At 51.6% G+C, this 67,184-nt stretch overlaps 1 long non-coding RNA gene across 1 annotated transcript; it reads left to right on the top strand.

Moving 5' to 3' along the window:
• Positions 1-7,645: 7,645 nt before the first annotated feature.
• Positions 7,646-46,739, top strand: LOC106148389. The gene is made up of 3 exons (XR_001233802.1): positions 7,646-8,012; positions 19,449-19,574; positions 46,507-46,739. It is a non-coding gene; the product is annotated as an uncharacterized LOC106148389 (long non-coding RNA).
• Positions 46,740-67,184: the final 20,445 nt, after the last annotated feature.

The following is a 67,184-nucleotide window of genomic DNA, read 5'->3' as shown; positions in this document are numbered from 1 at the left end:
ATTGATTTTTCTCTTCCCTCCCTCCCTGTATCTCTCCCTCCCTCTCTCTCTCTCTCTTTTCTCTCCTCTCCCCTCCTTTCTTCCCCTCCCCTCCCCTCCTTCCATCTCTTGCTCCTCTTCCCTTTTGCAAAGGCTCAGCTCCCTGGGTCCCGCTATCTGTCTTCCGTCTTGCTCCTTCCTTTGTTTATACTTGGGTCTCCTACCAAGCATACGCAGCTCCCCATTTTTATGGAATTGGACAGAGTACAAACTTTTCAACTTTGCAGCCACCAGCGCCTCACGCTCCCCTGCCAACTGCCTTAGTCTTCTTTATGGGGTTACAATGTGACACCCAGGGCAGGATGCTTTCTGAAGAAAAGAGGTTTACTTGGTCCATATTTCTAGTGCGGTGGAGGGTCTCCTTGTGAGGGCCCCAACCCACCCGGCTGCACCAAAGAAGAAAGGTAAAGAGCACATGGTGAGCCATGTGTGTGGCTGGTGCTGCTTTGTAACAACTGTACTTGCGGTGCTGATCCAGGCCCACGAGAGCTGGGACCCACGAGGCAGTGATGTTGTGTTGGGGAGGGCGTGGCCATCCTCCCCCCTGACCTGCACAGGGACCAAGCGCACAGCACACTCACGTCCGGGCAGCCACCTCCCACAGCAGCACCTTCCCGACTTGTTAATGCCGCTTTAAGTGGCTTTTCCGTAAATTTTCAGTATACAAAATGAGGAACCAACCAGCTCAACTTCAAAAACCATGTAGGTATAATAGTCCAGTGGGGGTGGGTACAAAATCATTCAGACAGGTGAGACAACCCAAAACTTAGCCTCTGAGGCCTTTGTGGACTCCAGTGCAAAATATATCTATTGCTCTTTCCATTTCAAAGCTGTCTAGGAAACGTCCAGACACAGCCAGCTGGCACCAAAATTCAAATTGGTGTCTATCCATGTTCCAAAGGAGAGGGAGAGACGCCAGCCGGCATCCACCTGCCGACCCCAGTCCAAGTCTGCAGCCTCAGCCATGTTGGGGCGTGGGCGTGGGAGTCTGGGCAACCAGAAAAAGAAGTGAGAGTGCCCGGGGCTGTGCTGCCCAGACGCAGACCCGGAAAGAGGATTTTAGGCAAGTCGTTCATCCAGGAAGCCCCAGCACAGGGAAGGGAGGCAGCGGGAAAGTGCTAACGACAGGTTCGGGCTTTCTTCTCCTGCAGCGCCATCCCTCAGGGTCCTCCGGAAGACGGTGAGGCCCAGGTAAAGCTTGTGCCCAGGTGGTGGTCTGGAAGGTCCGCCAGGCATGCGGAGCTGCAAGGGCGGGGCCTGGGAGACCTCTCCAGAGGGACCATGGGGCACCATCTTCCTCAGCTCTAGGCGGACACGTGACCTTTGTTCCTGGTGCCCCTGCCACCATGTGCCACCATGTGCCACCCTCCACAGAGGCCGAGCCGCGGGCACCCGGCCTCCCTTTGACTCCAGCCCTCCGGGGAGCTACACAACCTCTCTTTATGATGGAAAGCGAGACCAGTGAAGGGGCTGGGGTTTGTACCCTCCAACTCCTAATCATCGCGTGCAGACGGACGCTGCTGGGAACTGTAATGCCACACTCCTAGTCTGTCCCTTAAATGAGTCCCACATAGTCCTGGTGCTAAGAGAAAGCCATCTGAACACCTGCAAGAAGCAGGCCTGGGGGTGCACACCAATAACCCCAGCACTCTGGGAGGCCGAGGCAGGGTGACCACATGTGTCAGGCTCAGCCTGGGCCCCTCAGCCAGGCCCTGTCTATAAAATGGGTAGGGGGCTGGGGGTGTCCTTCAGTGTGAAGCTCCCCAGTTCTGTCCCCAGTACAAAGAAAGAAAAAGGTATTAGAAGTGCAGGACTGAGCACCAACCACACGGCAGCACCCGTTTCCCTGTTAGATGCAGGTTTCACCTGTTTCCTGAGCCACCAGGAGCTTTGCCTTCAAAATGTCACTTGGCCTCTCCATGCCCCCCTGCAGTGTGGAAGGGGAGCAGGAGTGACACGCAGCCCAGCAAGAAGGTCCGCTGTGTTCCCCGGGGACTCAGACTCGGAGCTCTCAGGAAAGTAGCCTGGACAGATCTGACGCAGGAGTGGAGAGCCGGAGTGTTCACCCTCCAGGCCTGGCGGTGGTACCTGCCTGGTATTCCGCTGGAGAGAATCAAGGGCTGACTGTGCCCTCTGTCCACTCCGGGTGAGCACAGAGGGGCTCAGCTGTGTGGACTGCAAGAAGCCCTTCTCCAGCAAGCTGGAGACCAAGGCCTGGGACCAAGGCCTGCAGGGTCACCTTGCGTGCTGCCAGCGGGAGAAGCGGGAGCCAGCCGTGCCTGACAAGGCACCCACCGTCCCTGGGGACAAGTGGTCTCCAGGGAAGGGAGGGACCCAGTGCTCATGGGACACCCAGAAATGGCGGTGGGGGTCAGCATCGGGGACACCGCAGTGGCTGGACTTTGGGGAAGCTCATCACCTTGCTGGGCCCTAAGGTGTCTCATCCCTCCGCAGAGCAGAGAGGACACCCGCAGGCATGGGCTGAGCCCCTCAAAGGCTCAGGAGCCACTGGTACTGAGGGAGATGGCTCGAAGGTGGGTGACAGAGGCTTGGAGACAGCACACATGCACACACACACACGCACACGCTCACAGATGCATGCACCACTTGAGCACACACATTTCAAAATTTTATTTCTCATAATCAAGCTCTCCAGCAGGAAGGAAGCAATTCCCAGCACTGATGAAGCTCCAAACCCTGGGGTCCCAGCCTCACCCCTCCCCGCCCAAGCTCCCTCCCTGGGCTGCGAGGGATGGGTCACCCCCAGGAGGCCGCCTGCTGCTCCCCTGTGCTGCCCCAGACGTGTCCCTGTGGGAGACACCAAGGGTGACTGCCGACTTCACAAATGCACCTCTAGGTGGAAGATGGTTTCCACCCCCAGGACCCGTCATCCGGGTTTCCTGGACTGCAGTCCATACGCACCATGCAAAGTCCACGGCTGCTCCCCATTTCAGGGAATAACCAGGCACAGTTGCTCAAAGCAGCACACGAGCAGGCCTGCTGGACTCAGCCCACACACGTCCATCCATCACTCACTCAACACACACTCAACACACACGAGCAGCACCGACGATGAGCCCGTCTTCCCACGCAGCCCGCGCCCCGCCGGCGACCACTGCCCACGCCCGGAGCATCGCTGCCTTTCGTTGGTCCCTGACCGCAGCCGCCGAGCAGATCCCTCCTTGAGCAGCCTCGCCCACCCTGCACGCCCGCATGCTGTGCACTCGGCTCCTTGCCGGGGCCTGCCTTCCTGTGCATGGTGTCCGGGGCAGCGAAACTTGTAACTCCCGGAGGGAGTCGCTCTTTCCCGCAGGCCAGGGCACCCCTCTCGACTTACGGAGCAAACAAGCCCTGACAGCGTTGGTCCCCTCCACCTCCGAGGTCTGGACCCTGCACCCGAACTGAGGAAGGGCAGCAGAGCAAGGCCCTGGCAAAACCGCTGGTCACTGGTGCTGCGGGCTGAGTCAGCCTGAAACCGTTCCTGATCCTTCCTGGCTTCAGGAGCACCTGCCGTGACCCCGCACCACTTCCTCCAGGGGTGCAGGGTGGGGCGGCTGAGCGGCCCTGGCCATGGGCATTTGAGAGGCTGCAGTTGGTACCAGCACAGCTGGGATCTCCCGAAGGCCTGAGGCTGGCAGGTCCGTTCCACTGCGGCTCCCACACGTCAGGGAGCGGCTGGCTGTTCCTGGAGCTCTCGGTTCACGTCCTTGAGGTATGGTTGCCAGAAAAACACCGGACACTCAGCTAAACTTGAATTTCAGACAACAAAGAAAAATGTGTAGTATAAGTATGTCAGAGATTTTATTTTCATTTTCTAAATGTGGCAGCCCTCGTATGAAGTGCCCTACAAGACTTGCTCAGGAATCCTGGAGACATGGTGGGCTGGCTTTCCCGAGTGAGGACTCACTCCAAAGGCATTGGCTGTGACAGTCAGAATTCCAAGAATCCGCTGTCACCCAAGCCAGCCCTGATTGGTGTGGAATAGGAATCACAAGTGTGAGAATGCCGGGAGGTGACTCAGGCGGGTGCCATCTTGGAGTTGACTCCCATGTGGAATAAATTCCCCGTGTTGGCATTCCATTTCTAATATTCCCAGTTGTTTTTAGGATACCAATGGAAACCAGTTTCCTTATTTAGAATGGAAAGCATTGGTGTTCCCACTGGGTGCTTCTCTCAGACCAGATCCCTGAAAATGGAAACCAGCCATTCTCAAATGTCTGCACTAGTGGGAGGGAACTGAAGATTCTGCGGAGCCTCCCTCGTGTCCAAGATGGCTTATTCCCTCCTGTGCTCAGAGACTCCACTAGGATGAGCAGAGTGGTAGAGTGTGCTGGTCATCTCTCCGTGTGACCAGCCCAGGCTTCGTCATGGTACAGTGGTCTTGGAAGAGTGGGAATTCTTACATGATAGCTGGCTTCTTAGTTTGGGCATTCCACATGCCATGTACGACTTTCTACCGCTAAGAAATAATCCACTTCTTAATCCACATGTTCCCTGAACTTCTCAGACCATGGTTCCCTTAGTCTGGAAGAGATTGGCCGTGAGTAGAGTGACAGGGCTGCATTCACTGCCTAAACAGAAGAGCCAGTCTATGCCCTGAAGAGCAACAGTTATAGGCACCCTTGAAGTGCGCAAGGGAGCTGAACAACCTCAGAACGGACTGTGTCTTCTTTGTTGGTGGATATGGAGCTGGAAGCCAGTATTTTCAATTTGCAGGATTCCTGGGACATATCTAACTCTGCTCTCGTCTGACATTAGAACACTTGATGCTTTGTTTCTTCATCTGACATCAGGACAGATCCACTTTCCTCTCATCTCACCCCAAATTGCTTCATATTTCTGTCTCTGCTAGAGCTGTTCTGAAAGCAGTCTGAGAAAAGGAGTGAAGAGTGTCTCCTTTGTTTGGGGTGTGACCTCAGGAAGCAGAAGAGACAGCGTGGGAAGGAAAGGGTGGAGGGGGAGCCAGTAGGGGTACAAGTAGCACAGCCCCGCTGGGACCTCTGAGTGCATCTGCCCAAATGCATCTCCCCAAACTGTCCATGCAGAGACGGAGTGGGGCATTTGTCCTCCAGCTTCTCATGGGTTGGAGGTTGACCATGTGGCTGAGCTCAGGAGACCCTGCCCTTGGAGAAGTCCTGGTCAGGTCACTGAAGCATCCAGCTGTGTGAGACACTGCCCACTCAGGACATCAGAGCGTGCCCAGAGCCGCCCTCTGTCACAGTGGTGAGGAGGTGGCCAGGCATGTTCCATGGGGCCCTAGGGGCACCTGGTACAGTGGCTACCAGCTGCTTCTGTCTGGAGTGAAAAGTCTCATCTCAGTCTTTGTTTCTGTAGCTTAGATGAGGCTATTTGCCCATCCTATTGCCCAATGCCAAGGACAGGGCCAGGACTGCTCTTCCAGTCCCCCACGGTCCACTCCTCTTCTCTTAGTGCCAGTGAGGCATCTGATAAGGAAATCTGGAAACGAATACAGAATTAGCGTATGCTATTTATTGTCTAAACTGAATTTAGGTGCTTATTTCTTTAGAATCTTTTATTGCTATGGATTTTTAGAAAAGTTAGTATCAGGTTGTATAGTTAAATTTAGTTTTAATAAAACTAAAAGATTTTGTTTTTAGGAGTAGGAGTAGAGGGTTAAGTGGGAAAATACAGAAAAACACACAGATCTCTATTAACTAAATCAGCAATTCTCGCTTCGTCTTTCTGACTCTGGGATCAAGACAGTTATCCTCCCCTCTTGGGATCAAGACAGCACCCTGACTGCCGGCTGAGGAGTGTGAGATGCGAATGATAACTGTGTGGCCGTCGGCATGTTTTCTACCTGATGAGCACCCTCCTGGCTCTCTGCATGGTGCATTTGTTTTCTTGGACTGCTGGAACAAATTACCACAGATGTGGTGGTTTAAGCAGCAGTATTTTATTTATGGTTCTGGAGAGTCCAAAATCAAGGCCTTGGCAAGACCACGGTTCCTCTGTAGAGCACAGGGAGGGCTTAGCCCTGCTCCCAGCTTCCGGTGGTCACTGCTGTTCCTTGGCTTACAGCGGGCAAGTGAGTTCAGACCCCATGTGTGCGTGTCTCCACACCTCTGCATCTTCTCTCCTCTGAAGCTGTTGAGTTCAGCACCTGCCTGCACCTGGCAGCCCTCCTCTGCACCCGGCAGCCCTCCTCTTGCTAGTTAACCAAATTCTGATTTTCTGGTTAACCTGCAAAGCCCCTCTTTCCAACAAGGTCCCTCCGACCTCAGGTTTTGGGCAGGCATGAACCCCAGAAGGGAATACGCTACCTGCTGCCCGTGGCCATGAGATGTCATTTTCCACATCGTTGATCGGAAAGCTGAGGCCGAGAGGGGACGAGCTGCCCTTTCATTTGGCCGCTCCTAGAAGAGGTAGGCCAGGGACGCAGCTCAGCCCGATGGTCACTCCATTCTCTCCCTGCTACACCACGAGGCTGCTAGAAAACCCATCCTCACCCCCCGAAAGTGGCAGCATCAGTGGTCACTCATCTGGCCTCAGACCGTACCACTTGGAGGCCAAAGGTCAGAGTGCAGCTGTAAGAGTTTGTGTCTTGTTTCAAATATGGTTTCGAATCTAAGTGCACAAGGAGCACAGGACTGTTTTGCAAATGAAACAGTCTCACCATCTACTGCAGCTCCGTCCAAGCAAGACAAACCCGTCCGACCACTGCAAAGTGTGGGCGCGCTGGGGACAGCTCTCCTCTGGAGTCCCGGTTCTAATCAGCCGGGTGACTTAGCTCACTTTCCCAGGCCTCAGTACCAGAAGACCTGGCAGTGCAAAAAGCCTTCACTACTGACGTGTGGAAGTCTGCGCACGGCTGGCGTGGGGACGGGGCGCATCCTCGGGTGCCTGTGCTAATGCGTGCTGGTGTGCGGGCAGCAGGGAGCTCACCTGTGGACTTTTGCCCCAAGTCAATGCTTAACTCTGTCTCCCCGTTTGACTGTGCCGCTTGTCAGCTTTCGTCAGAAAGAGAATTTCTGAAACATCAAATGGAGTGGTGTGAATGGTGTCCATCTTCAACCCTACTCGATGCGGTTTCTTTCTGTTAAGCTAGGTCGGGAGAGCTTTTCCAAGACAATATTTCAAAAATACAGTTCACCCTCATGGTATTTACCACCTAAACCTCTGCACAGATGCCTGGCGCACCTTACTGGAGTATTTTCTTTGTATGCTCGTGGTGTTTTGAAAGCCTGGAGACATCTTGTGCGGTACTTTGGAAAAGCATCCTTGGCCGGTCGCTCAGCGAACTCAGGTCTGTGGCAGCAGCGTGCGGTGCGGTGCAGACAGTGAACTCTGAGGTCCCCCAGATCTTGGTTCAAGCTCTGTGGCCCTTAGCCATGTAAGTGTGTGCGCGTCACCTCACCGCTGTCTTGTTCTCACCCCTGAGTGCACCTCGAGTGCCCCTTCCTGTCATAAAACACGCACTCAGCCGGGGCTGGCAAACCACTACCCTCCTCCGGCCTTTGTGGTCGCTTTGTGGAGTCAAGCGCCACCATTTTGCAAACGTGGTCAGGGCTGTAGGATTAAGTTTCTGGCTCTTCCAAGTCTGCCAGAGGGAATGGAAGGGGTGGATCTTTTTCCACTGCCTCGGGCGATGTTCTGGAGGGAACCCAAGCAGCAGAATGTTTCTTCTCCGTTCAGAAAGGAGTCTGCTCCAAATCTGTACATTGAATCTGCCTGGCCAGTGGGTTCCGCCCCTGAGCCCTGAGGACAGGAAGGGAGACCGGCAGGCACAGCCGGTAAATCACTGCTGGGCTGAGCTGCCGGGGAGGGGACGGTGGCCGCAGCGGGCTTGGTGCTCGGGGCAGATGAAGGCCAGGCCTGGCTCCACACGCTCACTGCTCGGCCCTGGGCTCGCGTCCTGCTGGCCCCGTGTGGTGACAGACGCCCCCTTCCTGTGCGGCTGGCCTGCCAGAGGCGCTGGTTTGGACGGATTTAGAGTCCAGAGGACAAGCATGGTGAGTGCAGGAGGGGTGGGCACAAGGCTGGGCACAGAACATGGGCACCGAAGGCAGGAGCACTGGCCAAGTCGCCTTGGCAGCCTCTCCGGGCCCAGCAGCAAGCATGTCACAAGGCGTGGTGTGCCGCTGCCAGTGCCAGCGGAGGCCTGCGGCCTGATGGAGGCCTCGTCACGGGAGCAGGCTCGAATCCTGCGGGGCTGTCTCCCGGCTATTCCACCTGAGGCGTGACACCCGCCTCGCTCAACTCCAAGGCCCCAGCTGTAAAAGGAAGACAGTAACAGCACCAACCTCGGGGGCTGTTGGAGGGTGAGAACGGTATTGTAAATCTCTCGGCACCTTGGAAGCACTTTTGCTGTTAGGTTGAATGAAACCCTCAGGAAATCTGTTTTCACTGTGAGTTAAGACAGACCACCCCTTTCCACCAGAAAACCAGAGCCCTGGACACGTCGCGGAGCTCTCCTGATTTATGAGCAGCTGCTGGTGAAAAGTTGAAGCGGGTGAAAATGCTAGAGCGCATTTGGGTTGAGTAGAGGAACCCAAGGGCAGATGTCAGCGCGGTGTCTGCTTTGGCGTGGCTCTTTTTGGACAAGGCTCAAAGCTGTGAGTAGCCCAGGTCTCCCTGGCTTCCTCCGCCAAGCAGGAGCAGGGCCTCTTCCGACGCTCCTGCCCAGGACAGCGTCACTTGCAGCGGGGTCCAGAGCCCCACAGGGCCTGCAGCCCGGCATGGTCTGTCCCAGGCGGTGTCGCACACACACGCCAGCCCGTGCCCGCCGCTCTCGGGCTTCTCGGCCAGTCCCCGTTCCCAGCGCAGCACGCCTGCCTGAGTACGAGGCAGGATTTAGTTCAGGGCTCATGAGATGCAGCCCGCAGTCGGCCTCTGGCTTGAACCAGGTCCTCAGCCACCAGGGTCCGCTCCACACAGACGGCCGCGAGCTTGAGCGCCTGACCAGGTGTGCCGTCCTCCACCTCCGACGGATCTTCCGTCTTCCCTGAGCCACTGAGGCGCAGCATGCTGGGAGGCGTCCGGCGGCTGGGGGTGTCGGGCAGAAGCCGGCATCAGCCCACTGCTCCTCGTGACGCTGGGGACGCGCCGACGCTCTGGGCCTCGGCTTCCCCTCCCACGACTTCAGTGCCCCAGGAGGCTGTAGCGCTGAAAACAGTTCTAAATTCCTTGGGGAACCAATCCGCCTTTCTCCTCCGGGCCCACGGCGTCCTCCCTCTCACAAGAAGGACAGTGGGGTCGTCGAGTGTCAACTCCTAATGAGTTTTATGAGCAATTAGAGGCAAGGGGTGCGAAGAGGCTGTGCTTTTCGAGCGGGGCTCCCTGCTGACCTTCCAGGCCCGGCCCGGCTGAACGAGCGCATGTAGGGTGAGAACAGCACAGTAACCTCGCTGCTTGCCACGGAAAGCTGCCCCGCGCCAAACCAACCGAGCCTGTCAGTAGCGTGGACGCTGTGGAGACGCGCTCGTGGCACCGACTGACAAAGACACGGCTGGCGGCCGGCAGAGGTGTCGCCTTTCTGCTCTGCCCACTCTGCGTCCTTGCTGCCCCTGCCTGGGCTCAGGACACTGCAGAGTTCTCCGTCCTGCTTGTGAGAGCAGAGGTCCCCAGCAGGCGCGTAGCTCACCCTGTGTCTCAGGGAGGCAGGAGGACACAAGTCTGAGTCCCTGGCCACTTGGGGACTTGGCAACCTGGTCCTGTCTCAAAAAATGCAGGAGTGCTGGGCGTGTAGCTCCAAGTGAAGGCCCCAGGTTCAATCACCAATAAAACAAAAACAAGAACAAGAAACACTTGGACATCTCTCTCTCTCCTTAACCCAGCGTAGTCAGCCCTGGTGAGCCCCACCTCAGACCTTCCCCATCATGACAGGAGCCGTGCTGTTTCAGCCTCGTCCTCTTTGCTTGGGTTTCTGTGTGACTCTGGCCCCTGACAGTGGGCTTGGAAACCCTGGGGGACACCCCATCCACAGCTGCAGGGCAGAACTCAACACAAATTTCAAGAAGAAATCCAAGTGAGTTAGAGTCATCAAGCTGGAACAACACTCACTGCGGTGAGGAGTGCATCATGGCCAGAGGAAGCCTGAGCACACGGGAGACGACTCCTCAGCAGGGGAACAGCGCAGGCATGACCTGCTCCCCTTTGCTCCCTGGCTTGCGCGCTGCGGTCTCCAAGGGCCGGAGGAAAATGCCCGAGTGAGGCTCGTGGGAAACAGCCCCAGTGAGGTAACCCTGCATCCAGGTCCCGGGCAGGAGCCGCGCGTGTCCTCTCATTTGCTGGCAGGAGGGGCTCGGGGCCGCATCTAATGCCCAGGCTGCGTGTGTCCCGGAGGCCGGGGCGGGGCTGGTGCAGCCAGCCTGTGGCAGGTGGCGCACAGGGCCCCGTGAGCTGCCCCCTCCTGCTCTCCTCTGTCCGGGCCTGCCCACCGCCCACCCCTTTGTCTCTGGAGCACGTGCTCTCCCTGGTGGGACCTGTGACTTCAAGGTCACTTCCTCCACCTCTCCAGGGCGGGGCCTCCAGCAGCTCTTCCTTTTAATTTAAGCCTGACCCGGGCATCCTTTCGTGCCTGCCTCACCCCCTCTGGCCCCCCTCCCCTTCCGCCTGGCCTGCCCTCACATTCCTGTGTGATCTCGTTAATGTCCCCCCATTAAACCCAAGGCCTCCTCACTGAACTATACCCCCAGCCTTTTTATTTTGAGACAGGGTCTCCCTAAGTTGCCCAGCCTGGGCTTGAACTTGCCATCCTCCTGCCTCAGCCTCCCAGAATGCTGGGATTATCTTCTCTTTATTTAAATGCACTGTGGAAACATTTAGTGCTGTGTATTCCCAGTTAGTGCACTCAGAGATTTCTCCAGGCCGTGGGGCTCCTACTGGGCCCCCACTGTGACCCAGGTCTGCTCAGAGGAACAAATGAGAAAGAGGTACCGGTTCCACCGATGGCACCCAGGGCATTGAGGCGGAGAAAACACAGTTTCCCATCTGAGGCACACAGGGAGAGCTGAGCACCCCCCGGGGAGAAGCATCACCACGCTAGAGAGACGTGGGGGCCAGGATAAGCTTCCAGCACAGTGTGGGACATCCACACCTACACTGCAGGTGGGAGCTTTGGAGGCACCGGGTCAGTCTGGGCTCCTGGGCCCATGTCAAGGACACGAGCCGGGACAAGGCTCAAGGGGAGGCTGAGGGGCTGGTCCTGGCCCAAGCTGTCTCCACTGGGGGCCACACCCCATTGGCACTGAGGGGCTGGCTCGGTCATGAGACTTCTTGTCTAAAGTCAGCAAAGCCAAGCATGGCGTGGTGGCACAACTATAATCCCAGTACCCACTCAGAGGCTGAGGTGGTCGGATCGGATCACTGTGAGTTCAAGGCCAGGGCTACATAGTAAGTTTGAAACCAGCACAAGCTACGTAGCAGCACTCTGTCAAAAACAATCTATTGATCAACAAAGTCCTGGGCAAGTTATGAGCTGGCCATGCCGGCCCCTGAATCGTAAGTAACATTCCCCACCCTGAAGGGGACCAGCTCCTATTTTGCACCTAACTCCTGACCACTAAATTTGAGACACACAGGTAGGTAACTAATAATAAAAGCAATTTGTTAAAAACATCACTCTACATTTTGAGCAAGCAAAATGTAGTCTCATTTTACTGGTATTTTAGAACAATATATTAGAATAATTCACAACTCAGATGTCATTTAAAATTAAATATTAGAATGAATGCCAAGATGCATGGGATTCAATACTTAGGATTTGTAAACTCTTCTGTGTTATGTTACATGTTAACATGGATTTTATTTAAGAAGTAGAATTTCTGATTTTAGAGTTGATATTACTGTTTCATAAGTAATAACAGCCATGACTTCATAGGTCACTGAGCAGCAAAGAGTTTAAATATTTAATTTGAACTCAGGCCATCTGTTTATACATAATTATACAACGCAAGAAGATGGAGGCAAGTTTGCCATTAAAAAATGATGGCATTTGACAACAACATAATTTAATACTTTAAATGTTAATGTTATATGTTTCAACAGTATCTTATAAAACATAAGCTATAATAACCTATTCAAATTAGTTATGGTAAGCATATATGTATTACTTTTCTTATTACTTAATCAAAGCCTAAATTTTATTAAAAGCAGGGAACTGTAAAGTGCGAGTTACACGTTAGAAGGTAGCACAGACTGAAGCACCAGAACAGAAAGGAGACCCAGACTGGTGCGGCGGGTGCTGTAGTTTGGGTTCTAGAGTAAGACTTCATTCGCAGCTTCGCCGTGTTGTTAAAAACGTGGGACACGCCGGTGCTCCTCTGCGTTGCCCCTGATGCATACCACAGGCCAGCATACGAGATTTTGCACATGTTGGTTCCAAAGAGGAAAGTCAGAAGTAGCCAGGAGCCGGGGACAGAGCTCAGTGGCACAAGTGCCTGCCTGGCGAGCGCAAGGTCCTGGGTTCGATTCCGAGTGCCAAAATAAATGAATAAAAATAAATAAATAAATAAAGGAATAGCCAGGGAAGGAAGTGTCATTGGCCGGTGACCTACGGGTGTGGGGAGGGGTCAGAAGACCCTTCAGCTGAGGAGACAGCACTGCGACCTCCGGGGGAGGGTGGCTACCTGGGGCCCTGTATCTGGGAGGACGGGGAGAGGACAGCGGCGAGGACCTGTGACGGAGGGGACAAGGCGCCGGGCGGCTCTCGCTTTGCTTAGGAGGAAGTGAAATGGCAGCGCTCGGCGCACACACAGACGTGCAGCTGCCCTCCTCCTTGCTGTGTGCCTTTGCCCCTCTGGGGATTTGGCTCTTTTCTGCGCAGGAAAGTGTTGGAGTGGTGACTGTGAACACATCTATGCTGGCATCTGCGGCATTGATGACACGTGTGGACTGGGCTAGGCTGTGGTGCCCAGCCGTGTGGCCAAGTGTGTCTGGACCCTGCTGTGAAGGCGCTGCGCGGGGGTTGACCAGCCGCTCAGCTTGAGCAAGCAGCTCCTCCATCAGCGCGGCTCTCACCAGGGAGCGCAGTGCTAACAGCCAAAGACAGGCTTCATGTTTCCCAGGGAAGCTGCGTTGCACGCCCTCAGGACCGAAGTATCAACGCAGGGCTGACTTCTCACGGATTTCAAACTTGTGAGCCCCCACACCCCGCCCCCACGCACACACCATTGTCCTATTGGTTCTGTTTCTCTGGAAAACTAACTAGGACTAGAGTGCTAGAACCAGCCAGTCAGCATGGGTTCCAGGGCAGCCAGCCTTCTCGGGTGCCACTGCGCCCCTCGGCAGGGGTCTCGGCCATTCCGGCGAGCCGAGGAACAGCAGGTGGTTTGCTGCACTCTGACGCTGTGGACACGGTTCCAAGCAGGCTCCTGCAGATGCACCCATGAAAAGGAACCCTTTGGGGGCACAGAGTTTCAGACACCCAACAAAGGTGCACAACCAGACTCGGGGCAAGAGCCTATCCCCAGAGGCACACGGCCCCCTCACTGTTGGGTGGGGACCCAGGGTGATGAAGCCAAGGCACCTCAAGCTCCGGTATGAGTTTCCTAAATTCTCTCCCCATCAGAGGAACAAAATCAGGCAGCACCCAAGGGAGCAAATAATCAAAACCTCATAAATTAACTCCTTGAGTGACTCAAAACAGCCTGTGGGTCAAACACCAGTCCTGGCAGGGCAGGCTATAGGGGGCTGCTCTCTGGGGTCGCCCAGTGGGTGGGCATGGCCCGCTGCTTTTCACCCAACCATGTGACTGTCTCTGTGGATCCAGGCCCATCCCTGGGCTCTGTGAGGTGACTCCACCTATGTTCTCCCAGCCCCAGCCACTGTGGCCCAGCACCCCTTCCCGAGGGCCCGGCTCCTGGTGCGGCTTCCATCTTCCTGTCTGATGCACCCCCTTTCCATTACTAAATAGGTGGGGCCATTTGCTCTTACTGTTGCACCCCCAGCACCCCTCCACTTACACCGAGCATCCTTCCCTTTGGGTCAACCCAGCCCAGCAGAGCAACAGAAGAAAGTTCCAGGAAGGGATCTGTCCCACTGCAAAGCAAGCGAGGGCGTGGAGCCCCAGCCCATGGCTGCAGGGAGCCACCTGCTCCTGCCACCCTGAATTCCAGAAAGGCACCATGGTGATTCATTTCTATCAAACCACGTTGCTCTGGAGCGGGCTGTGGCCTTCCGTGAAGATCTCCTCCGTGGCGGCGTTTTCCCTTCCCTGGGATAGCAGTGATATTTGCCATGAGCATCTAATAGAGCTTGAAATTACCCAGGCCAGTTGTTTACTCTGCTCGAGAGGCGCTGGGCTCCCAGCAGAGTTCATCCAGCACTGTCGTTGTTTTTATTAAGCAAGCCCTTGCCCAGCCAAAGTGAGTGGTGAGCTCTGTAAATATTTTATTAGCCTCTGCAATTAGTCCCTGTGTCACACCACCCGGATGGGAAGTGGGTCAGTGTGACAGTCCTCCTGTCACCCCTGACGTGGAAGACAGCCACCAGGATGGGCCTGGATGTCAGGCCCAGGGCAGAAGGAAGGGAGCTGTGCCTTCCCGGTACGAGCGGGACTGTGAAGTCACAGGTCTTCTTGGTGGTCCAGTGTTTGTTGAATTTTAGACACTTTTTCTGGGTGGGAAGAAAATCCTAGAGCACTGTTAAATTAGCTGATTGGCTGTGAAGCTCATCCTTTCTACTGCTTGCCTTTAGATCTTTGGTACTCCAAGCGATGTGAGTCACGTAGTAAAATCTATCATCACCATGCTTTATAAAATGCTCCTACTTACCCGGAAGTTTCTGCTGTGTCTTTCGCATGTGTTTCTCAGTGCGCGAGGTCTTTCTCCAGGACTGTCTCTGTGCTCGTAGTCTAGTCCAGCGATGGCCAAGCTGTGAGAGACCAAGTGCCGAACTGCAACCGCCTGCTTATTGCAAAGCACCAGCACTGCAGTGAAACCACTGCTTCCAAGAAAACAGCACATACATTAACATCTTTTGTTGTAAAAGAAAGATAGCACACGTGTGAGAGCTTGCCACCACCGGTCTAGTTCTTCTCTGCGAGTCGTGGCTCATGGCTTGAATTACGTGTCGTAGCAAAGTATCTTCTTACCTGGTGTTTGGTGCTGACCCGGGCCTGGTGTATACCAGGTCATTCAAGCCAACTTCAACATCAAAATATATTCACTGCTTACTTTATTTAGACACAAATTTTACTGCTTGGCTTTTTAACCTAGGGTTTCTTGGTTTTTTAAAAGGAGACTTCAGTCTATTTATGACTACTGGGATTGAATGGTATGTATACATTTTAGTTCTCTTCGTGTTTTCTGTTGATTATACTTGCTGCTCTTGATTTTTCCTAGGAAGTGGCTTGGCCGCAGTTGCTTCTGCTGTCTACGTTCTTGCTCCTCCCTACCCTGCCTTAGTCCGCCAGTTACTCGATCTCTCTTCTGCCCGTGGTGCTCTCCTACCATCATTCGCACATTTAAACCTGCATTTTCCACGGACACATGCAGGCAAACAGCGGCCGCTCTGTCCCTGGCGAGTCAGGCCACCAGGGCAGTCCCCGCCACCGCGCACAGCACAGGAGCCTTGAGAACGCTTCTCGGGTATCACTGCCTTCTCCCTCAACTTCTGGCGTGGCTGAAGAGGCCTATATGTACGGATTCTAAACCGTTCGCTTCCCTCCTCACATACTTTCTGATTTAAAAACTCTGCATTTATACGTTGCATGTCCCATTTATATCACCGTCTTCCTTTTATACCTTGTGTGAAAGTAACTATTTTTAATTTGTAATATCTTCTTCTGCTTCTGTTGGGAGGTTGTTAGTCATGTTGATGTGATTGGCTCTGTCAGCCTGGGCCAGAGCTTATGGGCCAGTGACCGGACACAGGGCAAGTGTCGGGAGGGCGTGCAGGGGCACGGGACAGCCGGCGCATGTGGGCTGCAACCACAGCCACCGGCTGCTGTGTCCAGAAGCAGGAAGGGGAGAGGCTTCCGATGCAGGCTGGGACCCCGCTGTTCGAGGGCCGGCCTTGTGCAGGGCTTGCTCCTGTGCCTCTCCAGGCTGCAAATCCGAGGGGAGGAGCAGGTTCCCAGGTGGCTGTTGCCGGAGCGTCACGGAGCCCGAAGCCCCACGGTCAGGTCACCTGCCAGGGCCGGCCAGGGTGTGCGGTCACCACCTCTGAATCCAAGCGGCACAGGGAAGCAGAGAGGGTCAGCGAGTGCATCACAAGATTTAGGTGAAGAACTGGAAGCCCACCCAGCACTTCCTCGCCCTGCCGCGGCCCCAGGGGCAATTCATGCGGCTTCACTTACTCCTCTCCTGATGTCACCCCCCGTGGTTCTAAGTGCTCTCGCATTGTCGCTTCTAGAACCTGCTCCTTTCCTGCAAAACAGCTCTCAGCCTTGTGGCGGCACCTCAAGCCTCACTCCCGGGCCCCACCCTGCACTCCGTTCAGCACCATCAGCGCTGATGTCGTCACGTCTGCCTCAGTCGTCCTGGTTGCCGTGGCAGACAGAGGATTACATTCTTTACCTGGACAACTTTTCATTTTCCAAACTTAGCAGTCATCTGCTTTTCTCATCACCCGGCTTCCCCAGGCACTGGGTCTGACCAGCCAGCAGCCTGCAGTTCTCGTCCTTCAGAAATCCAGGCGCACGGTAAATCTGAGAGTCCGTGGGTCTCTCCTGGAGCTTCTCTCCAGTCTGGGAGTGCTGCCGGACCTGCTATGGAACCCTCAGCCGGCGCTTTCCCTTTGTGCCCTTCTCCACGGAGACCCCGGCATGGCCGCACTAACTCCTTTCCCTCCCGTGCTTTCCCGAAAGTGCCCTCTGCTCTGTCAGAGGCTGTGGTTCTGCGTCCCCCCTCGCCCTCACCCGTGGCTGAGAGAGCCCTGGGTGGCAAGGTGTTTCCTCTCGGGAGTTTGAAGGTCCCCGCTGTCCAGGGATACCCATGCCCCGTTCTGACTCTGGTCTTCTGGTCCTGCTCTCCGTGGGAGAGTTCGAGAGTTCCGGTTTACTGAGGACGTTCTGAAGTGCTGGGCTTCCACTCACTGAGCACGGCCTCTGCGGTGAGGAAGCGGTGTCCCTCACCACGCTACGTCCTCGCCGTTCTCTCTCCTTCTGAGCTCATCGTTGTGCAGCTGAATGTCTTAAGTGTGTCCTTTAGGTCTTTTGCTGTTTTTTTCTAGACAGCATTCTACTTTTATTTTATAGATACAACATTTTACTTAATTTTTCTCTTACCTCACTTAGAGTAGGCATTTAAAAGGCACTCTATAAATATTGGTTGAATGACTCAATCTCTCGCAGGATAATGATTTTAATTATCTTTATATTTTCTTCTGCTCCTGGGATTATCTTTGAACTCTAGGCTCCTTTATTTAGCTTAGCTTAACATCTGTCTTCATGTGTACAGTTGTGTCAGTTTAAACTGAGCTTGGCTGAAGCCTCGGAAAGCTATCTTCCAAAGAATAAAAAGTAACATAGGAATAGTGCGGGTCAGGGTTCTCAAGGTGCTGGGGCCTGTGTCACCCACGGGGAGGATGGGCCTCAGCTGCATCTGTGACTGGGGCCACACAGACACCCACCCCACCGAGGTGACCTGAATTCGTCCACCGCCCCTCGCCCTCTGCCCAGCAGACCCCTCCCCGCATCTACCCAGGGTCCGAGGCCACTGGCCCCCTTCTCTCCAGGCAGCTCACTCCCCAGCACCAAGGTGACTCGGCTCCTGAGTGATGTAATTGCAGCAGAGGGGTTTGCTGTTCAAAGCGATCAACACAACCACCATTTGCAAAGCCTCAGAGCACATTGCAGGACTGCTGGCCTCTGTGTGTTCCGGGGTTGCTGTCCTAATTAGTCCTTCATAGATGAAGTTTCCTTTGCTCTCACTGAGGTTGCTTTCATTCTCAGTCCACAGTGATTAAGTCAAAGAGGGGCTCACTCCGTGCAGCTTCTTACCCCAGCCGCCGAGCCCCATGCCTCCAGCCGCCCTCCGCTCTGCTGGTGTTTGCTCAGGCCGCAGGGAGGCACCTGCTCCGAGGCACCAACGCCGCAGCCAAGAGGAGGTCAGAAGTGGAGACTGAAAGGCAGTGGGGATGCAGCTGTACCTTTGCACAGGCTTTCCTGAAAGCCCAGCAGGGGAGACATGCTTTCCTATCTCGTCGCTAAGGGGCCACTGCCCGACTAGCCCAGGGGCAAGGGTGTGGGCGATGATGGACACCCACAGCTCAGCGGGCTCCGTACGTGTGAGGAGGGGGCAGCCATGGGCAGCCAGGCACAGAGACTTCCTCCCTGCTGGTGTCACGTGAGACCCTGAGGGTCTGCTCACACTGGGCACTGTGGTCAGCTGGGGTTTCCCATGGAAGGAGAGCAGGGACCTCACAATTCCAGCAGAGCAGCGAGGTGTCAGCCAATTGTTGCTAGTCTTCAATGTCCCCAGGGATGGCTTTTGGTCACAGAAGATATCACCAAGAGGTTTATTTTTCCTAAATTTAATATTTGGTTTATAAATGTTACAATTTCTAAAGCTTGATTCTTTTGTAAGCTTTTGAGTTGTGCTTACTAAGGTTCTAATCCCACTTACTGGCCTCACAGACTTTAGAAAGGGTCTTTGCATGGCACATGGTCTCAGGGGTACACATAACTCACGAGACCCTTTCCAAATTTCAGACCCAGCTATGAACACAGTATACTCAATTTTCCTCCTTCTTGCATTTTATTTGTTAAGACAGGGTCTCTCTGTGTGGTCCAGGCTGGCCGTGATCCTTCTGCCTCGGCCTCCTTGGTGCGGTGATTCCAGGTGTGTGCCAGAGTTTGGCTTCCATTTTCTTTTCAATGTTCACTTTTCTGAACTAGAAATTCTCCTGAGCACAAATGATTTTTAATGTGTTTAAAATACAATATTTGTAAATATGTTGATATAAAGTTATTTCACAGTTATACCTCAGTTCTCAAACAGAAGCATTGGGCGAGATTTTGCTTCTGTTCGTGAACTCTGCATTGGGCGATGCACACAAGCCCAGCCGTCATCCCCAGAATCCTGGAGCAAATTAAGTTTGTGAACTGAGGTACCTCTGTACGTTCTAATTCTACCTAGAATTAAATCTAAAACGGATATTGATGTGGTTTTATTCTGTCGAGGCTTTCTTCCTTTCCCCTGTCCTGAGTCTCGCTGCAGCTCTCGGAGCCAGCTCTGCTGGTGACCGGGGCAGCCTCCGCGTGGTTCTGCCAGAACGGACCTGGCCAGGCGCTGCGGAGAACCAGAGAGCACGTCCTTGCCCGATGCAGGACGGAGGCTCCTGGGTAGCTGCAGCCACATAAAATCAGCACTTTTGGAGCTTCACAGGCATTCGGGTATAATTCTGCTTCCCGAAGACATTTCTGTCCCCAGCCCTGAACCCGGTGCTCACGGTTCTCACTCAGATCAGAACGACGCATGGTGAACTTGGGCTGTCCTCACCAGGTCCCCGTGGTCGTCCTGCGTCTGCCCCCTGACCAGGTACCTGGTGAGGTTCCCAACTTCGGCGCATTACGTCTGTGTTCCTGGCTGATTCCATGACTGCGTGGACAACGGCAAGAGGACCGTGAGGTAAGGAACAGGCCCAAGAGTGCCACAGCATGACCCCGCGCCTCTCGCGTGCACTGTTCTGTCCAGGGCGTCTGCTTGGCCTCGGCAGGGTTCTTGCTTTCACTTCTTTCCTCACGAGGCCAGGGTTGGGAAAGAAGTTTAGGGGGCACCTCTGTGGGGTGCAAGCTCTCCCTCGCCCCTGGGTCCGTTGTCCTTCCCTCCCCGCTGCCTGGCCTGTGCACCTGTGCTCTGAGTCCCACATGTCCTCTCCTGGGGCCTCTTCCTGGCCAGGGCCTTGCCTGCCGCGTGGCCGCGGGGACACCTCTTCTGGCCCGGGTCTCCCAGCTCCACATGGCCCGCCCTCTGCTGACCCGGAGTCAGGGTCCACAAGGGAAACGGGCTGCACCTCGCCCACCCTTGTTTACTCTCCCAATGTCTACTCGTCTTTGCTGTTTCCTTTCCAGTCTTTTTGGCCCTCTGTGTTTCTTTTTCCTTTTCAAAATTCATTTGGCATCGTTTCAGTGGGTCACAAGCAAGAAATAGTAAATGCACGGCCAGCGTGGTGGATTTCCCTGTTCAGAGTTGACACAAGAAGAGTCCTTGCCACTGCTGTTCCGAATCTGCTCTGGGCTCCGTTGACTTATCCTTGGTTTGAGGAGGGGACACCTGGCTGACCTCGTGTCAATTCTCCTAGAGACGGTACCTGGGTAGTGAGCGCTCTGGGTCCTGGCACGTTTCAAAGTGGTTTTCTTTTGCCTTGACATAGTAGTACTTGTAACAGCACATATTAATATCTTGAATATGTGCCCAGCTTCTACTTTGTATTTATTTTATTTATTTTATTGCTGGCCTTTTTTCTCAGTAGGGTTCCTTTGGAAGCTAGAAATATAGCTCTGGTTCCAGCTTGGTGCCAAGTCTGGCCCTAATTTGAACTCTTTTGTGAAAAAGCTTGTGATTCTGTCTTTGTCCTCAGAATGGCTACATGTATGCACCTAGGGCTTATTTTGTTTTTGTTCATATTGGCTTTGATATTAAGCTTTATTCTGCTTTTTACTCAGTAAGTCCTTAAAATCTGAAGAATTAAGTCAGCTCAGGCTTCTCCTGTAATTTCCCTGATTGCTACTCTTCCTCCATATTCATAAATCCTACCATTTGCACGTCAGAGGTCCTGACTTTGCTCTTCTGCTGTCCTGTGTTTCCCGCTAACCTCTTTGCTTGCTTTGTCTTATTGTCCAGTGTGGTACTACACTGGTGTTCCCATCTGATCTTAAAAACCTGCTAATGGACTCTCAGAAAAGCTGGTGGCTTCATCAGCTCAGGCAGCGTGACAAGCAGCACTCCCCGGAGGCTTCAGCAAATGTGGTGTTTTCTGCCGGTCCTGGAGCTGGAAGCCAAAGACCTCTGTGCTTTCTGGCTGGGTTTCTCTCTCACCGGCTTGCGGACAGCTAGCTACCTTCTCACTGTACCCTCACAGGGCCTCTTCGCCACACACAGAGAGACGAGGATGAGGGGAGAGGGAGAGAGAGAGGGAGAGGGAGAAAGGGAGAGAGAGCAAGGGGAGGGTCACCAGATATCTCTCAGCGGAGGGCTCTACCCTGACAACCTAACTCAACCTTACTACTTCAGAAAGCAGCTACCTTTGCTGACAATGCTGGGTGTCCCACCTGGCTCTTTGCAAGATTTAAGGCTCAGGAAATATTCTCTGAAATGCATGGATAGAATACAATAGAAATGAAATGAGATCTTACAGAGGAAAGCTAAGGAGGGTGCGTCAGGCCTAGTGATTTCTGGAAACCAGATCTCGTCGTTATTTGTAAAACTCATCGTTCTCACGGAACTGTTCCCAGGCACTGCTCTGCAGAGAGCTGAGCATGACTGGAACAACCGGCTCCAAACTGCTTCTGGGTGCTGGCATGGATCTGAGGTCTGCACACATAGAATTGTCCCAGCGTGGCCAACAGAGGCAGCGAGCGGGAGGAGGGTTTTCAGATACAGTTGTAGAAAGAGGCGCCAGTAAGAGCAGAGAGCAACAACGCCCGTGCTCTTTGGATCCTGAGACTTGGAACTCGGTGCTCAAGAAGCTGAGGGGCGGCCCCTGTGCCCAGGTGCCACGGCCAGACTGCTGTCCCCAGTGGTCCCCCTTGCTGGAAAGACTGAGACCGCCAGAGCAGCCGGGCGGGGAGGGGACCCGATGCCAGTGCAGCGCAGCAGTGTGACCAGGACGGGAAGAACCCGGCGTGAGCAGCCGCAGGCCGGGGTGATCACGGTGGGTGAGTAGTCTGTCCTCTCGGCCCTGGCGTCATGCTAGAGTTGCCTGTGAACCATCCGGGACCAGGACCGCCCCAAGAGTCTGGGTTGGGTGCAAGTCTCAGGGGTGATTCTGGTAGCTTCCCAGGCTGGAGGACGAGACTGTAACCCTCAACGCAAGGCCACTGACCGTGGATCCATGTCGTGAAGGCAAATCAAGAGACTGCTCTGGGGTTTAGAAACTCTCTGAGAGGCCAGCTCAGGGTGACTGCTGCGCATTCTCACTTTGGAAACGCCCTAGGTGGCCCTGCCCCTCCCAAGCCTCTCCCCCAGCCTGCCCCAGGGACCAAGGCTGCAGAAGAGCACAGCCACGATAGGACAGCCAGGCTGCTGAGTGCTTACAGCAGGAGGTGCACCCAGGGCCGCAGATTGCCAGACAGCAGAGTGACTACTGTCCAGAGTGGGGTTGGAATCAAATTACACTACAGGGCCGCCTTGCTGGTCTCCTGGGCTCTGGAGCAGCGTGATAACTAAGCAAGGTCCACATCTGCTGGCTCTCCAGAATTTTCCTGATGAGAAAATGGCCACCAAGGGCCATGGGGAAAACAGAGGCCAGGAGCCCTGCTGCCTCCACTCCGCGCCCTGCGGCACCCTGCAGCGCCTGCTGCTCCCGTTCATGCCCGCCACCCCTGTACTCACAGTGGGCACCTTTGCAATGAAGTCCACCCCCTCCAGGCCTGACAGATGGAGCCCCACAAATCCCTGCTACAGTGGGCCTCTGGCTGTCCTTGCTGCGCCCCACTTTTGGGCCCGGAGTTGTCTTCTGCCTCTCTCTGGACCAATACTCTTCCGAGCAGCTTTGTCACCCACTGTGTCCCTGTGGAGCCTCAGAATGGGCCTTGGTCTTGTTTCCCAGATGACACTGCCAGCTTCCCAGCATCCACTGCCCTCAGGGATGCCTGCCAGGGGCACTTCAGCCCCACAAGGCCGGACACCTGGTCCTGGGTCTGAGCTTATAGCCTGAGTGGCCTGACATCCGATAGCACCATCGACTGGGTCTGTGAGGCCGAGCTGGCTGGGTCACTCTTCTGCACAGGTCAGAGAGCACCAGGAAGCCACACAAACCCTTGACAATCAGCTGAAAAGATGACCAACTCCAACAAAATCACATAAACCACCCTGTCTCCTAGGCCTCTCCCAAGAGCGTTGCATTCATATTCACAAAGTGCTATGAAATGCTTCTCTGTCTCTGGAAAAATTCCCTGAATGCATATGAGGCCTTCATGAGGTGAAATAAAAAATACAGTGAAGGCTGCTACCAAGCACCACGCAATGGAAGGGCAGCCCATGAAAACACGACGCTGTGTCCTCAGCCACCTCGTTCACCCGACCTGGCTCCGTGTCACTTCTGGCTCCTCCCCAAAGTCCAAATGACTGTCTTGGTCACTTTTCTCTCATTGCTGGGACAAAATACCTGATGCCCAAAATTAAGGAAAGAAAGGTTTATTTCGCTTACAGTTCGTGGAGGTTTCAGTCCTTACTTGGCAGATTACAAGGCAGAGTGGCACTCGGCAGAGGGCTGCAGCTCCTGGCTCAGAACACAGCAAAAGCAACAAACACACACCAGGGCGGAACGGGGCAGGAATGGCCTCAAGCACCCTTTTCCTCTCCCTTACATGTGCAAACTATCCACCCCAGGGCGGGTGCAGCTCTCACACCCATAATCAAACTTTAAAAGCCTACCCCATGGCCGCATGAGGCTTTGGGGGGACACACAGACAAACCATAACAATGACCATGAAAGGTCAGCGTTTTGAATGGAGTCAGGACATCAAGGCAGCCAAGACAGCACAACTAAGACCCTCAGGAAAGAAGACTCCAGAGCTGCTGCAGAAATTGGTGAGGACACTGGGATGAGTGTGTGGAAAGTGAGGGGTAGGATCTCAAGGGAAATTCATGGCAATGCGTCTTTCACTGTTATGAAAGTTTTTTTAAATTGAAATGTTAACCATTCTTTGTGCACACTGCATATTGTTTCTGTTGCTATGGTGAGGGTAGTTTCTGCAAGGCGTTCAGGATTTGTTTCTCTTAGGGAAGGACTATTTCACAGGATTCTGCTGAGTATGAAGCCCTTGGGTAGCCTCACATTTCGTCCTGTGATTTTGATCCCAAAGCCACCACTAGAGCAACATTTCTGTCCTAACCTCACATGTGGCAAAACTGAGACTAAAAAGGTAAAGTGTCAGCAGGGGCAGAGGCACATGCTTCTAATTTCAGCACTCTGAGAGGTTGAGGCAGGAGGATCTCAAGTTCAAGACCAGCCTGAGCAATTTAGCCACTAAGCCAGACCCAGCTCAAAATAAAAAAGACATTTAAAAGGCTAAGCTGTAGCTCAGAACAAAGGTGCTGAGTTCAATCACCAGGGCCACCAAATACAAAATTTAGAAAAGGACGAAGTGTATTGCATGGAGTCACAGTGTCCCCCCGGGAGAGGAGCGGCACTGGGGCCCTGGGCCTCTGCATCCTGGGCTCTTTCTGCCATCCCAGGCTGCTCCCGCTGTGGTGAAAGGGACAAGAGGAGAGAGAGGCCGAGGCACCAGCTTTTCCTCCAGGCTTTCTTGAGGTGCCTGTGTCCTGGAGCCCGGGGAGCGTGCCTGGGTCCCCTGCAGGCCGTGGGCTTGGAGGACTGACTGACCTTGGCCCTGCACTCAAGGGGAGAGGGCTGAGGCCACCGTGTGGGCCGTGGGTAGGGAACTTCTCCAGGGACAGAGGAGCATTTCTGAACACTTTGTGAAGACAAAAGCAATACGCTTGGGTGTATCATGTGTTTTGACCCAGGGCTTCAGAAATTAAAATTTTCTAATCTTAGACTTAGCTTTTGACCTCCAACAAGGAGAGGAAATAAGCAAAGCCAGACAGTGCCAGCCCTGTGCCCAGCTGCGGAAGTCCAGCCTAGCATGTTAGCAATTAGGGGCACTTGTCCATAAAGCACTTAAAAATCCATTTAGACGTCCAAGTCGGCTCAGGCTCTTTAATCTTGGATAGAGTAAACAAGGCTGTTTTGCAGGGTGGTTTTCCCCTCTATTTTAAAGTGAGGATGTTGGAAGAGGAGGAAAATGAGACATTCAAGGCTGGACCTTTGGACCCAGTAATGCAGAACAGCTGCAGAGGCTGGCTGGACCTTTTGGTGGTATTTTCAGCTCTCTCTTCCATGGACTGAAAACAGCATGCTCCCTGGAAGGCCTTTGCTTTTCACTTGCGGTTTGAAAATTCCTGACGGGCAGGGCTCACTGTTGCTCTCCACCCTGAGAATGCAGTTCAGCCCCGGTGGCAGCCAGGCTGCTTAGCAGCAGGCCGTGCCCTGCAGACAGCGCTGGCCCTCAGACTGGGGCCCCCCACCCCTTCAGTAGTCTGTGCCTGGGCCCAGTCTGCCCCTTGGTGTCCCCACATCTCTCAGCTGCAGGGACACCTCCCGGAGGCCCCTCCTGGCTGCCTCCTTCTTCCCGGCTTAGTGCTCTGCCCCAGATCTCCCAGCAGCATGGCCCAGAAAGCCCGGGATTCCACATATTTCTCTGTTTATTTGTTTAATGTCTGCTCCTCTCCCCCACCCTCCCGTGCTTTGTTTGCCTCTGCCCCCAAAGCCTGGCACGGGCCGCAAGGTGGGTACTGAGCTGAGAACTCAGGCATCAGGAGAACTGGGCCAAGCATTCTCAACTCACTCCCCGTTTCCTTTGAGACCCCAAAGGCTTCCACAGCCTCACACCAGCATGGTTGGCGTCGGATCCTCCTGCCAGGTCTGCAGCCCCGCCTTGAGTGTGCCAGACGCTCCACAGTGTGGCTTTCAGGGGTCATGGAGTTCCTGGGTGGGCACTGGGCACCTACAAGACAGCAAGGTCCTGGGAAGACGACAGCGGGAAGGTGACCGGGCCCATGGAGGTGCCCATGTCCACTTAGGGCAGTCGCTTGATGGACCCATGGTACCCCCCAACTCCTTTTTGTTCTTGTACAACTGGAAATCGTTCTTCTATGTGGGCAATTTCCTGAAGTCCAGCCCCTGGCGCAGGACAGGTGTGGCTTTGATAGGCAGCCTGGCCACTGACCTTTGCATCCCCGCTAGACCGAAGACTTCAAAGCTCTCTGAGGACCAAGGAGAGAAAGTCCTTAGTCTTGAGGCCCTGACACTTCTCTAGGTGGACAAAAGCCACCAAGGCGCCGCATTCCATCCCTGACTCCAGGGAGAAGGTGACAGTTGTGGCCCCTTGCACAATTTTCCTTTGTTTATTTTGGTCTCCCATGAAGTTTGGATGCATTTTCTTCAAATTTTTGTTATAGAGGGGTTGCAGGATCAAAGGCAATTGTACAAACAGCACAGAGAAGTGCTGGCGTGCTCCGCCCAGCTCCTCTGAGCTCCATCCATGGGACCGTGATGCCCAGGCCAGGTGAGGCACTTAGACACTGTGCGCGGTTCCGTGTCGGCTGTCACGTGTGTGGCTGCCGTGTCCACCACTGCAGTCACAGTGCAGGGCTATTTTTTCATGCTGTGCCCTGACAGGCTCGGCTCCCTTGCAACTACCACCCCGACCCCCAGAAACTGTGGATTTGTTTCCAATCTCTGTGATTTTGTTGGTTAAAAACTATGCTGTAAATGAAATTGCACAGTATATGGTGTCTTAATACAGGCTTTCTTCATTCAGCATGGTCCTGTTTCGATCCATCCGGATCCTTGTGTGAATTAATATTTTAACCCTTTGCATTGATGTAGATGCCCTGTGATGACCAGTTTGCTCGTTTACCCACTAAGGGACATTTCGGCCACGTCCACTTTAGGGCTGTTGCAGGTGAAGCGGTTATGAAGCTCCAGGTGGGGTCGGGGGACACTTGCTTTTGACGTCTCTGGGAATTTGGTTTGTGGACGATACGGTGAATGTGTGTTGGGTGGACAATATGATGAGTGTGTGTTGGGTGGACGATGTGGTGAGTGTGTGTTGGGTGGACAATGTGGTGAGTGTGTGTTGGGTGTTTAAAGCCACAGCCAAATTGCTTTCCCGAGTGACAGCACCACCCTTTCACATCCCCACAGGCAAGGGTGAGGTGTCTTTGCCAGGTCTTTGCTGGGCTTTGGTTGGCCGCCACTGTTTATTTCAGCTACTTTGGGATCTTCACAGCGACAGACTCACCTTCGTAATGCGCGTCGTGATCACTGGTGTGAGCACAGTTCCCACGGTACGGATTCTCCAGGATGAAATGCCTTTCCTGTCTTCTGCCCTTTCTAATTGGATTTCTTCTCTTGTTGGAATGTGAGTTCTCCTGCTACTTAGATGGAGTCCTTTCTCATTCGTATGGTTTGCAAATATATTGCCCCTGTCTCTAGCTTGTCCTTCTCCTCTCAGCAGGCTCTGCACAGAGAAACCATATTTAATTTTGATATAGTCCCACTTATTAATTTTCTCCTTCATGGGTCATACTTTTGGTGTCAGGTCTGAGAACTCTTCATCAGGACCTGGGTTCTAAAATTACCTTTCCTACATTGTCATCTAAAAGTTTTCTCATTTTACATTTTAAATGTTAAAATATGGTTGATGTTGAGTTCACTTTTGCATTGCATTGTGTGAAGTTTAAGACAAGACTGATTTTTGTCTGAGGATATGCAGTTGCTCTGGGGATCTTTACTGGAAAGACTGTTTCTCTTCCATTGAACTGCTTTTATGCCCTTGTCCAAAATCGGCTGCCTGTCCAAAATCGGCTGCCTGCGCTTACGTGGGGCTATTTCTGGATTTTCTGTTCTGCTCTATTGATCTATGTGCTGTGCCTCCACCAACACCACACCGCTTTTGCACTCTCCCATGTTAGGTCCTGTGGAGTAGAGTCGGCCCAGTGTCTTCTTTAAAAGTCTAGCTCCTTTGCCTCTCCACAGGAACTTCAGAATAATCTTGTGCATTTCTAAAAAAAGTCTCATGGGCTTTTTAGCAGTTAAATCCACATACCAACTTGAAGGAAATGTACATCATTGTTATACTGAGGCATTCAATTAATGAGTATAGTAAATATCTTTATTTATTTAGAACTTAATTTTTTTTTACCAGTGTTTGGTATTTTCAGCAAACAAGTCCTTTTCCTATTTTGTTAGATTTATAACCAAGTACTTCAATATTTTTAAGCACTGTAAATAGTACTGCATTTTAAATTTTTATTTTCATATATTCCTCACTAACATCGTATATAAAAACATGGTTGATTTTTGTATTATCTTCCTACGTCTGGTGACCTCACTAAACTCACCTATTAGTACTGGAAGTTGTAAACTATGCACTGACCTCTCACTCTGTTTGGAAACGGTGCCTGCAGGCTACACCTCAGGCTTCATCAGACCATCCGTGTTTCTAGGGCCAGCGAGTGCCCAAGAAGGGAAAGGACCAAGAATGTGCAGCTCTAGGCGCTCACACAATCCCACGGACTGCGTAGAGTGTTGGGACTGAGGCTCACTAAGTCTCACAGTGAGATGGCAGCAGACACGTGAACCCCCAGTACCTTGAAGTCGAGTTCTGATTCCGGCCTGCCCTGTGTTCCTGGGGGCCTACCTGTACAGCAGCTACAGAAGTGGTGCGACTCCCACCTGCCCTCACCTGTCAGGTGTCGATGGACAGTACTTTTGTACATCAACATTATTGGTGTGGAGTGGTCAGCTTTAAGGGTCACAGCAGGGCCATGCTTAGGTACTTCAGCATGGTAGAAAGCTTAAAAGGCTGGCTGATGGAAACTTTTCTGAGTTTTTGTGAAATAAAAGTAGTTGCTTCTAATTATGCAGCAACTACAGTTGTTTTCAATTGCTAATAAATATTGGATTTGTGGGGGATAAAAACATTCTGGGAGGTTGCTTTCCTCTAGCTGGAGAACTCTAAAGTCATCTAAGGCCTGAAATAAGTGAATAAAGAAATGAACGTGGTGGGGACCCCACTCCTGTCTACGGTAGGCTCTTCTTATGTTGTGTGTTAGTCAGCTTTGCATTGCTGCGACAAAGTACCTGACACCCACATGGTGAAGGAGGAGAGGTGCACTTTGGCCATGGCTTCTGAGGCTCCAGGGTGCAGTCAGCTGGCTCCAGGGCAGGAGCATCTTGGTGGAGGGACACAGTAGGACACAGCTGCTCATTTCACAGCCGCTGGGAAGCACAGCAGCAGGGAGAGAGGCAGAAAGGAGATGCACCTTGCACACGTGTGCTGGCCCTCTCCCTTCCGCGGCCCAGCTCCTATGGCCCATTCAGCTAGGAGCTCATGGACACTTCGTCCTTCCATGGCATCAATGCCCTCATGATTCAGTCACCTTCCAGAACCCCAGTTCTGACACCTTTGGGGGACATTTTAGGAAAACACCAGCAAATGTCTGGCACGTGTGATTATTTAAATAGGGGCCGACCTACTTCCTTCTCTCCTGCTTGTATGCCCTTCGTTCCCATTTCCTGTCTTCTTGTGCTGGGTAGAACTTCCAGGACTGTGATGAGTAGAACTTCCAGGACTGTGATGAGTGTGGGAATCCTTGCTCTGTGACGTCTTCCAGAAAAATCTGTAAAATCTTTTGTTCTGATAAGCACGGTGTTAGCTGTAGCTCAGCAGTTGTTCTTAAGCTGAGGAAGTTCCCCCCATTATTCCTGGTTTTCCAGGTTTTTGTGATGATAGGTGTTGAATATTATCAAATGCCTTTCTGCACCAATTGATATGATACTGTGAGTATATTTCTTTGAACTTCTAATGATCTCTCGAATGAATCTCACTTGATCATGGTTTGGGAGGGTGCATATGCATAGGGTTATATAGATATAGAGTCTATCTATTGGGAATAATACATATTATTGTTGTACACATATATTCATACGGGTCTGTGTTTTTATTCTTCCAGTACTATATCTGCCTGGTTTTGGCATGAGGGTAATATTGGGTCCATAACATAAGTGGGGAAGTATTCCCTTCTCTTCAATTTTCTGAAAGAGATTGTGGAGGAGAATTATTATTAATTCTTCAAACATTTGGGAGCATTCTCCAGAGAATCAATCTGGGCATGGAGATTTCTTCTTCAGGAGTTTTTAATATGAGTTCAATTTTGTAACTATTATAGGGCTATTCAAATAATCTATTTCATATGGGTGAATTATAATGCTATGAATTTTTAAAGAAAGGGTCTATTTCATCTAAGTTGTCAAATTGCTCTGTGTAGACTTGTTCACAGTGCTCCTTTGCTATTCTTTCTGTTTCTACAGGGTCTGTGGCATGATGTTGCTTGTTTCATTCCTGGTATAATCATCTGTGCCTTCCATCTTTTATTCTTTGTTATTCTTGTGAGAGGTTTATCATTTTTATTGATCTTAATAAAGAAACAAATTTTTGTCTTCTTGACTCTTCTCTATTGCTTTTCTGCTTTTGATTTCATTAATCTCTGCTCTTATTTCCTTCCTTCTGTTTGCTTGAAGTTTATTTTGCTCTTCTTTTTTATCTCCTAATGTAGGACTTCAGACTTTCCCAGCATAAGCAGCTAGTGCTGTCAATTTCCCCCTTGGCCTCACGTTAGCTGCAAGTTCTGATATGCCCTGTTTTTACTTTCACCCAGTTCAATGCATTTTTTATTTCCTTTGAGCCTTCTTCTTTGGCCTGAGGATTATTTATTTAGAGGGCTGTTGTTTAATTTTCAAGTGTTTGGAGTTTTCCTGTTATTTTTATTATTGATTGGTAATATGTTTCCATTGAGGTCACAGAACAGATTCTGTATTGTTTCTATTTTTTTAGAAGTGTGTTGAGGTCTATTTCATGACTTGCGACAAGGTCTGTCTTGGTTTATGGTTCCTGGGCACTTGCGTGGAATGGGCATTCTGCTATTGGTAGGCAGGATGTTTTGTAAATGTCAATTAATTCCTCCTGGTTGATGCTGATGTTGAGTTCTTCTGCAGCGCTTCTGATTCTGTTCTATCTCTGTTGAAAGAGGGGGACTGAAGCCTTAACTGTAATTGTAGATTTATCTTATTCTTCTAGTTCATTCAGTTGTGTTTCACGTATATTACAGCTCGGTTTTTTGATGTGTGTACATTTAAAGTTGACCTGTCCTCAGTCCACAATAACTTTCTTTGTAGGCTGAGGGAGGAGGAGCACGAGTTCAAGCTCAGCTTGTTGTGCACAGCAAGTTCAAGGCCAGCCTTGGAGTATGCAGTGCGAATTTGTCTCAAAAACCCAATAAAACTTCTCTTTGCCCTGAAATCTACTGTTTCTGATGTTACTATAACTACTCTTGATTTTTTATTAATGTTTGCATGATATATCATTTCCATCATTCATTTTCAGCTGCCTATATTCCCAGATGTTGGGTCATTTTTAAAAAGTCTACTCTGCACTCTCCAACATTTGGTTGGTTCATTTGCACTTAATGTACCCATTAATATGTTAAAGCTTAAATCTATCATTTCACCTTTGTTTTCTGCTCCAGTTCACCACCCTTAGCCCTGGGCCACTACCAATCCACATTATGCCTCTAGCCCTGCATACTCGTACATAACTGGGACCACGAAATATGTGCTGCTTTGTGACTATATCTCTGTGTATGTGCATGTGTATACAGGCGTGTGTATTTATTTGTGTATAATGTTGTATTTCTGTATAATACAAATATACACACAATAGAATATCATTCAGCCTTTAAAAACAAGTAATATTGCTATTCATGACAATATTTTGTCAAATGCTTTTTCTGCATCTACTGAGAGGATCATGTGTTTTCACCTCTCATTCTGTTAAGGCAGAGAATGGCATGGACTGATTGTCCCATACTGAAGCACTCTCGCCTTCCAGAGGAAATCTCACCTGGTCAAGATGTACGCTTTCTCGTGTGGGGGTCAACCTGGCTTTTAGTATCTTATTTGAGATTATCGCGTCTGTGCTCATCAGGGATGCTGGTCTCAGTCTCCCTCCCTCCCTCCTCCCTCCCTCCTTTGTCACTTTGTCTTAGCCACTTTCTCAATGCTGGGACACAATCACGATGCTTGACACCTGCAGCTTAAAGGAGAGAGGTCCACAATCCTCAGTTTCAGACCACACATGGTCAGCGGGATCCAAGGCAGGAAGGGCCTGGTGGAAGAGAAGCTGCACACATCCCGGCAACCAGGAAGCAGGGAGAGAAGGGAGGCGCCGGGAGGGAGATGCGTCCATCCAGGCCATGCCCCTGGTGTCCACCTCCAACCGACAGCAAGTCAGCCATGGATTCATCCCTGGGGTAAACAGGTGATGAGGACACACCCCATGGTCTGGTCATCTTCCGGAACAAGGCTCTGGGGCTCCCCAGATTGAAGCCATCACAAGGGTTCTGGTGGTGACGTCTCCAGCTCTGGCGTCAGTGAGGCTGGCTTAAACAGTGCATTGGGAAGTGTTTTCTTTTTTTGGAAAAGCTTGGGAAGGTTTGGCACTAATTCTCTGAATTGTGGAATTTATTCATGGAGCTATCTAGTCCTGGGTTTTGCTTTCCTGGGATTTTTTCATTGCTGATTCCATTTTCTCATTTGTGATTGATCTGCTTGTGTTTTCTACTTCTTCTTGATTTAGTTTTGGTACATCATATGAGTTTAGGAAATTTTCATTTCTCTTGGATTATCCAATTTTTTATAACTTCTCCTCATAGCCTTTATGGTCTTTTTTATTCCTGAGGATATATTGTAATGTCTTCTTCTTCATCTTTAATTTTATTTCTGTGAGTTTCTTTTTCTTAGTTATCTTAGTCTGTCTTTTTAAAAAACTAACTTCAAGTGTTTTTTTTTTTTTTTTTTTTTTTTCAGTTTTCCTGTTCTCTTTTTTTTTTTTTTTTTTTTTTTTCAGTTTTCCTGTTCTCTACTTGATTTGCTTCTACTCTAATCCTTACCATTTCCTCCCTACTGCTGGCTTTTGACTTAGTTTGTTCTTCGCTTCCTAGTTTCTTGAGGTGGAAAGGGAGGTCATCTGTTTGTGATCTTGCTTCTTCTCAGGTATGCGCTGCTCTCACTTCCCTTCTGTGCTGCTCTGCTTGTGCTGTAAGGCCTTGTTTTCTCACCGAGCTCACACAGCTGGTGTCCTGATGGGCATGCACATGAGTATGGTGGAGACCCACCCGGGTTCCACTCATGGAGTGTGTACAGCACGTTATCTGCTTCTACCATAGCAGGAGAAAAAGTCTTAGGTATTTGGGTGGGAGTTACTACACTTTACCTATATATGAGACTCTTATATCTGTGGAGTATTTATTTTTTATAACTGGAGGAATCAAAAGTTGCTCAAAAGACGAAAGGGGTGTTAATAATGCCCCAAATTTGAAAAGACCCAACACATCTGTATCAGTTATATTTCACTAGAGGAACAGAATACGAGATAGATGATGGATAGACAGACAGACAGACAGACAGATGATTTACTAGGGAGGCTGACAATGGGCACCTGCAGAGTCAGGGGTGAAAGAAGGTAGAATGGCTGTGTCCACTCTGGAGAGCTGGAGGATCCTAACGAAAGCTACACACCTGGAGTTTACTGCAGAGTCTGGTGCAAGTTCATGTCAGAAAGCTGGGGGAACCGCACTGGAAGGCTGAAGGGTTGCACTGGAAACGTGGAGAGGATGAATGTCCAAAGGCAGTGGTGAAGAAGAGCTCCTTCGAAGAAGCAGGGCAGTCTTCCTTCTTTCCCTTCTTATTCCATCCAGGTTGCAAGCCTATTGGTTGGTGCCACCCACACCCAAGGCGGGTCTTCCCTCTCAGTTTGTGGCCTCCCTGTCAGTCATCTGCAGACGCACCCAGAGCTTTGCGAATCTGCCAGGGAGCTTCCTACTCACATCGACATGTCATAATTAGCAGTCACAGTACTTCTCCTTCCCGACACCACCTCAGCACACTGTCTGGAGAGTAAAGACAGGACAGCATTGTCTATTCACTTTTTAATTTTTAAAATATAAAACTCTACCATTATTTTCCTAACTTAATGCTCCTATGAGTGTAAAGATATTTCCTACGTTTTTAGGTTTACATGTAGCTCACTGTCTCAATCTTTTCTTAGGCATTTGCTCTGCTAGCACCATGGGTTTGTTTTTTTTTTTCAAGTAACCATTCTGACTAGGGAAGGAATAATACAAGGGAGCTTTCCCCAAGATAAACTAGGACTCCCTCCCACATGCTAAGTGGAGCTGCACTGCCGATGCCCTCAGCCCAGACCTTCTGAGCTTCCTGCTTTGCTGAGCCCTTTGTCCAGCTGACCTGATCAGAGCCATTTCCTGTGTGTCTAAGGGCTTCCAAGCCATTTTTGGAGCTTGTCATCCCTCCTGGCTGGGTATAAATGTCATTTCCGAAAGACAGGAGACATTCTAAGGAGACCGATGGCAGACCTGCAAACACCTTTCACCTCCGATCTATAAATGCAAATAATATTCCTGTCTCGGTTTGGACTCTCTCAGTCTGGGCCCGAGACAAGGACTTGGGGCTAGGGGTTCTGGGAGATCTGAGGACGTGAGGGGAGGACAGCCCACCTTGTATGCCGCAGCGAGATGCCACGGGCTCAGTCCTGCGGGAGGCTCTGCAGGTGGACAGGCACCTTCTGGAATGTTCTGTCCTGAGGATGACTGGCTTGGATGTGTCTGCCACCCGGCTGCCAGCTGTGCCTGTTGGGAGCCTTGGGAGACCCGTGAGGGATGGCTCAGAGACAGAGGACCATGGAGGCTTTCTCCATGTGTGAGGAGGACACTCATTGAATCTACAGCTTGATTCTACAATCTACACTCATTGAATCTTCCACCATGACAGAAGTTGTAGGTGGGAGGAGCAGGCTACAGATCAGCTATGTGAAGTTGGTGCCACCCCTCTGGTGACTGGCACACTCGTCCCACATTCCCATCCTCCACCCACATCCGCTGTCCATGAGCACCAGGGTGTGTGCTCCTTTCTGTGCCTGGCACCTGGCACAGCGCCTGTGCAGCACCCAGCAAACATTTGCAGGCGCAAGGAAGAAAGAGAGATAAGGGGAGGGAGGAGGGCAGCCGGTGGCTGGGAGAAAAATGATTTGTGCTGAAGCTGCCAAAGAGGAGTCGCCTGACACCCTGGGGAATTCCCAGAGCCAGCCACCAAGCACGCTCAGCGGAGCCCGAGGTGCGCACCTGGCACCCACACATCTGCCACTCTCCTGGAGAGGGGAGAGCCCCTGGTGACTCACACTACCAGGTGACTTGGCACCATCTCCTCTGAGTCAGGCCCGGCAGGCAGCAAGGACAGAGACAGGAAACGAAGACAGAGACCCTGGAGGAGCAGACAGACAGTGTGGGGGCTTCCGCCAGTGTCCAGGGGCTTCCGCCTGCTCAGGCCAGGCTGGTGGCCAAGCCTCGAGCCTGGAGCCTGGGCCAAGTCCCCTCCCTGCCCTGTGCCTCTCCCTGCTGCGGTACCCTGAGCCCAGCCTGCGTCAGCCGTGAAAAAAGAAGGTGGCAAGGCAGACGACAGGGCAGCAGCCTGCCCTTCCCGTCGGCGCGTCTGGGTGAGCGGCAGCAGCACGAGCTCTCAGCACCATAGAGCGGAGTCCCCGCCCTGCCTGCCCCCTGCCTCTCTCACACTCTGGTCCCGACTGCCACACAGCTCACGCACGGCGACGTCACCACACCCACCCAGGCCAGAGAAGTGTGGCTTCCCCTCGAAAGCCCCGAGGCTTGGCGACACGGCGGCAAGGAAGAGGAAGCGCCTCCACGCTGACCTCCTGGCGGCCCCGCATGGCTGCCTGGCCTGGTCTGATCCAGCCCTTGGCACAGGTGCCACGTAACGAAACCGGGAAGCAGAAAGGCAAGAGACGCTGGTGGCAGAGGCTGAGTGTGGGCACAGGAGACAACGTGCGGCACTCTACCCTGGGCACAGGGGCCGCGCACTCGCGCATGCGCCCCGCGCCCTGCGACACCTGAGGTTACAGACGCAGAGGACAAGGCCCACAGACTGCTGGTGCCAGGCCCTCCTCTCACGGCCACTGCGGGAGGACGCCGGCCCTGTGCCTCCACCGAATGCCGTTTCCAGGACCCCAGGGCCCCTCACGCAGCCTCTGTCCGTGACTTGCAGCGGCTGTGGCAGGTTGGAAGCCACATGACCAAGGTCCCCAGCAGAGCTGGTTCCGGCACCTTGATTGTGCCTGCGGGAAGACGGTGAACAGACGTGGCGCTGCGCAGGGGCTGCTGCCAGAAAGGCTCGAGCTCAGGCTCCGGGGCTTGCTGCCCTCGACAAGCAGCCTGGACTCGCCCCACGCCATCTCTGGCTTGCCGATGTGCTTGGGAATGTCACCGCCCTCACCGAGAGGATGCTGGGCCTTATCCCTGTCTCCTCCTTTCTCTACTCCACTCTCTACCCAGCTCCATGCCCTGTTAGACCCCAAGCCCACCCCTTCTTTCTGTCGGAGACCCTGCACCTCCTACCACACACGGACATCAGGCTGCGGCGGCTTCCTGCTTCTGCCACCCACGGCTCTGACGGACCGAACCCTGCAGGGCTGAGCCACCAGCCTCGCCCACACCGCTCTCCTCGGGCTGCCCTGCACGCCGTGGGGTCCTCACCCTGTCCTCTCCGCCTCCCACCCCAGCCTGGTGCCCCTGTGGAGGGAAAGTACTGGTGTTCTCGGCACCCAGCTCCTCCAGTCATGAGATTCTCCTTGGATTCTTCTCTGGCTTGTAGCCCTGGCATCGGCCTGTGGGCGAGGAGAGGCCACATCCGTCCCTTCCCCTGCATCCCAAGCACAGGAACTGGTGGAAGCACATTCAGCGAGCAGTCGCCGGATGAATGGACAGATTTTTTAAATTAATTTGTGCATTGGCCATAATGGAGATTGAACCCGGGGCCTTCACACTGAGCTACATCCCCAGCACTTTCTTCTTTCTGTTTTACTTTGAGACAGGGTCTTGCCACGTTGCCGAGTTGCCTGGGCTGAGATCAAACTTGTGATCCTCCTGTCTCAGCCTCCCAGCATGCTGGGATCACAGGCTGCACTATCACACTCAGCTAATGAATACATTTTTAAAAGAGCAAATGAAATCAGAATCTGTTCTCCCAAAAGAGCCTCTGCTGCCCAGCCCAGCGCTATTTCTCTGTCACTCAGAGCAGCCAGGGGGCGGGAGCTACAGTGCACGCGGGGCTGCCGTTTGATCCCTGGAAGGAAGCAGACCCTCCTCGGGCCTGAGCTCCTCCCCTCTCTTCCCTCTGCCCTTCCTTCCCTGTGCGGGGGGGACGCGCTGACCCAGGTGTCACAGCCCAAGCACAGCGCGACAATGACTTCGTCTAGGCCGCAGGCCCATCTTTTACTTCCATCTTCCATCTGGTCTTGGGCAGAGCCTGTGGGTGGCTGGTGTTGACTCCAGTTAAGGAGAAGAAACCCAGGCGGAAGAGGAGCAGCTCCCCTAGGTCAGACAGTCTGCCAGTGGCCACTGGGCCCAGACATCTGTTGGACACGGTGAGATTCAGGTGCCAACCCAGAGCTGCACTGTCTCCCAGCTCAGCGCTGCCCCATGTCCCGTGGGGTGACCAGGCTCGGGCCCCACGTGTGAGCCCCGCACTCTGCCAACATTTGGTCACCTTCCCACGGCAGTTTCACACCTCGGGGTGGCTTCCTGTCACTCTCAAGTTTGTGCCGGGGTGGACACTGATGCTGTCACACCCACAGAGTTCCTTCAGCAGCTGCCTCTGGAGCTGTCCCTCCTGCAGGTTGCGGCCCCTCCACTCCTGAGTGCTCTGTGGCTGTGCTCAGGGACAGGAGAGGGACAGGAGGGGACCAGAGAGGCCACATCAGAGCTCCACATGCTCACACAGTGGCCGGTGGCTGTGGCCCCTTGGATAAAGCAGCCAGAGCAGGCTGTGGCTCCCTGGGGCCAGCATGGCCCTGGGAGCTGAGGGCTGGGAGTGTTGGGCCTGAGGGAGAGAGATGTCACTCAACTCTGACATCCGGGGCCCAGGGCCTTGCACTGTCCACAGGACTCTGAGCCTCTGGCCCTGTGAAGAAAGGGTCTCAAGGGTCCTGGTGTCCACGTCACGCAGTCTCTGTGGGGACAAAGCGAGGTCACAGAAAGGAGCTCTTGCTGGGCCTGGCTTGGTGCAGTTCACTTCCTGAGCCGGTTCCCAAGGCGGAGGAGACGCTATAATTAGGGGCTTGTGCTGCGGAGGCCGAGGAGCGCAGAGCCTCGTGCCTGTCTCCTTTCCTCCGATTGTCCCCAGCTTCCGTTCCCACCCGTGGTTTAAGCTGAGTGCCCTTCTGCAGGAAATACGTTAAATGAGGCCATGTTTGTGCTAGCCGTGCTCCCCGGCCCTGCCAGCCTCTCGCCTTCACCTCTGTCCCCGAATGTCCCACTGTGGTCCAGGACACCAGCTCACCCGCACACAGGAACAGCCAGCAGGAGAGAATCTTCATTAGCAGGAAATAGTAGGAGAGCACTGTGGGCAGACTCCAGAGACCGGCCCGAGTCCACATTCCAGCCCGGCCCTGCTGCCTCCGATGTCAGTGTCCTGCACAAAACATTGAGGAGCCTAAGTAACAGAACGCCAGATGATGTCCTGAGACATCGAAAACAGTGCCAGGGATGCACTGCAGGAGCTCGGTAAATGAGACTTTTAGGGCATCTGACTTAGTACCTAGCACGTAAAGCAGGGACAAAGTACAGCTGGCCACAGGCCAAATCCAGCCTACCACCTGTTTTAGAAATAAAGTTTTATTGAGACACGGCCATGCACATTTGCTGACATATTCTCTGTGGCTGCTTTCTTGCTATTACAGCAGAATTTATGATCAAAGCATACAGTGAAGTTCAATTTTTAAAACTTTACCATGACACAAGATGCACTGCCATGCATCCCCCTGGAAAGCTCCTCCCATCTTTGCTCCACTTTTATCCCACTGTTCTTGTCACTTTCTGAAGAAGTTCTGGCATCCTCTTCCTGAGTGTCTTTATACGTCCAGGTAAAAAATATGGTGAATGCTGCTGCCAAATGCCACCCAGTGCAAAGGCAGGTGCACGGAAACACGATGCTGTGTCCTCGCCCACCTTTCACTAGCTCTGATGCTGTGTGACTTCCAGCTTCCCCCAAATCCAACTGACCACGAAAGGCCAACGCTCTGAATTGATTCAGGACAAGGAGGCAACCACAGCAGTGTAGGAAAGACACTGGAAACCCCACTTCCGAACACGTGGCTGACAGCAAAGCAGTGACCTGAGTCGGGACCCTGCTCCCTGCTTCCTCGAGCGCTGTTTGGTGCCGGCCGTATTCATCAGAACCCAAGGAGAGGGGAGACGTGCCCCGCGGGTCCCGAGGCTTCAGCTTCCGTCCCCTCCTGTGTGAAGCGCTGCCTCCACCATGCTCAGAGCTATTTCAGGTAAGTGTTCTGGACAGAAAAAGCAGCTTCCTAAAAATAATTTTCCAGTGGCAATCGCGCATCTGCTGGCAATGACGCATCGGTCCTGGAATGGGATCTCTCACCCCACGGCGCTATCCACCCTCCCTGGACTGCTGGGATAATGAGACAAACTTCTCCCTGCCGGAACGGTCCTCACTGCTCCTGCAGAGCCCAGCAGCTCGGGCAGTGTTGTCACTCAAGCAGGACATGTGAGGAGCGGCAGTGGGGAGGCGACAGCGTGGGTCTGGAGGCGCTCCTGCTAGAGGAAGAGAGGAGCCACTGCCTCGGGGCTCTGGGGAGCCCTACTGGCAGCAAGACCTTTCCAGTCACCTCTGTCTTTCGTCCTCAGAGCCCCACAACCTGTGTCCTCCCTCCTTTGTGTCCTGCAAATAAAGTTGGCGTCTTCCTGTATGAACCACCACTCAGGGTCAGGACACGGTGGGAGGGGTGCTGGGGCTGGGGCCTGCGGTCTGGGATTCAAGCGTTGGGAGGAGACCAAGGGCACACACAAGACAAACTCCTCGAAGGACGCGGAGGTCTGCGCTAGTACCCAGCAGCCCTGCCGAGGAGGGAGGACGGGACCTTGGAGCCACAGGAGACCCAGTGGCTTTCATTTCTAGCAGTTCAGGCAAAGCTGGGGGATGTGTGGTATGGGCTGGGAGGTGACTGTTGCCATTTCACGAGGACCCCTGGGGTTCGGGGAGGCTGGGCACATTTGTGAAAGGGCAGGGTGGGCGGGAGCAGGGCTGGCACCTGGACTCGGCGCTGTGCTGCTCCCACACATTGCACCGCACAGCTTCTCTTGGGAATGGGAGGCACCTAGAGGTGACCGGAAAGGTCTTGCTGCCGGGCGGAGCCGTGAGGCCACGCCCTGAACAGGGGACAGTGACCTCCTGTGGGCTCTTGGTTCGTCTCCGCTCCCCGCTTCTCGCAGCTGCACGGCTCTGTGTCCGAGTCGGGGGCAATCACAGCAGAGACGGAGCGTGGCGTGAGCCCTGACCCTGAGGGTTGCAGTCAGAGGACTGTGCTGTGAGGACTTTGTTGGTGAGCAGTTCACCGGGGGGCCCTGGGGCTGGCAAGGCAGAAGGCGGGAGCGCAGCCCTCCTCAAACGGTTCTCCCTCCCTCCCTCCCCTCCTCCTCCCTTCCTCCCTCCCTGCTTCCACTGCCGCAGAATCCGGGTAAAGATGCCAAGATGCCGGATAACATTTTCTCACATCTTACAGCTTCTAATTCGTGAGTCACAGCCTCTCTTCCCGCACTTTTAGTTCCCAAAACTCACAGAGCTCAGACTTCAGTTATCAAGCGCTCATTCGTGAAAATCACACATAGCTAGAGAATGAGCAAGTGTGGCAGGCACCAGAGGAAGGTGGCAGAGAGTGCACCCATTTCTCCTGGGGGCCCTTGGTGTGCCCCATGGGACAGGCTCAGAAAGGGGAAATTGTGCACACAAATCCTCTCAAGAGGTGCTTACTATGACACTTCCGATCCGGGGGATCACTTGTTTCCTGGGTGTCCTTGTTTCCTTGTTTCCTGGGTGTCTGGGAAAACACATGCCTACTGGCAAAGGAAGTCGTTGACAGAACTCACCTATCTCTGCCTAGACTTTGGTGGGGGAAATGGTCTCCTCTGAGGAGCCTGAGACACAGGTCTCCTGTATGTCTGAAATCCTAAGTTACACTGTCTGCTGGGTGAGGAGCCCATAAGTTAGTCATGCCTTAAAGCACCTGGCAAAATAAAAACATCAACAGCTCTGAAGTTCCACTTCCTGACTTACAGAGGATCCTTTCCTAAAAAGGTAGGACTCATTAAAGACAAGTTCACAAGCAGAAATTGTAAAACACGTTAGGCAAAAAATATTTATGTTAGCAAAGAGGAGTATACACAACAAAACAGAGGATTAGCATCTCCACAGAGTTAAGATAATAGAATGACATTCTGAGAAGAAACAACAAATAAGCACGTTAAAACGATGAGACACAAAATGATAAATTAAAACCCTGAGAGTAAGATTAGGTGATACAAAGAACTCAGAGACTTGAAAAGAAATGGATAAAGCTTTGTAAACAGCTTTTCACGTATTAAGTGTACAGTTTAGTGTTAAATTTACACACCGATGAAACCACAGTTGTAATCAAGATGGTGAACTTGCTGAGCACCTCAGAGCTCCTCAATTGCTCCTCAGAGCCCATCCGCTCACCTCTCCCTTCCTCTCTCTAAGTAACCCCTGACCCATTTTTTTGTGGCTAGAGATCTGTTTGCATTTTCTAGAGTTTTATGTAAATGAAACTATGTAATATGTGAGATATAAGAAGTGATAGACAGAGAAATTCTAATGGAAAGCACGACCACTAAAGCAACCTTGCAGAAAATACTCAGTGGGAAATAGAGACGCGGAGGCCACAGGCTCCACGGAGCCCCAGGAGAGTCTCCATCTAATGGGGGGAGTCACTGAACAGTAGAAAAAGATCAAAGGAATCAGCACCAGAAAAGTAATGCAATAACGGGCTTCAGTAAACACCTCACAGTAACTGTCAGTCACTAAGGTCTCAGCTATCCAATCAAAAGACACAGACTAGCAGATCAGGTTAAAAAAGAAAAGCAACCCTATAATCGCCCACAGGAGACACACCTCATCCAGAGGGAAGCGCAGAGCAGAGAGCGTTCTCCGCGCGGACGGAGCTCGAAAGCAAGCAGGAGCAGCACTCTCATCTTCAGACCCCACAGACTTCAGCCAAAACTGATCAGAAGAGGCAAAAACTCCCCCTTCAGCCTAGTACAGGGAGCAATTCAACAGGAAGAGGTGACAGTCATAAGTATCTCTGTACCTCACGTTGGTGTCCCCACTTCATAAAACAAAAACTACTGAACTTGACAGGACAGACAGACAGACACTGATACAGACAGACACAGAGAGAGTTGTAGTGGGGGACTTCACCCACCTCTCACAATCAGATGGGTCAACCAGACTGAAAATGAGCAAAGAAGTATCTGAGTTCTACCATAGCACTGAGGAACTGGACTGAACAGAGGCCTAGAGAGTTTCGCCCAGCGCAGAATGTGCCTTTTTCTCGGCAGCAAGTGGAACCTTTTCCAAAACAGAACACACGTTAGGCCAGAAAGAAGCACAAATAGATACAGGAGAACTGAGTGATCCCCTGAGTGCTACCAGATCACAGCGAAGTGAAGCTGCATATCAACAGCAAGAGAAAGCACACAAACACACAGACATTAGACAGTAATTATTGACTAGTCAACTGATCACAGAAGAAATCAGGAAAGAAATGAAAAGTTCACAGCATCACCTGACACAGCAGCACAACATGCTGAAGCCTCTGGGACACAGTGAAAGCAGCTCCAAGAGGGAAGTTTGTAGCTGTGAAAGCAAGTGTTACAAGAATTGAGCAACCCGAGTAAACATGATGTCTCTCAAGTTCCTAGAAAAATACAGGCAATTCAACTCTGAAATTATTTTATTTTATTGATCCTAGGAATTGAACTCAGGACATTGTGCTTGCCAGGCAAGCACTTGTACCACTGTGCTATATCCCTGGCTCAAATCTAAAATTAGTAGAAGGAAAGAAATTATAACAATCAGAGCAGAAATTAATGACATTGAGACAAAAGAGGATAAATGAATCAAAGAGTTGGTTGTTTGAAAGGATAAACAAGGTTGATAAATCCTTAGTCAAACTGATCCAAAAGCAGAGGAGAGAACATATCAGTGTGATTAGAAATGAAAAAAGTGAAATCACAACTGATACTACTGGAGCCCAGGATTTTATAAGAAACTACAGTGGTGCCTCAGTTCACGAACTTAACTCTTTCCACGATTCTGGTCTCAAACTGAACTGGACGAGAGCCGAATCAAATCCACTGGTTAGGTTCAGTGTTGACTTTATGGGGAAATTTGATTCGGTTCTCATCCAATTCAGTTTGTGACCAGAATCCTAGAAAGAATTAAGTTCACGAACTGAGCAACCACTGTACTGTGAAAACTTATATTCCAATAAATTTGAGAACCCGGAAGAAATGGAGAAATTTCTAGACACATAGGAATTACCAAAATTGAACAAATAAGACACAAAAACTCTGAACAGACCAATAACATGCAAAGAAACAGAGGCATTGGTAAAAACTCTACCAATGAGGAAAAGCCCACGACCTCACAGATTCACCCCAGAATTCTACCAGAACTTCAGGGAAGAGGTAACGCTGATACTTCTTAAACTCTTGAATGAAACTGGAAGGGAAGGAGTCCTGCCAAACTCATTCCTGGAAGCTAGCATTACCCCAATACCAAAACTGCACAAGAACTTAACCAAAAAAGAAAACTACAAGCCAATCCTCTTAATGAGCAAGATGCAAAAATCTTCAAGGGCAAACAGAATGCAACAAGTCATTAAAAAGATCATACATCATGACCAAGTTGGCTTTATCCCAGGGACGAAGGAATGATTCAAGATACATAAATCAACACATGTTTTGGGTTTTTTTTGTTTGTTTTTTTGTTTGTTTTTTTCCGGTACCGGGAACTGAACTCACGACCTTGCACTTGCCAGGCAGCTACTGTGCCGCTGAGCTAAATCCCCAACCCCAAATCAACAAATGTAATAAACAGGAGCAAGGACAGGAGTCATGATCATCTCAATAGCTGCAGAAAAAGCCTTTGACAAAATCCAACATCTGTTCATGAAAAAAAACAAAAAAACAAAGAAACTGCGCATGAAGGACCTCATCTCAGTCTAATGAAGTCATGGATGACAAACCCGCTGCCCACCTCACACTGACCGGGGAAAACTGCAAGCTCCCCACTAAGACAAGGCTTCCATTCTCACCTCTCCTGTTCAGCAGAGTACTTGAGACTTTAGCCAGAGAAACCAGACAAGAGAAAGAAATAAAACGGATATGTATAGGGAAGGAAGAAATCAATTTGTCTTTATTCACAGATGATGTGACCCTTTACATAGAAGGCCCAAAAACTCCACCAAAAGACTCTCAGAACAATAAACAGTTCATCAAAGCAGCAAGTTATAAAATGAATGCACAAAAATCAACAGCATTCCTGTATACCAATAATATACCCACCAAGAAAGAAATTAGGGAATCAGACCCATTCACAATAATTTAAAATTTAAAAATTCAGTATTGTACTTAGCAATTAGCCTAACCAAGGAAGTGAAAGAACTCTATAACAAAAATGCTACAGTACTCTAAAAAATGACATCAAAGAGAATATCAGAAAATAGAAAGATATCCCTGTAGTCCTGCATATAGTCAAAATGGCCATACACCAGAATTCATATACACATTTAATGCAACCCAAGCAAAAGTGCCAACAGCATTCCTCACAGAACTAGAGAAAACAGTCCTAAGGTCTATATGCAACCAGAAGAGACTCAGAATAACAAAATGAATCATGGGTAACAAAAGCAAAGCAGGAGGCATTACAATTCCTGATTTCAAGTTATATCACAAAGGTACAGTGATAAAAAAAGAAAACAGCACAGTACCAGCACAAAAACAGATGTGGATCAGTGGACCAAAATAGAGGACGCAGAAACAGCCCTGGACACATTCAGCCACCTGAGCTTCCACAAAGGGGACAGAAACTCGTTGGAGGAAAGATAGCCTCTTTATTAAATGGTGCTGGGGAAACCTGGCTCTCCACACACAGAAGATTCAAGTTAGACCCCTCCCTCTTACCATGTACTAAAATAAAATAAAAATGGATCAAAGATCGAAATATTAAAACAGAACAATCCCTAATTGCACAAGGAATAACATAAAAATCAGCAGATGTGATCCTATGATAGGAAAAAGCTTCTGCACAGCCAAGGAAACCACAGTGCGCGTACAAATGATAGTGCGGGATCCGGGAGCCTGGCAGTCCCCGATACGCCCGCTGCACAGTGGCTCCCGTGGGGCCTCGGGCCTGGCCTCCCCGCCCCAAGCGCCAGTGCCAGGGACGCATGCTCTGGTCCTTGCTGTCACCTCCACCACCCCTGGTGTGGGCCCTGTCGTTGCCGCTGTGGCTCTCCAGACCTCGGCCCATGCTCGGGTCTGGCTAGTGTGTCTCCAGATGTCCAGGACGGCACACTCACTGTGTGAAGCAGCAGCACTCAGGCCCCTGGATCTGTGCCCGGGGAGAGACCGAGGCCTCCCCACATCACATCAGATGGCAGCCAATGCCAGGCCTTCCCTTGGCCACTCTGCCTGGGACTTGCATTCAGTGTTTCACCTCAGTCAGGTGGGAACCCCTAGCCCTGGAGCATGTCCCCAAAGCTGCTGCTGCCCAGGTGAGGCGGGCACTGGCAGGGAGCAAGAGGGAAGCCGCCTGCAGAGCCTCGGGTACCGATGCACCCTGCAGCCCCCTTCCTTTCTCTGTGACCTCCCCAGGACGGCCAGTGACTGACCGAGGGTCCCCAAGGAGGGCGTCTGCCTGGCTCCTGGGCCTCGCGCAGCTCAGCGGTGTCTTCCTTTTCCTCGGTGCTGTTATTGGCAGATCTGTGTGAGCACGCCACCCACTTCCGTCATCGCCACCCGCCCACGCGTCCTCCTCTCTGTCTCCTGCTCAGCTCCCCACTCCTCCAACATAAACGACATAAACGCAGTGCTCTGCCAAGAGGGTTAGGGGAGACACCCCGCCCTCCCGCAGGCTTCCTCCTAAGCAGAGCTCCCCGGCGCACCCACGCACGCCCACTGATTTGTTTATTATGTGTCTGCTTCTCCTGTGCAGCTTCTGTTGCTGTCTGTGTGGGATCCCGTCCGGGCGCTTTCGCTTTTATCTTGCTCATTATGGCATTCATTGTGATGACTGACACTGATCCCCCTCTTCTGAGTTTGTGCATTGTTGGTCTCTTGCACCTCTTTGCATTTTTTCTTCCACCTTCTGCCAAACGTCTCTTGTGGGTTTGCAGCCAGCTGGTTTGAAAGGCCGAGTCCTGGCCTTGCTGGACTGTGGTTACCTTTATAGTTCAACAGGATTTGAGCTTACATCGCTCCACCGGTGTCAAGGATTTCATGGAAAATTCGAGGCACACGCACTTCCGTTTCTTTCCCGTGTATGTCCACCCCGGATTTCTCAAGTTCTTAGCATGACCTTGACCTTGAATCCAAGTTCATCACATGGTGCACTGTCATTCAAGGGGACAGTGGACTCCAAGGTTGGTTGCTATGGCTCCTGCTCTATGGTATTTACATTTGCATTGTTCCTTACCCAATTAGCTATCACGAGTGACCCCAATCCATGTGATGGCACATCGCTGTCTGTCATATCACACTGGAACTCGGAACGTATTCCTGGTTATTGTGATTTACTTTTCAGAACACCGGTCTGATTTTTGAGAACAGAATGGAGAAAAGAAAGAGACGCTGTCCACCTTGGACGTCCTCCTCTTCACCTCCCCAGCGTGGCCAGCCTGGCACCTGAAGCACCGGCCCATTTTCCTCTGATCTAATTGAAAAAAGTGAGTCGTCAGCTGAATCATCTTTACTCATTTTTATCCTTGTGGCTACTTGTAAAATTTTTCCTTATTAAATTTCTTTTGTCGGACAGAATATCTCTAAGTGTGCCCTTCTTTACCGTCACTGCTCTGATGCTCTTCACCTGAAGGCTCACGCCTTCGCCAGCTACAGAGATGCTTTTGTTGTACCTCCTGAGTGTGTTTCCGTCACTCCCGCCTTTGTGCTCCTGCCTCCACCTCCTCACTCTTCCCAGCAGTCTCTGAGTCCCCCAGCTGTCAGGTGCTCGTCAGCCGCCCTTCTCCCTCGCGGGAACCCTCCCTCTGTCCGTGCTCCTCACGCTCCCCACATTTCTCAGTCCGGGCCTGTGTGCTGTCACCAGGGAGCATCCACCCTGACCGTGGGCTTCTCTGCGTCGGAGCGCCAGCCTCCGCAGCGCTCCTGACACGGCAGAGCAGAGCGTTTGCCTGCCGTGGCCGCAGCCTGGGCCTGCCCGGGCCTGCCTGGCTCAGCCTCTGCCTCCTCACCGCTCACTGGGAGGTGGGACCTGCGAGCCCAGGTCTTCTGGGCAGTGCTGCAGCCGCTAGCTCAGCGGGGCCTTGCGGGGCTCTGCAGACACCCTCAAGCCGGAGTGGTGCTGGCCCACAGCCCTGGGCTGCTCCCCAGGCGTGCTCAGCACTGGCTCCCTTTGCTCGTGCATTCATGCATGCATGCATTCATTCATCCAGCACAGGGCTCTGGAAACCTCTTTGTCCGGGCTGCTTCTATACAATGAGGTAGGATGGAAATAAACAGCACTCTGCCCTCCTGTGCCTCCGCTGTAGTCAAGAGACAGGCAGTGTACAACAGACTGCAGAATATAAGGGATCGTAAGTGCTACGGAAAATCCATGAAGAGCTGAAAAAGGTGCTGTTTTGTAAGGGCACTCTGGAGAAACTTTCCTAGGAGCTGTGTTAGTGGAAAAACTGGAAGAAAGCAAAGGAGGAAGCCGAGCAATGCCTGGGGAGAGCAGGACAGGGAGCAGCCTGTGAAAGGCCCTGTGGCAGGAAAGGGACGAGGCTTCCCAGGGAAGAGCAGAGGGGCCGGTGTGGCTCAGGCTGCAGCAGTGTGACCGGGCGGGGCGGGGCAGGGGCCTTCTGAGGGCCACAAGCTGAGCTGCCCTTGCTGCATTCCTCAGCCTGTGGCACCTGGCCTGTATGTGGGCCCTTTGGGAGAAGCCGTGAGCTGCACCCCTGGGCCACTGGGGCAAACTGGCCCAAGTGCTGGCACTGTCACATGCAGCCATAGCTCCCTCGTCTAGCTGTCCTCTGACACCAGGATCAGATGACCGTCGGCCGCACACTGGCCCTGTGCACCTGGTCACCGAACGGCTTTTCCTCGGGGCCTAAGTCTCACCGCAGGCTTTGGTTCATGTGAGGCAGACAACACACACCTTTACACCGATAACTCTGATATCTGTTTGTCACTGATCTCAGCAAGAACTCGCAGCCTTTCTCATCCTACATGGCGGTGTCCCAGTCCATGACTGTGGCTGAAACAGAACACCACAGGCCAGGCAAGCTATAAACAGGAGAGGTTGGCTTGGCACTTGGTCTTGGGGGCTGGAAAGTCCAGGACTGCGGCTGCCGGCAATGAGGCCCCTCTTGCTGCACCTCCAGGGCAGGGGCCAGCCCAGACTTTTATGACAAACACACTCCTGAAATAACAGCAAAAGCATTCGCGGTGTCAGAATCCTGGTGACCCAAGCACCTCTCCGAGCTTTCACCTCTCAACATCACCGCGTGGAGGATTAAGTGTCCAATGCAAAAATTTCATTTTAAAAAATATGTTTATTAGTCTATGTTTGCACTACGTAATGATTTCAATCTTCACCAGGAGCTGGTGCGTGGACCCACATCCACCTTCATGGGGAGCTGGTGCCTGGACCCACATCTGCCGTCCCCTTCTTCCCCTTCCCTTCCGTCCCCTTCCCTCCGTCTCCCGGTGCCCTTCCCACATGCAAAAGTCACCTCCCTGTTTTCTATCATCATTCTATTACTTTGCTCTTTTATTTATACTTTGGGTTCTCATAGAAGAAAATCCATGCACCATTTAAGCTTGTATGTGTGATCCATTTCACCTAACAATGTATAATTTGGGCGACACATTCAAACTATCACCATGGATAAATACATAATGGTTTGTATCAGTATAGATTTCTATCAAGAAATTCTTCCCTTGTGCTCACTTCCTGGGAACCCATATGGATTTGTCATCAAAACCTTTTTACCGGTCATTTAAATGTTGAAGTTTGTTCCCAGCCCAAATGTTCAGATGAGCAACCCCTGGATGAGTTATAGGGCTTCGCAAAGTTATCACCTACAATCACATGGTTTTCCTTTAAAAGCCATTTTCAGGAGGAGACACGTCATTTCCACAGCGTATGAATCAGCTGAGCTGCTGAGAAAAGCGTTGCCACCTACCCGCACCTATTAAGGCAGCTGTCACTCAACACTGGCTATTGTGTCAAGCTGCACAGTGAGTGACAGTAAGTGGGCTTGGAGAAGCCAGCCCTGTGTAACGTGGGGGCTGCATGGCAGGTGGCCCGGGGACATCCGAGGCCGTGTGGTGTCGCTGACCCCTACCGTGCCTTACAGCTGGTATTGCCAATGGCAGCAACACAGTGCCCTTGCAGAGGCGCAGGGTTCACCATGCCCGGAATGACCCGGTGTCGCCTCCCTGAGGAGCAGGGTGATCTTCGCAGGGAGTCTGGCCGGCCAGCCTCGAACCAGTCCAGCAAGGGCTGCCGTGTCTGTGGAAGAGAAAGATCTGAATCCAGCGGCCCCAGGTTGGCAGGAAACCGTGTCTCATCTCGTCCCACCCTACTGAGGGTTCCAAAAACCTTATCTGCGGTGCTGCCAGCAGCAGCTGCTTCAACCAGGTAACTTTAGAAGATGAATTGACCCAGGATGTTCTAAAATGTGCAATCTAAGCAGCAGTTCCTCCAGACTCTTTTTGGGTAACAGGAGGGGCACAAATTATTAATATCCAGATGAAACAGGAGCGGTTCCCAGGCTGCAGAGTCCATGTGTGTGAAATTTAAATCTTTGAGTGGTGACTGATGGTGCTGGGAAAGGCATACCTTCAGGAATCCCACACGTCCAGCTGTCCTCGTCTGATGTAGAGCGGGGCCATGGGGAACGCTCATGGGGCATGTGTTTATGACCAGCGATGTAAGCAAAGGAGGAATTTTAATGACAATGACAATTTACATCTCAGCAGGGCAAGCAAGCTCTGCCCACCCCGTTTGTCCAGACTCATACATGCTGAGCAGTTGCCTTCTCCCCCGTGGCCTGCGATCCATGCTCGCTGCCGCTGGGGAAGCTATGACAGTAGTACCCACCAAGCACTCTGCTTCCAAGTGACTTCCTCCAGGAGAACTGATTGCCAGTGGTTTTCAAGGAAGCAGACAGCCAAAACTTGGATTCAAGCAAAATTGCCTCATGTGAGACCATCCCAGGTGCAGAAAAGCCACAGATGCGCCCTCCCGACAGCCACCATCTTCTACAGCTCAAGTTGAACCATGTGGGGGACTGTATAGGGGACACACTGCAGAGCGAGCCTCTGCCCCCAGGATGTTTGCACAGTGACTCCCCCTGTGCTGGAGCAGAGTCCTTCTTCAGCCCAAGAAAGCCCCGAGGCAATGGGGTGCTGCCTGGCGTGCTGCAGTGAGTTCAAGAATGTGAGCAGGATGCCCACAGTCCGAGACCCACACCCACGCACCGACCTGATGGCTGTCCCAAGCGCAGGACCACAGGTGGCTCACACTCCTAGCAGTCCTGCCACATAGCGGACACTTACTGCCCACAAGATGCATTCCTAGGAGTGGAATTGCCTGTTCCAGGGAGGGTCAGGTTTGTCGTTTGTTTTGGTTTTGTTCTTTAAGTGTTTTTTTTTTGTTTGTTTGTTTTTTTTTTTGGTAGTTGCTGTGGGTTTTTGGTTTTTTTCCTTTGGGTTTTTTTTTTTTTTTTTTTTGGCAAGATCTACTGCCAAACTGCTTTTGGAGGAGCCTTCACCAACTGGCCCTCTGACCTACAGCACATCTGAATTCCCTGGGCCCTGCTTTGGGGGGTCTTGATATTTCCTGTGCAGTGGAATTGTTCATGCCGGGGTTCTCGTCTTTTCACCCTCATTTTTAGGTGAGATTTACAGGCAGTAACATTCACTTATTGTACTGAACAGTTCTGGGGGCTGGGAATTTAGCTCAGCGGCAAAGCGCCTGCCTGGCAAGCACAAGGTCGTGAGTTTGGTTCCCGGTACCAGAGAAAAACCAAAAAAAAAAAAAAAGAACAGTTCTGTGACATTTAACAAGTGCATGTAACTGTATAACCACCACTAAGATAAAAAATTAGTTCTCTGATGCCAGGAGAAACATACACATGCCTCTTTATAATCAGCCTTTCCCCTACACTCAACCCCCAGCAACCACTGACAGGTTTTGTATTTCTATAATGTCGCCTTTTCCAAATTCTCATGTAAATGGAAGCCCAGACCATATAGCCTTTCAGGTATGGCTTCTCTAATGTAGCAGAAGGCACCTGTGATGTCATTTGTGTCAATGGTTCCTTCCTCCTTATTACTGAGTTGGAGGTACTGCAGTGTGTTTGTCGGCTCATCTACTGGGGGCCATGTGTGTTGTTTCCAGTTTGTGTTGTGAATAAACATCCAGCACCGGCTTTTGTGTCAGCACAGACCTCGTTTCATCGGGGTGAACACCTGTGACGGCACTGGGCCGTGTGGTAAGTGCGCTTAACTTCATAAGGAACTTCTAGCATGTTCTCCCAGTGGCTGCATCACTCTTCATCCCCAGCCTGCAAGGCCCAGTCAGTCCGCATCCACCCGTGCTGGGCATCAGTGATGCACCAGCCGGCTTCCTGTCGCTGGGAAACCACACCCACATCCACAGCTGAAAGGACAGGTTTATTTTGGCTCACGGTTTCCGTCCACGGTCAGCTGGCTCCGAAGCAGAACTGTGTGGAGGAAGGGCCTGGCGGAGGAGAGCTGCTCCCCCCATGGTGGCCAGGAAGCAGAGAGGGATGGGCCAGAACAGGACTACAGCCTTGCAGGTTACACCCCAGTGACCATCCCCAGTCAGCCCCCAACTGCTGCAAATTCATCCACGGATGAATCCACTGACGAGCAGCACATCACCTCATGACCCAATCACCCCAAACACATGAGCCTTCTGGGGACATTTTAGATCCAAGGCAGAACAAATGGTCCTTCTTTCATTCTTTCCTTCTTTCTTGCCCACCATCCTGATTGCTGTGTAGAAGTGGCTAGCGATTTTCATTTGCATTTCCCTAGTATAAGGGTATGTACTTGCGCTGTGGGTACAGCATCTGCTCGATTCTTTCGTCCATTTTTAACTGGGCTATTTGTTGTGTTATTGTTGGATTTTTAGACTTCTTAACAGACCCAAGTATCCTATAGATGCATGATTTGTAAACATTCTCTCCCCTGTGGTTATTTTTTCTTCTCTTAACAATTTCTTTCAAGGAGATTCTGATGAAGTGAATTTTGTTTGTTTGTTTTTTTTGAAAGACCTTGTTTTTGGTGTTGTATTTAAGAAATTTTTGCCTAAATCACATTCACAAAAACGTTCGTTTATGTTTCCTTCTAAAAGTTTTATGGTTTCAGGTTTCACATTTAGATCTAGGATGCATTTTTTGGTTTCTTTGTTTACGGTGTGAGGTGTGGATCAAAAGTTTGTGTTTGTTTGCATAGGAACACCACGCTGTTCCAGGACACTTAATGAAAAGACTGTCTTGATTCCTTTAAATTGCTTTGGTGATTTTGTGGAGAATCAATCAAGGACACATATGTGTGGGTCTGCTTTTGAGCTTTCTGTCCGTTTCATTGATCTTCATGTCTATCCTGTCACAAACATGCTCTCTTCATCGCTGTAGCTTTGTAAGAAGCCTTGAAGTGTGACAGTGAGTCTCCAGTTTTGTTAGTTTGCAAAATGACTTTGGCCCTCCTAGTTCCTTCGCATTTCTATATACAGAGGAAAAAGCTGGATGGGCTTTTGATTAGAATTACACTGAACACATAGATTAATTTGAAGATAATGGATACCTAGGTTGTATCTAGTCATGTAAGTTCATCTTTTAAAAAATTTTTATTAGTGAATCTTTTGCATACTTATTCTGAACATATTGTGTAAAATGTGTACCTAAATATTGTATGTCTTGGTATTGCTAAAACAGCACTGTTTAATTTCCATTTTCAATTATTCATTGCTAGTATATGTCCTCTTCAACTTACAATGAGTTCACAACCCTGTATCTTTCTCATAAGTGGGAAGTGTTTTAAGTTGAAGATATATTTAATACAACTAAGCTCTTTAATAATTTACTGAATACCGCACTAAAGGTAAAAAGCAGATTGGTTCTATGGATATGCATCTGCATCGTCATAAAGTTGGGAAACCCTGAGGTGAGCCATCCGTAAGGCGACGACCACTGTGTACAGAAACGCAGCTGATCTGAGCAAATCAACCTCACATCCTGCAACACTCGTAAGCTCCCCTCAAACAGTGTTTACAGAGAAGAGACCAAGCTGTTTCATTCTGATACCTGCACTTGTGTGGCCAGCTTGAACTTTCTTCGGCTTTAGGTATGTTTCTGTGTATGTGTGGCATAGACGTGCAGCGTCATTTTTTCTAATACTTGTTTCTGAGTAGTCCAATCTCTTCCCGACTTTTCAGCCAGTCCTATCACAGAGAGATTCAAATACGGGTGACACTCTACCTGCAGAGTCCTCGCAAGCTATCCAGAAAATACACTCCGTCAAAGAGCCAGGCATACCCACCAGTGACTCACAGTGCATGCCTCTCTCTGCTTCACGCCCCCAGCCCAGCCCAGAACGGGCTCTGCCTGGGTGGTGCCATTGTCTCAGCACGAGGGGTGGCCGGTGTGGCACACTGGGCAGGGTGACTTTGCCTCGCGTCCCTGTCTCCGCACAGCTCTGTGTGACGGGCATTCTCGCAGGTCCTGCTCTCCGGGACTTTAATTGGACTGGCTCTCCTTGACGGCTTCCTGTGCAGGTTCCCACCGTACTCAGTGCCACCCGCAAAGGAGAGAAGAGCCGGACCGCGTCCTGAGCTGCGGGGGTGAATGAGGCGAGGAGAGCTCAGCAATTTCCTCCTCATTTTGCCACATGGAGCCTTAAGGGTGTGCGGCGGGTGGGGGAGCTGAGCACCTGTCAGCCTGATCCAGCAGGCAGCAGGGAGCCCCGCCTGGGGCCAGTGACACAGCTGCGTGTGGGGCCGTCTCCTCCAGGCAACGCCTCCGCAGGCAGCTCCAGGGAACTCCCGCAGACTCCCACCCACTCCCTGTCCTCCAGAGGACAGCAAGTGGCTTGTCACAGGGAAGGCATCTGGCTCAGGTTACACAGTCAACTTACGCTGGCTTCTTAGAGAATCCACAGCAATTAGTGTCTCCTCAGGAATGTCAAGGAAATGCCCTCGTGCGTGCTATTTCATTTACAGTAATACCTCAGCTCACCAACGCCTCTGTTTCCAAACAATTTGATTTGCAAACAAATAGTTCAGCAAAATTTTGCTTCCTCCTGGAAAACTGCATGGGGTGACAAACACTACCTTGGCCATCTTCCCCCAAACTGTAAAACAAATTAAGCTCATAAACTGAGGCACCACTGTATGTGTTCACTGCGTCTTTTGGAAATATAGTGTTGACTACTTGAAAGCATGGTCTCAGGACTTATTAGAGATAGAGAAGAACAGGAGGAACTGTGTCACAGCGGCAGAGTGCGTCTGCAGGGCCAGCAGCTGTCTGCAGTCCATGAGCTGCGCCCTCTCTCTGCCCGGGAGGTGCCAGCCTGCACAAAGCTTCCTGGCCCTGTCCCTGTCCCGTGCCACCATCCCAGGGCTGACGGTCACCTGCTGCACGAACCGCTCCAGCCTCTCGGACGTCTGAGTCTGCTGTCTGGAGGCCTCCAGAGCCTGGAGCAAGGCAGCTTCGTGACGGCCACGAGCATGAAGGCAGGGGGTGCTCCTGGACCCCAACTCCAGGGCCCTCTGCTCACGGGGAGGGCTCACGCCCGAGACAGTGCAGGCAGGGGCCTGGCGAGCAGTCCCCTCAGCCGTGGGAGATTAGGGGCTGGGCCTTAAGGGTCACTCAGCTAACTGCAAACAACGCAAGTGTGCAACCGAAACAATGGGCCAGCAATCCTGTTAATTCCTGCAACCGCCCTGCTGTCTGCGCTGACATTCCCATTTCACAGACAAGCAACTGAGGCAGAGAAGCATAGATTGTGGGGTCCAAATTGAAACCCATGCTGCTGCCCTAGGAACACAGGCTGCAGATCAGACTGGAAGTGCTCAGCCTGACTCTGCTTGCGTGGTGTCCTTGTCCCCCAGTGGTGACTCGGTCCCCAGGTGGTGATTCTGGTCTGAGCTCAAGGCCTCCCCCGAGGCCATGCCCTACACTGGCCAGGACCCACTGATTCCTGGGAGGGCCAGTGTGAGCTTGACTGAGGTCCCCACCACTAAATTAAACCAACAGACCAGGCAGAGGACACAGTACTTCCTTCCCGTCTGCTGCCACTTCCGCCCCAGGGACAGCCCTGACCTCACATCTAATGCTGTCCTGCCCCGTCCTCACTCCTTGGTTCTTTCTCACAAAAGGACTACAGTCTCCTTCCAGGACACTCAGGCCCAGAGGCCCTGGGGACAGAGGGCCCAGGTGGCACATACCAGACAGGGATGCCAGGAGCTGTGCCTGCCAGCCAGGGATCCTTGCGGGTGGCAGGAGGGACAGGGCTGTGGTCCTGGTGCACCCTAGGGAGCTCTGCAGGAGCAGGCTGGGGACAGCGGAGGAGGAGAAGGAAAGCTGGCGCTCCCCACTCTGGGGGCAGGGCGTGGGGTGCAGCTGCATCATTTTGGTGAGGACTGTGCCCCTGCCTACCTGGCACCACCCCCTGCCTGGGCTCTCCCTCCCCCACCCTCAGCCCTGCCCCTTGGTCGCCTCCTGGTCACCTCCTGGACAGTCCTGAGGCCAGGTCCTGGTCTACGTGGGCGACCCAAGTGATCCACCACGGCAACATTTCAGTGGCTCGCCTTCACTGGCCTCCGCGTCACACACCTGCCTCCGAGAGGTCACCCGCCACAGGTGGGGTCACTCGTCACACGCGCCACCCTCCCCTGGCCTCCCTGTGTGGTCACTTCTCTCCCTTCTCTTCGGTCACTTCACAGATCTCCACCTCAAGGGTTAATTCAAAGAACCCAGTTTGGAAGAAACAGAAGCTGGGATGGGGCCTGGTGTCCCACCCGGGAAGAAAACCCTTTCTAGGGAGTATGAGGTTCGAGGTGGGACCTGCTGGATAGGAAGCGGCTTCAGTGCAGGGCCACTGTCCTCTCAGGGGCGACCTTTCCAACTGCACTTCTGCACCGGGGTCTTCCGAAAAATCTCAGGGCTGCATCAGCCTTCGAGCTCTCTCAGAGCAGCCCTAGCCGGTGAGGGGCCAGCATCCCACCTCCCAGCCCTCAGGGTACCACTGAGGCAGGTGCCCACAGGCTTCCCCAGAGCACACAGCATGTGGGCCCAGGCCCAGGTGCATGCGGGGTGTGGCTCCCTCCCACACCCTGCTCTTCCCAAGCCACATTCCCATTCCTGCCTGGGGCTGCTCAGGGAACCTCAGTTAAAGAGTGACAGCTCCAGGGTCAGATGGAAAATAACAGAAAGGGAAAACCAGTTCTCCTGGTCAGCATTCGAACCCTGGATCAAGCAATGCCCGGGGCAATATGCGTTTTGTTATTGTTGCTAAACAAATCTGCAGGATTTTTCCATCTGCCTTAAAACAAAGATCTGGAATTCTGCAGAAGCCACTGAGCAACCCCCACGGCCACCCTGGTCCTCTGGAGGTGGTCCCGGCATGGTGTCTCCAGCTGGCCACCAGTCATCCCCACCTCTGCACAGAGGCAGCCTGGGCCCCGTGCTTCTACGTGCAAGGCCTAAGGTCCTGCTCCTGGCACCTCCCACTAGCCCACCGGACGCTTTCCCCGCTTGACCAACAGCTGTCCACCTTGCAGGGCCAGCTCCAGAGCCCTGGGTTCCCTCCGGCCACCACCGTCCTCTCCATTTCCTGGTAGGACGCCATTCCTCCCTTGTGACACTTTCCACGCTCCTCTTGTGTTTGTTACAGGGAGAGAAATTTCCATTAAAATCGCCGAGCCTGCCGGACAGGGCCCATGGGATGTGCTCCCGTTGGCTGCTTGGTCCACGTGCTGTTACAGAGGGCTCTTTCTGTGAAACTGGACCGGACCTGCGCATCTGTGCACATGGTGTGCACGTGTTATGTCCATAATGGTTCGCTGAAGAGAACCTCATGGCGTCTGATGCCTCAGGGCGCAGAGCGATTTGTTTCCTTCAGAGCACTGGGATCCACGAGGTTGCAGGACTTCCAGGAGAGAAGTAGCCAGACGCTGTGCCCCCAGGAGAGGAAGGGGGTTCCAGAGCGGGAAGGGGGCCCATGACCGTCACCCTGTGACCCTCGGCCTTGGAGGCACCGCCTAGACTCACATGAGGTGGGTTTTGCTGGACTGTGGTAGGGTAGTTTGGCCCCCTGTCCACGGGTGCAGGTGAAGAGCTGGCACCTGTGACTGGGGGTGGGGTAGAGGCCAAGGGCTGAGGGGACCCTGAAAACCAGCATTCGCTGCCAGGAGGGTACAGTTTACGCAGCAGGAGAGAGGGTGTAAAAGCCGTGCTCCACCCCTGCCTCCACAAGGAGCAGGGATAGGATATTGCTTTCCTCCTGGCCGTTAGTTTCCTGAGGTTGAAGACAGCAGTGGGGACAGAGGGCGGAGGGAGCGAATCCTGGGACCTGCCCTCCAGCCTTGCTCTGCCGTGAAGACGGAGCTCCGGGCCGCTTTCTCCTCATGGAACGGGACTTGCCAGGCCTTTCCAGCAGGCCTTGCCCGCAGGCCTTTTGGGCGGGGATGCTGTGCTCCCCACCACCTGTTCCACCTGAGGAGGGAGGCCGTGGAGCTGTCCACGGGCGGGTGAGTGAGCGAGCAGGGCCTGCTTAGCTCATGGCCTTTCCATTCTGCACCTCTCGAGTCCTGGCTCTTTCATCTCTTACCTCTTACCCGTCTGCCCCTCCCAGGAAGTTGCCCCCCTCCCCATACAGCCCACGGCCTGGGGAAGCCTGGACCTGCTCTCCCTGGCTTCAAGAGGCAGCTGCTGCCCTTGGGCTCCATCCCCACCTGCACCCCGTGCCTCCCCAGGTAGCATTTGATGTGGAGATGAAAGGCCCAGCCCCAGGTGTGCTGCGCTTCCTCACATCAATCACTCCAGCGCCGTCCAAGAGAAGAACGGCCCCAGCCCTCAGCACCAGTCTCTGCTTCCCAGCGCTCAAAGAGGCAGCGCCCAGCCGGCCCAGTGTGCCCTGCCCTCGCCCAGCCTCTGGGGACCAGCTCTGTCCAGCAGGCCGCTGTCCTCATCCCAGCATCCAGGTGCCACATCGGCCTAAGCACAGCCCGCTGCATCCTCCTCAGCAGCTCTCGTCCCTGTTCTGGGTCCTCAGTGTGCTCTCTGTGCGCAGTCAGACACGAGCTGAGCCTGCCTTCCACAGTCCCTCCCTGCACGAGGCACTCACCAGGACACACAGTGAGGACACGAGCAAGCACCTTGCATCCCTAGCACCAGCCAGACCTCCGGGCCCACAGGGAGTTTCTCTGTCCCTGGACGTGGAAAGTACCCTCACCTGGGCATGCAGTTGCCTCTACGGCTGGTGACCCTGACCCTGAGGGCAGCAGGGAGCCGGCAAACTCACCCCGTACTCGCAGAGCACCTCAGAGTCCCGCACACTGCCCATCACCCTGTGACACACAGGCCCCTCTCCCAGGCACCTTCCAGCGCCCAAGGAGACAGAACAAACTGTTAGCAGGTAGTGAAGATGTGTTCAGGTCACACGAAGACAAACAACCTGAGGTGGTGTCGACTGGGACCGCGCATGGCTTTTTAAGGAGGCACCTGAGAGGAGGAGCCAGGTGCAGGGGAAGACATGGCGGGGTCCAGGAAAAGGAGAGGTGCAGGAGGGGAGGCCTGAGAGAGGGACAGTGGGTCTGGAGAGCCAGAGGCACACTCTGGGCCTGGTGGCTCATTCTAAGGAGGGGAGGGACAGGCAGGGTGTGACTTGCATTATAAGGAACAAACTGAGTACCTGTCAGAGATTGGAAGAGGAGGAGCTCTACCGGAAGTGGAGGTGGGAGCAGGAAGTCTCGTGAGAAGCTGACCACGTCACTGGTGATGGTGGCAGAGACTGGGAGAGGGGCTGGGCCTGGAGATCTGGACAAAGAACCTGATGGCTCTGCGCACACACTCACACACTCACACACTCACACTCACACAATGGTGACTAAGTGCAGGAAGCCATCAGTCCTGGACCGAAAAAATTCCTGAGGCAAGAGACCCTCCCCATCAGCACCGTCAGCAGATTCTCAAGTTCTGGGCTCTCTCTGATCCAAAAGGAGGCCCTTCAGTCCCTCTGGTGCACAAGAGTGCTCTCTGCCTAGCCGACTTTGGTCCTCCAGGAGCCGGAAGTTCTTCCCAGTGTCCCAGCGTGGTGACGCTGTCCCCGTCCGAGTGTATGTGACTCACTGTGGCCACAGTCTGCTTTCCTCCCACCTGTGACACTCAAACAGAACAACAATACATATACATCAACTTGATTTATTAGCATTCATTTTTTTAAAATGGCTTTCTTTGTTTTTAATTAAAAATTAAAGTTGTATATATTTATAGCATACAACATGGTATTCTAGCTAATTCACATATCCAACAGCTCACATCAAGTTTACTGCTGTTTTTTGGTGAGAACAATTAAGATCTACACTTGTAGCCATTTTCAAGCATGCAATACGTTATTATCTACTGCACAATGGAGACGCAGGCGTTACCTAACTAAAGGAAAGTTGTACCCTTGGGTCACATCGCCCTGTGCCCACCCCCTTCGCCATCCCTGGCTCCAGCGTCCACTCTGCTTCTGTGGGTTCAGGGTCGTTAGATGTCACGTATAATATGCTCGCCTTGGCAGCACGTGTACTAGGTCTTCATGTGTAAATGACACCAGGTACTGCTGTCTTTCTGCCTGGGACACTCGACTCATCCTGAGGTCCTTCGGGATCATCCGTGTGGTCCCAGATGGCAAGATTTCCTTGTCTTTAAGCCCTGAATAGAATTCTATTATTTATATTTTCTTTATCCCTTTTCCCATTAATGGACACGTATATTAATTCCATGTCTTGGCTACTGTGAGCAATAACGTGGCAGTGTGGTAATAAGGAGAGCTCTCCGACATGCGAGTTCGTTCCCTTTGCATGTATGCTCAGTACTGGGATTGCTGGAGCTTATGGTCCTTCTATTTCTCCTTCTTTGGGAACCATTTCCATAACTGCTGTACTAATTTACAATCCCACCGCTCGTGTGCAAGGGTTCCATTTTCTGCATATCCTGATACTCATCTTTTATCTTTTTATAATAACCACTCCTTCAGGTATGAGTTAATATCTCCTTGTGGTTTTAATTTGCATTTTCCTAATGAGCAGTGATGTGGGACATTTTCCATACACCTGTTAGCCATTTTACATCTTCTTTTGAAAAATGCCTGTTCTGGTCCTTTCCCCATGTTTTAATCTGGTTATGTGGGGTTTTATTCTGTTGCTTGAATTCCTTAAATATTTTGGGCATTAACCCCTTATCAAATATATGTGTGGTGGGTTGACAACTGGTGGTCAACTTGTAACACCCAGGTGAACTTAGCCAGCGTGGTGCCGGGTGTGGGAGGCCCACCTGGGGAGAGTTGTCAGCAGCATAAGAGGCCGAACTGGAGAAGAAGCAAGGCTGTTGGGAACTTAGAGAAGCTGTTGGAAGCTGGTAGAAGCTGTAAGGAGCTGTTGGTTGTTTTGGAGGAGTTTGTCATGCTGGTTTTCCAGATGGGAACTCAGCTTTCCTCATCATCGGAGGAGCTCGGGACCTCACTGTCGGTGAGGATGGCTGTGATACTTTCTGCAGGAGCTCTGGTTCTTACTTTGAGCATCGCTTCCTGGCTCCAGTGCAAATCCCTCAGCCTGTTGGCACAGATCCTTCATCTGGCTGGCACAGACTTTCTAGATTCCACCACTGACTGTTGGGCCTTCTGGCGCAGATCTGTGAAACAGGCCTCCATGAGGCATTGTTATGGAGTCTAGGCCTCCAGTTGGACTGGTGGGAGGCATTGTTATGGGCTCTAGGTCTTCATGCAGGATGAACTCATGCAGGACATTATCGTGGGATCCAGGCCCTCAGCTGGATTCTTTGGTCTTTAGTGTGTGGACAGATTTCCTGCACTCTTTTGTATATGATTCTTTGGTTGACTATTATAACCTTATAAGATATGTCTCCTGTATTATATTGTTCCCCTTGCAAAAACCCCAAACCACGACATGTGACTTACAAATATTTTCTCTCATTCTATAGGTTATCTCCTTGTTCTATTGGTTGCTGTGCAGATTTTCAGTTCAGTGCAATCCCACTCATCTAGCTTTGCTTTTATTGCCTGTGCTTTTGAGGCCATATCCAAAAACAACCATTGCCTACACCAGTTCAGGAAAATTTCCCTGTTTCCTTCTAGTACTTTTACAGTTTGGGGCTTATCTTAAAGTCTTTATTTGATTTTGAGTTTATTTTTGTATCTGGTGTGAGATAAGTGCCCAGTTATATGGATATACAATTTTTCCAACACCATGCATTAAGGAGACTCCTCAGTTGTGTGTTCTTAGCACATTTGTCAAAGATCCGTAACCACTGCATTAGTTCATTCTGTGTTAACTCTAACAAAATGCCCAGAGCAGGCTGCTTTATATAGAAAAGAGTTTCATTTTGCCTCACTGTTCTGAGGTGCAAAGTCAAGGGGCTTCACCTGGTGCTGAACATGTCCAAAGACAGCTCAGAGCACCATATGGCAGGAGGTAGGGAGCACACATGTGCACACACATGTGTGTGTATGCGTGCATGTGTCTAGTTTCTCTCCATCTTTGTATAAAGATCCCATCAGATCTCACTGTGGAAGCACCACCCTAATGAGCTTATTTAATCCTGATCGTCTCCCAAAGGCCCAACTCCTAAACAACAGTTAGCTTAAGTTTCCACCCTCTCGATATCACTAATGTGTGACTCGGGTTAAAGTCTGCGTGAGTTCGGCAGGACAAGCCAGAGCAGCTGTAGCAAGTGGGTTAGTGCTGGTCACTCTACTCATTCACACTGGTCTGCGTACCCGTGTCTATGCCCACAGCAGCAGGGACCTGTGTGTTCAGAAGTGGAGCTTTGGGAAGGTGATTGGATTACCAGGGACCCAACTCCATGTGTGGATGGAGCCACCATGATTTGATGGTGTTACTGGGAGGTGGTGGGATTTTAGGAGATGAGACATACTTGTAGGAGGTCACAGAGGTGTAACCTTGGGGCCCATACCTGTCCCTGGCCCTTTTTCTCTTGCCCTTTCTGTTTCCATGAGGTGAGCAGCTCTCCTCCACCACACCCTCCAGCACGATGCTCAGCCTCACCTCAGTCCTAAAGCAATGGAGCTGGCCGACCGTGGGCTGAGCCCTCAGAAACTGTGAGCCGGAATAAACCTTTCCTCCTTAAGCTGACTTCTGAAGGGTCGTGTTATATGGACAGAAAGCTGCTCGACACAGGACAGCACATTGCTCTTTTGATCACTGTGGTTTTATGATATTTTGAGATCAAGGAGTGTGATACCTCCAACTTCACTCTTTTTGCACAAGCTTGCTTTTCCTATTTGGGGTGATTTTTGGTTCCATATAAATTTTAGGATTTTTGTCTGTGAAAAATGTCACTAGAATGCTGATAGAGATAGCATTAAATCTGTAGATTACTTTCATTAGTAGGTACATTTAAGCAATATTAATACTTCCAGTCCATGCACATGTGATATCTTTTCATCTATCTGTCTTCATCAATGTATTTCATCAGTGTTTTATAGCTTTGCATGTACATATTTTCACCACCTCTGTTAAATTTATTCTTAAATATTTTGATGGTATTGTAAAGGGATTTGTTCTTGATTTCTTTTGGATAGCTTGCTGCTGATATATAGAAACACTACTAAATTCTGAATGGTGATTTTGAACCCCCAAACTGTACTGAATGTGTTTATTCTGTTTTTATGCAGTATTTATATATATATATATATATATATATGTCCTCTGCAAAGAAATTTTCACTTTTTTATTTCCAATGTGGGTGCCTGCCTTCCCCCTCTCCCTCCTTCTCTCTCTCTTTCTCTCTTTCCCCCCTCCCCTCCTTTTATTTTTCTCTAATTACTTTGACTGAGATTTCCAGTAGTATATTAATTAGAAGTGGAGAGACTTACCATCCTTGTCTCATTCCAGATCTTACAGGAATAGTTTCCAGATTTCCCCTTGAGTATGATGCCAGCTGGGGGCTTGACATACATGGTTTTTATCATGCTGAAGTACATTCTATCGTGAAAGGCTGTTGAATTTTGTCAAATGTTATGTCTGCATCTATGGACACAATGATACGATTTTTATCTGTCCATGTGTTGACATGGTTTGCATACACTGAAACTCTCTTGCATCCCAAGAATAAATCCTATTTGATCATAGCACATGATACTTTTAATGTGCTGTTGAGTTTGATTTGTTAGTATTTTGTGGAGGAATTTTGCATTTATATTCAATAGGGATAAAAAATTTTTAATTAAAAAATAAAAATAGAGGGATATTGGCCTGCACTTTTCCTTTCTTGAAGCATCCTTGTCTGGCTTCGGCATCAGGGTCATGCTGGTGTTGTAAAATGAGTTCCGAGGCATCCCCTCATCTTCAATTTTTGGGAAGCATTTAAGGCTTAGCATTTATCTTTCAAATGGGTGGCATTTGAAGGATATCCTTCAATGGGTGAAACCACCTGCTCCTTGGCTTTGACTGGTTGGGAGATTTGTGATTACTGACTCAGTTTAAGTCACTATTGTTCTGCTTCAACTTTCTGCTCTATGAGTCAGTCTTGGTAGGATGTATGCTTCTAAAATGTATTCGTTTCTCCCAGATTATCTAATGTTTGAAGTATTATCTTTCATAATATTCCCTTATGATTCTCTTTACTTCTGAGGAATTTGTTGTAAAATCTCTCCTTTCATATCTAATTTTATTTGAGCTTTGTCTCTTCTTAGTCTAACTAAAAATTTGTCAGTTTTTCTTATCTTTTCAAAAGCTGAACTCTTCATTTTTCTAGGCTCAATTTCACTTATTTCTTCTCTGATCTTTACTTTGTCTTTCAAATTTTGTTGTTATTCCTTAAGGGGCAAAATTAGGTTGTTTATTTAAGATCTTTTTCTTTTTTAGTGTAGGTATTTATTGCGATGTGTGTAATCTTCCTTTACCCTAGCACTGCTTTTACTTTATCCCATAAATTTTGATATATTGTGTTTACGTTTTCACTAGTCTCAAGGTATTTTTTCAATTTCCCTTTTGATTTGAACTTTGGCTCATGGGTTGTTCAAGGCTGCTGTTTAAGTTTCACATGTGTGAATTTTCCACTTTTCCTTCTGCTATTGATCTCTGTTTCCATGCTGTGACCAGCTCCGCAGTCTGGGCTGCCATTTCAGCACCAATATCCGAGGGAGGAGGATTGATACCATAGCGAAGAATCAGGTTTACTGAGGGCTGGGTCCAAGGAAGATGATGGGGTAACCCTCCAGGCTCTTGTTCTCTCTCTCCAGCTCAGGCGGGTGGAAGTTTTATAAGGGTGAAGGCGGCTGTGCTGCTGCAGGCTGGGCTGAGTCTTTGCCAGCAGGAGTGTGTGCATTGCTGGGACCTCCCGCGGCTCTTTCCTCAGGTCACTGTCTCCACCATGCAGCCCTGGGGTCTGGGCCCACGGGTCAGCCCTGGAGGCTATGTCCACACCGTCCGTTGGAACCTGGGTCTGTGGCGGGGAGGCTGAGAGCTGGACTGATCCTGAGGTGAGTTTGAACTCTGGCTCCACAAGGATCTGCCTGGGCCACAGGCCTCAGGGGCAGGTCTGGAGTCCAAGACCCACTGCCTGGCCTGGACACCAAGATCCTGACTCTGCAGGGACCACCCTGGACCTGGACCTGTGGGTACAGCCTGGTGCTGGATGGCTGGAATCCGGGCTTTGGGGAACAGCTTGCCATGCTAAGCCTGCAGCGGAGTCTGCGGGGCACAACGCAATGCTGGGCAGCCCCAGTAGGCTGGCCTGGGTATTGTGCTAGAGTCTGGAGCCATGGCAGTGGCCTGATGCAGAGTCTGCCACTCACGGGGCGCTTCTTCTGCTTCCCTCCCTGCAGCAGCTTCTCTGGGGGGAGTGCCCACCCCACCCCTCCCAGTGTGCCTTTTCTCGCTCCGGCTGTATCCAGAGCCGGAGCCTCTCGGTTGGATGCTCTCTGTACTGTGAAGGTATTTTCATGCACAGTAGTTGTTACACTGATGTTCCAGGATGGCAAACAGTTGAAAGTCCTCTCCTCCTACCTTCCTGAAATCACTCTTTGTACTAAATATTTAGCCTCAACCTTAAACTGCCTTCGGATTTCCAACTGAATAACTAAAGTGGAAAGTGGGTTTTAAAAAAAATTTTTTTGGAAGCTACTATTTTTAATACGTGTTCAGTCCAACATTTCTAGGTCTGAGCACTCGGGGTGGAATTCCTGAATGGAAAGCTGCTTGCTGCCCCCTTTTCTTCATTGTTCTAAAGCCAGTGTGTGCTGAGCGCACACTCCCTTCCCTGCTGTCCCCGGACAGGAGCCCTGGTCTCACTGCCCTCCCCACAGACCACACCCCAGGCCTCCTGAGGAGCGGTGGTGGGAAGGGCGGGGTGTGGGAAGGGGACAGACCTGCACCGTCAGCACCGCCGGGCTCACCGACATTCTTGCTGCTTTAGGTTGAGGTCTGAAGACTTAGGGAGATAAAAAAAAAAAAGCTGTAAAGCAGAAAATATCTCATCCATACCAGGAGAAATAGAAGTATTTAAACTTCTATGGAAGCCTTATCTGAGCTGTAGTTAAATTGCTTGAGTGTTGATAAAAGAATTACTGAGGAAGATGGGCTTTCCTATAAATCTTGACAATTTCCCTGTATTTCACAGATGCCTACAGCTGGAAGCAGGGAACAGGCCTGATTCTTTCATTGAGGAGAAACAGAGGCCTAGTGAGCAAAAGTCACTTCCTTGCTATAGGCCTGCTGCAGTGGGGGAGGGAGATTTTTTCAGATGAGGCCCCCAGGTTAAAGAACACACCTGTGCGTGACATCAGGAGCGACAGCAGGCAGCGCGGAGCGGAGCACAAGAGCACAGGAGCCAGGGCCGCCTGCGTGTTTATTGTGTAATTCTTACACAGGTTGTTGTCACATATGTACATTCTTGTGTAGCACCATAACCAGTACATGCATGTTTACCTGTGCTCAGTTATGGTTACATAACTGTATCCTGCTGGGTGCCTGCGCTGGACAGTGGGGTCACGTCCTCAGATGTCCTGAGGTGCCCCAGAGCTTGAGGCAGCATGAGTGCTCCCCACACTTGCCCAAAATAAAACTCCCTGGCGTACGCTTACCATCAACAGCAGAGACTGGGCCCAGGGTTCCCATGCCGTTTGGACATTTGGGGAAATAACCATGAAGAACAGGTGAGGGGCTACGGGAAACACGAAGGTGAGAAGAGAGAGAGCCAGGTTCCGTCCTCAGGGGCCAGGGATTTCCCGTGGATGGTAACTCCTCTGACTTCCTGGCTTGTGGCCGAGCAGGCGACCCAGGATGGCCCAGGAAAGAGGTACTGGTGACAGAGGAGAAGTGTCCAGTGTTTTATCCACTGTCCGGCTGTCCCCGGCCATTGAGGGGCTACGACCACAGGAAAGCCGTCTGCAAAGGGTGGAAGGCAGGTTCGAGTACAGAATCCAAGCCCGTGAGTACAGACGTGTGAGAAAGTACTGCCTTTCAAACAGGACTGCCAGGTTTCCAGGCCCCGGAAGCTGCACATTTAGCAGTGAGTATAAAAAGCGGGATGGACCGCAGCAGCTGTAACTCACCCGGCTCTCAGATGTCTGTTCTGTCGCACCTGTTCACCTCCTGGGGGCACTGCTCACGGTCAACGCTTCAGGTGCTAAAATAGATGAGCCCTTGCTTGTTCCTCCTCTGATTCCCTTGTGTCAGGAATGAGGCCTCTGTGAGCTACCCGAGCAGACCCAGCTGGACACACTCAGCTCACAGCCCCTTCTCTGGCACAAAAGGCTCCATCCCACCTTAGGAAAAACCCAGACAGAACTCAGGCAGGAGATCAGGGGTGGCAAAGCGGCTGGCCCAGTGGGTGTGACCTGTCAGTCACGGCGATCCAGGACACGCACCTGGGGCTGATCAGAGAATGCTATCTTCAGTTCTTCCAGTGGGACATCCAGTCGTGTTTTGAAAAGGCAAAGGATTTATATGATCTGAAGAGAAACCAGAGTATTCCAGTA

Source organism: Chinchilla lanigera, unplaced genomic scaffold (genome assembly GCF_000276665.1).
Source record: "Chinchilla lanigera isolate Chin_1 unplaced genomic scaffold, ChiLan1.0 scaffold00019, whole genome shotgun sequence".
Lineage (NCBI taxonomy): Eukaryota > Metazoa > Chordata > Mammalia > Rodentia > Chinchillidae > Chinchilla > Chinchilla lanigera.
Note: the sequence above shows the minus strand (reverse complement) of the source record. Positions and strands in the feature narration are given on the sequence as shown.